At 45.5% G+C, this 72089-nt stretch overlaps 1 protein-coding gene and 1 pseudogene across 3 annotated transcripts; both read left to right on the forward strand.

The window, feature by feature from the left end:
- Positions 1–18902: 18902 nt before the first annotated feature.
- Positions 18903–20970, forward strand: LOC123156693 (quinone oxidoreductase PIG3-like; annotated as a pseudogene).
- Positions 19970–23579, forward strand: LOC123156692 (bidirectional sugar transporter SWEET6b). 3 transcript variants are annotated; one of them, XM_044574852.1, is made up of 7 exons: positions 19971–20970; positions 21105–21210; positions 21303–21786; positions 21885–22101; positions 22229–22390; positions 22942–23061; positions 23175–23579. In XM_044574852.1, exons 3-7 carry the CDS (start codon positions 21707–21709, stop codon positions 23334–23336), a joined length of 741 nt encoding a protein of 246 aa, XP_044430787.1. In that variant the 5' UTR covers positions 19971–20970; positions 21105–21210; positions 21303–21706; the 3' UTR covers positions 23337–23579. The 3 variants fall into 3 exon arrangements, with proteins under 3 accessions (XP_044430789.1, XP_044430787.1, XP_044430788.1); XM_044574853.1 differs by having other exon boundaries at positions 20159–20970; positions 21327–21786; XM_044574854.1 differs by having other exon boundaries at positions 19970–20970; positions 21105–21786.
- Positions 23580–72089: the final 48510 nt, after the last annotated feature.

Below are 72089 nucleotides of genomic sequence, written 5' to 3' on the forward strand. Positions count from 1 at the left end.
TCGGACAGGGGAGGCAGAGAGGCCCGGTGGCACTGGGAGGAGATGCGGGCGAGGAACGGCAGCGCGGTGGCGGGATCCGGCCAGGAAGGGACGTGGCTGGACGAGGAGGTGGATCCAGCCGGATCTGAGGCGGGGAAGGGCGCGGGCGGCGCGGCAGAGACGCCTTCCTCTGTCTGCTCCCGACAGAAGGAGGCAGCGCGGCGTGGAATAGCGCTTGGGCTGCGGCACGGAGATGACGGCAGCGACGTGTACGGAGCTCCGGCGAGGCGATGCAGATGTGGAGAAGGCGGAAGGAGGCCGGAGGCGACGCTGGTTGGGGACGAGGAGGTCCTCAAGGCACAGGCGCATGGGGCTCGTCTGGTTCCTGTCCCTGGCGAAGAGAGACAGAGAGAGGGAAAGGAAGAGAGGGCACGAGGGAGGCCCGGCGGCGTGACCTGGAGGTGCTGGTGATCATCGGCGGTGAGACGAGGCAGCGGGGTCGCGAGGAAGACGGCCGAGCTCTGGATCGGGAACTTGCCGGGGCGGAGGGGCTCATTCCCGGCGGCGACGGAGCTGCGGGCAACCAAGGCGCTGCTGTTGGAGATCGAGCTCGCTCGATCTGGAAGCCGTGGGGAGGATCTGTGGGAATGGGTGGATCGAGGGAGAGGAGATGGTTGGCCCGATGGGGAAAACGAGGAAGGAGGAAGCGGCTTTGGCTGGTGGAATTGGATCGGGAAGAGATCCCGAGGAAGAAAGTAGCGGCGGCCGAGACGGGATGGATGTGACATCTCCCTAGATTTTAGGGTTTTTTCTGGTTATATAGCAGGTAGGTTAGTTTAGGGGCTACTCGGGCCCTCTGATTATAATCGGACGGTCCGAGATAAATATGTTAGGAGAGTCAAAGAAGGAACTGAAGATGTTTTATAGATGTTAGGGGATGATCCGGATCCAACGGTGACGACAGCCCGGGTCGGGTTCGGGGAAGATTTCGGACGCGCGCGAGAGGTTTGAGCACTGTACAGAGAGGGATTAGGTGGTTTGACAAGACGGAATCAAAAACCCAGTTGGTTTGGAACGGTCAACGAAGGCAAAGCAGTCCGAGGGAAGGTGATGAAGGCAAAGGGAGAAACGGCAACGACGAGCAAATGCAAGTTTTGAAAAATGACGGCAATGAAGTGCCGATGCAATGCGAATGATGACATGAGATGAAATACCTGACATGAACACAATGCAAAACAAAAGACAAAAACCCAACCACGAAGGAAATATCTTATCGCGTCTCCGGAAAAGACAAGAGTTGGAGTTACGAATGTGGAAAGTTGTATCCGGGGCGTTACAACACTCCACCACTACGAGAGGATCTCGTCCCGAGATCTAGGATGGCACCGGAGGTAAAAGGAAGAGGAAGATAAGAGGTAAACTAAGTTGCTTCTTCGACAAACGAGTGAAAACCATGAACCTTGAGAGGTTGAGCAAAATGAAAGGAAGAAAACAACGAAGATGAGCAAAGTTGAAAACACTCCATTAGAAAAGAGGAAGAAGGGATACAACGAGAACCAAGAGGTTTAGTGATAAGATAGATATTGAAACCACTCCGGTTAAAACTAGATAGTGAAGGGATAAGATTGATATAGTTTGGGCAGCACTCCGACTGAAACAAGAAGGAAAACTTGATAGGATGAAAAGAACTTAAATGAGAACACAACACTCCGATTAAATGGATAAGCAAGAAAATAACATGATCTTGATAAAACGAGATGATGGTTGAAGAGAGCAACATCACAATGCCTCTGGAAGAAAGAATAGAAGATAGATCATTGGAATAACAGAATGGAGAAGGAAATGCCAACTTCTGCCACAAATGAGCTTGGAAAGCACCCTTCCAAGAAGGTTAGAACGAAGTTGTTGGAAAACCAACAACAAAAGAATAAACTTGTTGTGGGCTTATGAGAATATCTCAAAATTATGAGGTGACAACCGGCCACTAACGGAAACAAATGGTTGGATTGACATGAACAAGGAGACGAAAAAAAAGCTTATTTCACCGGGAGGATGAATGAGGAAATTGGGTCCGTTATAAGCACCATAATAGCAACAATCCTTAGAGAAAGCTTTTGGTGAAATATAACCAAAGATAACTCCAACAAAAGATTGATTGGTTGAAAAGATCTCTTGAACAAACAGAAAATGATGGATTTAAATATGTCAGTCTTGAAAACTTGTGAATCATGAAACACGAAGGAAAATTATCAAGAATGGCATAACACCGCCTCAAAAGATAAGGTAGGAAGACTTGCACTTCGGATGCAAGATGAAGAATACTTGAACTCCTCAAAACAAAACATGTGTTGGGCACCATGTTTATTTTAGAGTATAGCTTGGCGGGTCATAACTTTGATAGAAGTCTTGAAGAACAATTGAAGAATGAAAAGAATCCTTGATGAACCATCATGTAGAGCCTCGATGAAGAACTCCGGTAATAAAAGGATGATAGAAAGAAAGAGAAGTTGAAAACACAAGGTGAAGCCTTGCAATGATTTAGATGGAGCTTCACGACGATATAACCGAGAAAACTTGGAACTCCGGAAAAGGAAAATATGAAACACTAGAACCGAGAATTACTTCATCATGAACAATCTCCGAAAGAAAAGAATTGAATCACCTCAAGGAAATAAGAATAAGATTTATTGTATGCTTATCCTTCATCAAATTAAATTGATGACAAGCAATAGATTTGGCATACTACTTATTCCCGTAGAAAGGATTAAGAGAGATATAGCGCAAATTTGAGAAGGTATTGATGGAACCACCGGTGGGATTAAAAAGAACGAATGAAGTGATATGATAACAAAGGAAGTGAAATCTTGAATGAACCATCGTAAAAATTGCAAAAGAGAGTAGCAAGGGCACAATTCACCTGAAAGAATTTGAAAACGAATGAAGATACTTGAAGGGATTTAGATACATGAGAGTGAAGAGAACATGAACTGATTAGAGGATATTTGAACGATTCACCGGTAAGATTTGGAGAACGATAGCTACACGCTGAGAATGAAGAATTATGACCTGATGGCCTTCGGAGGAAAGAAATGGAAACAACTCACGAAATGCTCCGGATGGGTGAAAAGAATTCTCACAATCGAAAACAATTATGAGAGGATGGCATCAAGCTTGAACTACGCATCTTTGGAAGAACGGGTAAGGATTTAAGAGGAACTCTTCTTCGGTCTTCAAAATCCGAGAATGACGACGATAAACACCACCATGAATTATTGAGACACTCCAGAATGAAAATTAGAAAGGTTGACCCAACGACGAAAGAATTTGAAAGATCTTGCAGAAAGACATTTGACAGATGATAATTCATTCTTACATCAAACTTCGAAAAGAATTTGGGAATGGCTCCGGGAAAATTAGAAGAGTCAGGTAAGATCCTGGGAAAAGACCTGTGGGTTAGGGCCCACTAAAAAGATACACCGTTGAATGATTGAGTGAAAAGGGGGGATTGCCCCGGTTGAATTAAATGACTTGAATGAGATAATATTCTCCAAATAGCTTTAACGGATTGAGAATGGAAAAACGAGTCTTCCGAGATATCTTCAGCACTGCAGAACAAATGAATAGAGAGAAGTGAAATATTAAGAGGTGCACCAGTATGAAAAAGCATTTGAAACAAGGAAAAGAATATGATCAACACTGAAAACTTGAAATTAATCCACCGGAGAAGAATACGAGAATGAAGAATGATGAACTTGAAACTGTTGAGCATCTTCATGGGAAATCACCGGATAAGAATACTGAAAGAAAAGAATGAAGAGACTTCCCACAAATAAAATGATACATGATTAAGAAATCTGAGTCCTTGAATAAAAAGGGTGGGAGGGCGGGAAAACAAAGGCAACTTGGGGACGGATGAAACAAACACCGGTGAGAAAACTTAGAGTTGATCTTGCGGATGTTGAAAATGAACGGATCCACTTGAAGAGAAGCACACCGGTTGGAAAAGAGTTGACATGACAACCTCAGTGATCAAGAAGGATTAGTACTCCCATAGAAAATATGAGAACTCCATTTAGAAAAGGTATGGAATCAACACTTGACATTGAAGCAACCCGAATACCACAAATAAAACAAAACAAAGGATTTGGCTTGCAGAATAAGCCGGAACAAACATATGATAGAGATTTCGTCCGAAGTTTTCGTGGTGGGGCCCACACAGGCTCGATCGTACAACACCATCATGTACAAGGCAGTGCACATGACATACGAAGTGTCCCCGAACCGGCATAGCCAAGGGCTCTTTAAGACATAATGAGACCACTGTAAAAACGACCGTGGATAGGCGGACCACTAGACGTCGAACCCCAATCTCATATCATGCATCTGTCGGAAAGATATTCTAGGAGCTACTTGAATTCCCACCTATGAACTCCTGAAACTTTCTGGTTATGCAATCTGGTGTTGGGGATACAGGGGAAGCAATAAATATCTCACCCAAACTAACAATCCCTACATCCAGCTGTATCCATCCGTCAACACATAACCAAGAAAACTCCAGAAATCGTGTACCTCAACCTTCCAAAAGCATCCATTATATGAGCTATGGCAATACTCCCGAACTCCCCAGTACTGGGTGACATCGAGGTTATCTCACCAACAACTGCATAAAAGAGATTTTCGATGTCGGCAGAACTCAGGTATTCCAGAACTGCAATGATAAAATTGTGACGACAACACCTCGGAGCTCAACTCCCCGGGACACTGCCACACCCCCAAATGTCAGGAGGCACCAAGAATAATGTTCTCATCACAAAACCATCGGAATGATTCCAAGATACCCGCGTGATCCTAAATTTTTTTTAGTGAAATTTGAGGAGAGGAAAGACAAAACATCTACGTCAGGAGTCCTCACCAGAGCTACGAAGGGGGCTGAGGAGTAAAAAAAAATCCTACTCTCCGATATATATAATCCTAAGACTCAAAATAGTTTTCTTCTAGACTCAACAACGGCCAACAATCAAGGGGGCTCCTATGGTCGGTCCAGGCTCTGATACCAACTTCTCACGCCCAAGATGCGACCCTATCCTAAAGGAACTCGAAGGTCCCACCAAGGATAGAAGCGCATCTTGAAGACGCTTTTGCAAGGTGGATATCATTACATCAACATTACATAATAGATAGGGATACATACATAAGGCATACAATGCCACACAAATACAGCATCATCTTACATAAGAGCACCATCCAACTATGGATGAAACACAAACAGAAACTCAAACGACATCCACCCTGCTAGCCCAGGCTGCCGACCTGGAACCTATCCCCCGATCAAAGAAGAAGTAGAAGAAGAACTCCAAAACAAGCAACATCGCTCTCGCGTCATGAACATCGCATAAACTATACCTGCAACTGTTGTGGTAGTAATCTGTGAGCCACGAGGACTCAGCAATCCCATTACCATGGGTATCAAGACTAGCAAAGCTTAATGGGAAAGGAAGGGGTAAAGTGGTGAGGTTGCAGCAGCGACTAAGCATATATGGTGTCTAACATACGCAAATGAGAGCGAGAAGAGAAGCAAAAGGAACGGTCGTGAAGCTAGTAATGATCAAGAGGTGATCTTGAACTCCTATTTACGTCAAACATAACCCAAAACCGTGTTCACTTCCCGGACTCCGCCGAGAAGAGTCCATGACGGCTACACACGCGGTTGATGCGTTTTAATTCGTATCTGGTGTCAAGTTATCTACAACCGGACATTAACAAATTCCCATCTGCCACATAACCGTGGGCACGACTTTCGAAAGTTCAAACCCTGCAGGGGTGTCCCAACTTAGCCCATCACAAGCTCTCACGGTCAATGAAGGATATTCCTTCTCCTAGGAAGACCCGATCAGTCTCAGAATCCCGGTTTACAAGACATTTCGACAATGGTAAAACAAGACCAGCAAGACCGCCCGATGCGCCGACATCCTGATAGGAGATGCACATATCTCGTTCTCAGGGCAACACCGGATGAGCAATCCGTACAACTAAAACCAGACCTCAAGTTTCCATGAGGGGGCGCTGCAAAGGGCTCTGGTTCGGACCAGCACTGAGAGAAGCACTGGCCCCGGGGGGGGCTAAATAAAGATGACCCTTGAGAGCGCGACTCCCAAGGGAAAAGTAGGTGGTGGTGAGGCAAATGGTAAAACCAAGGTTGGGCCTTGTTGGAGGAGTTTTATTCAAAGCATACTGTCAAGGGGTCCCACAAATCACCCAGCCGCGTAAGGAACGCAAAATACGGGAACATAATACCGATATGATGGAAACTAGGGCGGCAAGAGTGGAACAAAACACCAGGCGTAAGGCCGAGCCTTCCACCCTTTACCAAGTATATAGATGCATTAATTAAATAAGAGATATTGTGATATCCCAACATAATCTTGTCCACCATGGACCAATCTTCAACTTCACCTGCAACTAACAACGCTATAAGAGGGGCTGAGCAAAGCGGTAACATAGCCAAGCAACGGTCTGCTAGGAAGGGTGAAAAGGTTAGGGGCTGGCATGGCAATTGGGAGGCTTGATCAGCAAGAGATAGGCAGCGCGGCAAAGTGATAGAATGAAGCAACTAGCATAGCAATGATAGTAGTGAGATCCAGGGTAACGGTCATCTTGCCCGAAATCCCGCTAGGAAGAAGAACGAGTCCGTGAAGAAGACGAACGGGAGTAGTCAAACGAATCCTCACAATCGCAACATTACCGGAACTAATAAGCAACACCGGAAAGAAACAAACAACATGGTAAATGCACAAGCATAAACATGGCATGATGCACAAACAAGTATGATGCAAGTCCGGTTTAATGAGGCATGGCATGGCAAAGTGCAACAAACAATACTACAAGTTAAGTGGACCTCAATATGCAACGAGTTGCATATTGACGAAACAGCACATCGATTATTTAGTTCTCTCTCGATTTTGTACCCAACGATATTAAATGTTGTTAAATATGGAAAGAGGTGAAGTATAATAAAACTACCTATCTAGGCAAGTTTAAATGAGGCCGGAACAACAAACAACAATTCCAGAAAATCCTCATGTCCATATTTCAAATTTGGTACTGTACTACCTATTACATAATTTTAGAGTTGTTAAACAGGAAAATAAAGTGCACCATGTTAAACTAGGCATTTTTTCCCACCCCATTTACATATAAAGTTTATTAAATTTGGAGCTACGGTTATTTAGTTATGAAATAAATCATTTTAACATGGCATTGGAGCAAGTTTAATCAAACAACATGTTTAAACATATTTAACATGGATGAAAGTGGCAAATTATTAATCTACACAAAATTCTAAGAATTTTACATATATAAATCATTTTAATCCGATGCACGGTTTGTGAGATATTAAATGCATGAACATGATGTTTTTTCTGTAAAACTGCAGTTCCTGAAAAAATAGCTAAAATCGTCCAAAGGAAAAAAACATGTCACGGGCCGAAACAGGCTGGCCCAACAGAGAGGAGGGGCTGTGGGCGCTCACCCATGGGCTTTAGCCCAGTCGGTGGATGCGGCTGAGGCGCGCTGGGCCTGGCACAGATCTGGCCCAAACGGGCGACGCGCATGGTCAACGGGGACGAGCGGGCGAGCTGCTGCTGCTCGTTCCTGAAGAATGGAAACAGCAGCAGGTTCAGGGCGACAGACGGCGGGAACGGCTGCCGGCGACGTGGGACTTGGCGCGACGCTGGAGAGGAGGCAGGCTGCGGACTCGCTGTGGCTTGGACAGGGGAGGCAGAGAGGCCCGGTGGCGCTGGGAGGAGCTGCGGGTGAGGAACGACAGCGCGGTGGCGGGATCCGGCCATGAAGGGTTGTGGCTGGACGAGGAGGTGGATCCAGCCAAATGTGAGGCGGGGAAGGGCACGGACGACGCGGCAGAGGCGCCTTCCTCTGTCTGCTCCCGACAGAAGGAGGCAGCGTGGCGCGGAATAGCGCTTGGGTTGCGGCACGGACACGATGACAACGACACATACGGAGCTCCGGCGAGGCGATGCAGATGCGGAGGAGGCGGAAGGAGGCCGGAGGAGACGCTGGTTGGGGACGAGGAGGTCCTCGAGGCACAGGCGCACGGGGCTCGTCTGGTTCCTGTCCCTGGCGAAGAGAGACAAAGAGAGGTGAGACAGGGAGAGGGAAAGGAAGAGAGGGCACGAGGGAGGCCCGGCGGCGTGACCTGGAGGTGCTGGTGATCGTCGGTGGTGAGATGAGGCGGTGGGGTTGCGAGGAAGACGGCCGAGCTCTGGATCGGGAACTTACTGGGGCGGAGGGGCTCGTTCCCGGCAGCGACGGAGCTGCGGGCAACCAAGGCGCTGCTGCTGGAGATCGAGCTCGCTCGATCTGGAAGCCGTGGGGAGGAGATATGGGAATGGGTGGATCGAGGGAGAGGAGATGGTTGGCCCGATGGGGAAAACGAGGAAGGAGGAAGCGGCTTCGGTTGGTGGAACTGGATCGGGAAGAGATCCCGAGGAAGAAAGTGGCGGCGGCCGAGACGGGATGGATGGGACATCTCCCTAGATTTTAGGGTTTTGTCTGGTTATATAGCAGGTAGGTTAGTTTAGGGGCTACTCGGGCCCGCCGATTATAATTGGACGGTTCGAGATAAATAGGTTAGGAGAGTCAAAGAAGAAACTGAAGATGTTTTATAGATGTTAGGGGATGATCCGGATCCAACGGTGACGACAACCCGGGTCGGGTTCGGGGAAGATTTCGGATGCGCGCGAGAGGTTTGAGCACTGTACAGAGAGGGATTAGGTGGTTTGACAAGAGGGAATCGAAAACCCAGTTGGTTTGGAACGGTCAGCGAAGGCAAAGCGGTCCGAGGGAAGGTGATGAAGGCAAAGGGAGAAACGGCAATGACGAGCGAATGCAAGTTTTGAAAAATGACGGCAACAAAGTGCCGATGCAATGCGAATGATGACATGAGATGAAATGCCTGACATGAACACAATGCAAAACAAAAGACAAAACCCAACCACGAAGGAAATATCATATCGCATCTCCGGAAAAGGCAAGAGTTGGAGTTACGAATGTGGAAAGTTGTATCTGGGGCGTTACACAAATACAATGGGTGCTAAAAGTTCAGCAAACTACAGACAACGCTTCAGAAAAATTCAGTCAAAATGATGTAGGGCGAAACCCTAGGTGGACGATCTTTCACGTTTGGAGTGGATCCTACGGGGAAACATGAAGAACGCACGGAAGAACACGAGGAAATCACGGGGAGGAACGAGAGAAACACTCAACCGACAAGAGATCAATCACACAAGGTCTAGATCATCGAAGCACGAGTAGCACGAGATACAAAGTCAACAATGGACGATACACGAGTAACCGTTCTTCTCCGTGAGGAGGTCTTGAATCCATGAGGGGATCTTCCCGTAAAGGGGTCTTGAATCCGCTTGGGGGATCTTCTCCGAAGAGGTCGTGAGCTCCGAGGAGAAGTAACCAAGTGGATGAGCAAGGCTCTCACACAAAATATGAGCTAAACCAATGCTAACTCTAACTAGGAAGAGGTGAGGGAGTATATATAGTGCTAGCCCACGAAGGGGTAAGTGAGGGCGAAGGGGTACATTGGCTCGGCCCAATACACTGTGCGCAGACAGGCCGGAAGTTCCGGGCCGGGCCGGAAGTTCCGGGCTTCGGAAGTTCCGGACAGGTTCCGGACGGGTTCCGGGCTAACCAGAGAGTTGGCGCGCTCGGGGCTGGTCTGGACTCCGGGGGCCGGAGGTTCCGGGCAGGCCGGAAGGTCCGGGGGCCGGAAGTTCCAGGCAGGCCGGAAGGTCCAGGCTTTCCAGAAGCTTGTCCCTGCTTCTTTTCCTTCTCCTCTTCCATGCTTGGCCTGGTCCTTGGATCCTGCATGGTCGTCTCGGTTGTACCTGAGTGTGTGCAAGGTCCATGCATGAGGTATAGCCATGTCTCACATGAAAGTGAAGGTTCGAAGAGGAGTGAGTTCACCTTGTGCCCAATGGCGTATGGTCGAGGTCTCGTCATATGTCCTCTTGGGGCTTGGAGAGTGGTTAGAGTGTACATGGGATGAACGTGGGATGCTCCGCATCATCTCCCCCCCCCCCCTTGGGAAAGATCCGACCTCGGATCGTGATCCTCATCACCATGGAAACGGGTGTCATGGACGGACTTGTAGTTGGACGTAGGTGAAGGCATTGCACAATCCAAGTACTCCAAGGTGTCTCCGGTATGTGGTACATGCAAAATGAGCAATGGTATGGTATGCAAAGCATTCATGGGAACAAATGCAATCATTGTGCACACAATTGTGTTATGAGTATGAGCAATGCAACCACGGTGCAAAATGATGTCATAATGGGATGGTGCATCAAAAGCATGAACATAGCAATGGATGCTCAATATGTATATGTTATCATGCAATTGATGGTGGGCAATATGATCATGATGTATGAATATGCCATCAAGGAAGATCACAACAAATTTGCTAAGGAAGTGAACAAGCTCATATATCATGGATGACATGGGAATACAAGATGCAACAAGGCAATCATAATGTGAGTCAATCCATGCATGAGGTGCAAACTTGTGGTAAGTATGATATGTCCATCGAGCATGACATGAGGAAGCACAATCAACAAATATGGAGGTGTTGGTGTACCAATGCTCGATGTCGTGGCAAGAGTGGAGGTTCGAAGGTGCATCCAATAAGTCCGAGCGCTCCTCAATGTAAAGGTCCACAGAGCCAATCTCCAATGTCGCTCCTCCGTTCGCGAGATGTATCATGTAGACAACAAGAAGGAAACAACAATGAAAGAGTGACCCATCCAATATGCATATTTGAGGATGGCTCAAAGAGAAGGGGTTCACCTCAATAGAGTTCCCGAAGATGTTGGAGTTGTACATCATGTATGCCTTCACATAACCAATATGTCGCATAACAACACCGCCTTGTGAATCCTCCAAAATGAAAGAACATGATAAACACTCGGAAAAACAAATGAGGTTAGCGGAAATGCAAAACCTATCATTCGAGTGGTAAGATACCCAACAAGTGTATGCATCATGCTCATCATAAGAAAGTACAAGGGAGCATTTCATAGTATGGAGGCATATGATGCAAGAACAACCAAATGCAATAGGTTCAATCAAACAAGCATGCATCACAAGTAAGGTGTCAAAGTCTCTAAGATCAATAAGCATAATATGGTTGCACTCAATACAAGTGGATATGAAAGAGGCAACTAATGGACACAAGAGACAATGATCAAGATATATCACGTGAGAGGCATGAACATATTTGTCATCAACCCAAGAAAGCAAGCAATAGTGGAACATGGGTGATGAAACATAGCAAGCATACATAGCGATCAAGTCAAGCAAGCTAGTAGTGCAAAGATGCAACATACTAGAGGGAATCATGGCAAGCATGTCATGTGTGAAAATAGTGGGCATGAATAATGGACATGACATATCACAAGCATGAAAGCAAGATATGAGAAAAATATCATCAATGTATTGGCGAGAGACCATATGTAAATAGCAATGGGACATCATGACTCTCCCAAAACAACAAGCATCGATAGCATGGGGCACATGATAAACATGGCAATAGCAACAAGGATCTCCACCAAGCATGCAAATACACATAGGGTCAATCATGGGTAGATGCAAGCAAGGGTCACAATTGCATGGCAAAGGCTTAGAAGCAAGTATAAAATGCAAACTGAACACGGTAAAATGAGCATAAGGTGACAAGTGGTAAATGGCCCATAGCCGTGTGAGAGCCAAGTAGAAGATATGCGCGTAGTCCTTGTGCGAAGGGAACGGTGGTAATGGTAGTCCACGGGATCCCAAGTCATCGTTGCTCTCAAGAGCTCATTTCGTCAACTCTTGGGATTGAGAGGTTGATGAGTATACATGAGTACCTACACAAAACAAAGACAAAGGGAAAATTGTGTGTGCGTGGTATATGTACACATCATCCATCATGATGCGCATGTGCAAGTGTCGGTTAGCACAAAATATCCAATGCTCAGATAAATGAGATGCATGATATAGAAACAGGTCATCCATCATGAGAGGTTTGTTATTATGTATAGCATAATGGAGACTCAAATTGTGTAATGCATCACGAGCAATATCTAGAGCATTGTTATTCATGGAATGCATAAGGTGCACGCAATCATGGGAATCATGCAAAGCATGGAATGCATCAAGATCTCCTAATATGTATGAGGAAACTATGGGGGTCTCCTCATGAGCATGAGTAGCAACATCACATGGAGAATATTGACAACATTCAAAACAATGCATATTCGGAACAATGTGATCATGGCATGGCATAGTAGATGAATTGCGGAAATCATGTAAAGGAAGCATGGCAATATCATCACACGAAAAACAAAAGCCAATGACCATCATCTCGTCATCTATGCCATAAGTGCAAATGGGATTGATTTTAATGGGGCATGCATAGTCACTATGTTGAGACTGAAATGATGCAATATGGGAGATCTCACTCATAGCATATGAAAAGTTCAATGGATTGTCAAACATGATGTGACTAAAAGAATTTTCACTTGATATCCTATGGAGCATAGCATAACAACTAGGCAAGTCAACATGCTCATCATCATATCCATCATAAATTGGTAAGTCAAGGCATGAAGAAGTTTCACTAGCATGAAGCATGGTAATAGGTGGGTCAACATCATGGGAGCAATCGATGTCAAGATGGTCCACTAGTAGGACAAGAGAAGCACCATCACCTATGTTACCTTTGGAGCATCGCTCATGTGTTGTAGGTGAGGTGTTGAAGATCCACTCGTTGTCATCTTCATCTTGATGGAACCATGTGGGGGGTGCATCATCGTCCACCATGGCCATCGTCGTCTCCATTGGAGGGATGGACTCGTTGAGGATACGCGTGTCGTCATGTAGGAGACCTAGCACCAAAGAAGAAAACACACTAGGAGTAGAGGTTAAGTCGTTAGAAATCATAGTGGCCTCACATGCCGTGTCAACTATCTCACTCGCTAAGTGTTGTGGCTCACTCACTCCCTCAAGGATGCTCTCACTCATATGGTTGGTGGAGTCACTCAAATGGCGCTCAACCTCACCTAGGATGTGTGGCATGCTCTCATGTGTGGGTCTAGTGGTGGTCACACTCGTCCTCTCATAGGAAATGCTCTCAATGTCACGTATGGTGGAGTCACTCATCTCACTCATGCAGTGGTGGCTCTCCTCACATGGCACTTGGGGCATCTCAATATATGTGGGTGTCGGAGAGATGTAGGTGCAAATGTCTCCATGCGCAGTCACGTAGCTTGACTCGGAGGATGAGTCCAATATGGGCGCCGTCTTCATGTTGTTGAAGAGGTTCGCGCTTGTCGTCATGGTCGAAGGGGATGGCCCTTGCTCGACCGTCTTGTCGCCGTCTTGGTGTTGGAGGTCCATATGATGTGGCACCTTGTAGCTCGTCTCCATGACCGAAGGGAGTTTCCCATGCTCAGCCATCTTCCTTGAGGGGCTTCCGAAGATGGAAGTGTCGCCCTCGCTTGTAGGTGGTCGCCTTAGACTTGATGAAGTCAATGTAGGCGTACACGTGGGAAGTAGGCGAAGATGCCGTACGTCTAAAGGCGAAGATGCCTTGATAGCACTTGGCGAAGATGCCGAAGTTGTTGTTGTAGCCGTAGCGCCTTCTTGGTGGTGGTCGTCTCGCGGTCTTCTCTTTTTCTCATGAAGCTTGGACTTGGCCTGAAGTAGGGCTTGTTGGGACTTGTGCATTTGCGCTTGTGGAGCATCTTCGTGATGATGATGTCGTTGTCGTGCTTGAGCTCGTAGAAGATGTCGTTCGTCGTCGTCGTGCACATGATGCTTGGAGGTGACTTGCCCTTCATGACGATGTTGATCACGAACGTGATGGTGGTCGCCATGTAGATGTGGACGAGGACGATTTGCACTTGCATCTTTTTCACGCTCTGAAGACTTGTGGCTTGAATGTCGCCGCCTTGAAGGTGACGAAGGGGAAGAAGACTTGATCAAGGCTCTAATCTCCTCCATCCTTGTATCTTGCTCCTCTTTATGTGCGGCAAGCTTCTTGTCGATGTGCTCTCGCAATCTTGATTGTGCGCCTTGCACTTGTCGTTGTAGATCGAAGATAGATGCTTTGGTGATGTAGTTGTTCACGCCATCGTTGTTGTCGAGGACCGGAGAGGAAATGCCTTGCCTATCCATCACAAGACTCGAGCAAATATGAGTGGGAGAAAGAGAAGAACTTATACCAATGTACCTTGACGGATGTTGACAATGAATCAAGTTCACTCAAATGCGGACAATGAAATAGCACTATTGGTACCAATCCTTGTCGGTTCTGACACCTACACAAGTAAAGCTTATGGTGGAGCTTGGTGAGGATAGTGGCACAAAAATTTAATGCAAAATGTTAGCAAGAGTCAATAATGTTGAAAGAGATTCACAAATTCGCAAGCGAAACAAATGGACCAATAGCAAAGAATGGCACACGGAAACACACACACGGATAGATAAATGGGGTCGTGCAACCAAGGAATGAGCACAAAATGTGGAATCCACGGAAAACGCTCGTGTTGCACAACTCAAGAGAGATGCTAGCACGATTGCTCAATAGGCGGATATGACACTTGTGCACAATCTATAAGATGCAAAATGGATAAACTTTCTATCCCAAGTATGCTATGTATGTATGGTTCCCGGTGTTTCTCTCAAGATGATCCAAGATGATCGGATATGACAATCTTATATGCAATGTGGTATGATGCTATGGCACTTGCTTACAAGCTTCTTTGCTCTCTTTCTTTTGCTTAAAAGCTTTTTTTTCTATGGCCACTTTTGCACAATGCACAAACCAAGATAGCAATTGTGTATATGCGGGAACAAACTTGTGACACAAGATATGATACCAATATATGCACCACGATGATATGGTATGTATGCTATGGGAAGTATGATCACTAATGTGCACAAGTCACGTTGCCGGCAATACTCAAATGGCTAGTCTCGATAGGCAAGTAACGCAAAATGGGCTAGGGGTTAACAATGCAATGGCAAGGGGAATATACAATGGAGGGATACCATGATACGAAGATGATATGGAGGTTACCGTCCTTTGGATGATGAGTGGCGGTGTTCTTGATGTAGAAACCAAGATGATGGAGTATCGTCCCTAAGTAGCCGAAACACCTTAGGAAACGGAAAAACCGCGAACTCAAAATCTCAAAGTCAAATGTCAAATGGTGGTAGCGGTAATGCGGTGGTGGTTGCGGAAGTATTTGTGGAAACCCGAGTAGCCGAAGTTGACCGGGTTATGGTGGTGGAAGCGTATGATGGGCTATACACGGAGGCAAATTTGAAAGCACGTCCCTAAGTAGCCGAAACACCTTAGGAGACACAACTCTCAACACAAGAAAATTGGGTTAAGTTGGGGTGGCGGAAGTGTATGGTGGGCAAGCCTATGCGGAAGTTGTGATGGTGGTTGATGAAGAAGCAACCGTCCCTAAGTATCCTAAACACCTTAGGAGACTCAAGTCACTACTCAAACAACCTCAAATGCTATGAGGAACAAAATGGGTTAGGTTGTGGAAGTCGGTGGTGGCAATGCGGATGTTATGGTGGAAGGCCTAGGCAAAGATGCCAAAGTTCCAAAAGTTTTATGGAGTCAAATGGTGGTGAAACCAACGTGAGGATCTCGGGCACGTCAATAGCTTCAAAACGAGCCAAAGAACACTCAAATCGGAGTTCGGAGCGAAAAGTTATGATGAAAAAGGTGAAAGAGGCTGAAGCTGAAATTTCGGGGAAATTTTCTGGTTAGGCCGGAAGTTCCGGGGTTAGGGCCGGAAGTTCCGGGCTCCGGAAGTTCCGGGGTGGCCAGAAGTTCCGGGGGTCGCGGAAAAAGTCTGGGGACTTTGGGTAAACTTTCTGTTTAGCCCGGAAGTTCCGGGGTAGGACGGAAGTTCCGGGGGGCGGAAGTTCCGGGGGAGGCCGGAAGTTCTGGGGGTCGTGGAATTTCTTCCGGGACGAACCCTAAATTCCAGATCTGAGAACGGGGGCGGAATTGATGATTTCGGGGGCAAACTTGCGGAGATTTCATGGATGGAAAGAGGGGAAACTTGGGGAGATGCTAGATCCACTCATAACATAACGAATCCATGGATCAAAATCAACAAAACATCATCAAAACCAATAAATCACAAAAAAAATTGGGGCTATTTTTGGTGGGGATTTTCGGATTTAGGACGAAATCAACAAAATCAAGATAGAAAACAAAGGGTAGGGGCTCCAAAAACGTGATCAATGTGGCTCATGATACCAAGATGATGTAGGGCGAAACCCTAGGTGGACAATCTTTCACATTTGGAGTGGATCCTATGGGGAAACACGAAGAACGCGCGGAAGAACACGAGGAAATCACGGGGAGGAACGAGAGAAACACTAAACCGACAAGAGATCAATCACACAAGGTCTAGATCATCGAAGCACGAGTAGCACGAGATACAAATTCAACAACGGACGATACACGAGTAATCGTTCTTCTCCGTGAGGAGGTCTTGAATCCACGAGGGGATCTTCTCGTAAAGGGGTCTTGAATCTGCTTGGGGGATCTTCTCCGAAGAGATCGTGAGCTCCGAGGAGAAGTAACCAAGTGGATGAGCAAGGCTCTCACACAAAATATGAGCTAAACCAATGCTAACTCTAACTAGGAAGAGGTGAGGGAGTATATATAGTGCTAGCCCACGAAGGGGTAAGTGAGAGCGAAGGGGTACATGGGCTCGGCCCAATACACTGTGCGCAGACAGGCCGGAAGTTCCGGGCCGGGCCGGAAGTTCCGGACAGGTTCCGGACGGGTTCCGGGCTAACCAGAGAGTTGGCGCGCTCGGGGCTGGTCTGGACTCCGGGGGCCGGAGGTTCCGGGCAGGCCGGAAGGTCCGGGGGCCGGAAGTTCCGGGCAGGCCGGAAGGTCCGGGCTTTCCAGAAGCTTGTCCCTGCTTCTTCTTCTTTCTCCTCTTCCATGCTTGGCCTTGGTCCTTGGATCCTCCATGTTCGTCTCGGTTGTACCTGAGTGTGTGCAAGGTCCATGCATGAGGTAGTAGCCATGTCTCACATGTGGAAAGTGAAGGTTCGAAGAGGAGTGAGTTCACCTTGTGCTCAATGGTGTATGGTCGAGGTCTCGTCATATGTCCTCTTGGGGCTTGGAGAGTGGTCGGAGTGTACATGGGGATGAACATGGGATGCTCCGCATCACAAAAGTTCAGTTAACTTCAGACACAAGTTCAGACTTCCTCTTTTGAAATTTTAAACTCAAATACAATTGTTGACTGGAGCTTACGTAGGTGGTTGACAACACACACGATGCATCCTACATAGTACATAAAATCTTCAAAGCCATGATAACAACACACACAATACAGGAAAAGATGGCAAATTTGTACATCAACTTGCTTCTCTGAAATTCCTTGTCAAGAACATCCATTTGTTGAGCATGCTGTGCTTTCAAATCCAGCACATAAACATCAGCATCACCAATGCTGCACTTGGCATCCATGAGAGCATGCTCCAGCTGTGATTTCTCGGTCTTGAGCTCCCTAACCTCTGTCTTCAGCCGATTCACAACATCTCGTAGATCACCTAGTAGCGTACTGACAAACTGATCCACGGGATCATCATGCCACTTGAAGTACCGACAATCATATCCCTATTCAACAATTTGTGCAATTTTGTCAACAGAATCGCGCAAAGACTATAACTTTGCTGCTCAAGAGAACAACGACGGGCACAAATCGATTTACCAAAGACTGGCTGCAGTTGTAGTATCGACGACCGGGGTTGGCAATGCTCCACGAAATCCACCTCGGAGCCTTGACGTTACAGTGGCACAACTTCTCAGGCGAGTACGCCATCGGTGGCTCCCGATATGGCACCGACGACTGCCCTGAGAAGGCCATGGACTGCGGCGGTCGGTGACTGCTTGACGAGCTAGCAGACACCATGGACCGCAGCGAGGGGCCGACGAGGGGGCGACAAGGGGGACGACGATAGAGTGCTTCACGACGAGGAGGCAGCGACAGAGCGATACGCGACGAGGGGGCGGCGACAGACGTAGGGATTGCAACTAATAATTGGGGAAAGTTGCATATGTCCAGTCAGCACTGTCCAGTCAGCAAGGAGAAAAGTCAAAACCACTGAAATCTGGTCCAAAACCACCATGGGGGAGAATTGATCCGGTGTTACAGAGTTTAGGGGCTGATTGATCCGGTTTTAGACTTTGGGGGGAAATTGATCCATCAGACATGATTTAAGGGGGAAAACGATACTTTCCTCGAGGGAGGATAAGGCGCGCTTGCTATAAGACAGAAAAGGAGAGAAAAAGGGGGACCGGGGCCTTGGCCACTGTGATGTTAGTGCCGTTGTGATATAATATAAGGGCACCACGATATAAGAACCGTAACTGACGGCGACTTCAAGAAAAAGAAATAGTTTTCACTTATGGATGACATATTGGGTAATTTATTATAATTTTGAGGGTAATTTTCGTGATGTACAGACATAAGTATTAGTCCCTTTATTATTAGATTAGATAGAGGTATAGATTATTATTATATTATGAATATTATTAATACAATATATTTTTAGGTATAGCTGTGTGCACTTATTTGAGAATCGAGGAAGTGCGGTTGAATAGCGGGTGTCCAACTATGTGTCCACAATCCCACGTTTTGTCGTAACCACATTTTGCCGTCCAGCTTTTTTGGGCCGGATTATCTAAAAAAAACTTTCTTTGGGCCGGATCTAGTTGGAGAAGCCCGGCCGTATATCTGAGTAGAGCTCTTTCTCAAAAGTTACTCAAAAAAAAAGTTACTCAAAAAAAGCTCTTTGTCAAAAGAAAAAAAAAATCCGAGTAGAGCCGACAGCAGAGCCGTATAGGGGAGCAGTGGCCTGTACATGCGGAGCTACCGAGAGCCAGAAGCCGAAAGCAAGTGAGCTGGGCGCAGGGGGACGGACGCGACGATGGTGGTGGTGGCGACCGCGAGCCCCGGCGGGCCCGAGGCGCTGCAGGTGTGCGAGGTCGAGGACCTCCCGGCGCCGGGGGAGGGCGAGGTGCTTGTCGGGGTGGCCGCCGCCGGCGTCAATCGCGGCGACACGGTCCAGTGGCAGGGCCGGTACCCGCCGCCTCGCCCGACCCGGGGCTCGAGTGCTCCGGCACCATCGTCGCTCTCGGGGCCGCGCTGGGCCGTCGGTACCAGGTGCCCACCGTGCCCCCATGGTGAATTTGGTTATGGCTGCTGCTGCTCTGAACCTCATTATTTTTTTTGCATATGCTGTTGCGTTGCAGGTGTGCGCGCTGCTTACCGGCGGCGGGTATGCGGAGAAGGTGGTGGTTCCGGCAGGGCAGCTGCTCCCGGTGACGGAGGGGGCGTCGCTGACTGACAGCCCGAGGTGGCCTCCACCGTCTGGTCCACCATTTTCATGCCAGTCACCTCTCCCTCGGTGAATCCTTCCTTGTAAGAAAATCTCTCTTGCTAATTTGTTCTGCATGTGATGATTGCAAACGGCTAGCAATTCACCGCACTTGCTTCTTCCTTGGACTGGGACTGACTGGCTGTAAATCTCTTACGCTGAGCACCTGAGTTGGAATGTCAGATATCTTTTGTTAGAACAACATGCCTCGACTAACTGAGAAATAGCAAAGTAAATTGTGCTTACTCAAATGGAGTGCGAACTACGTTACCACAGTTACTCATGCAAAATGAGGTGAAACGTCCCGGACTCCTGGCTGTATTTATTCCTGATGATTGGGTATCTCCAATGTATGCAGATCCATGGTGGATCAAGTGGAATCGGTACATTCACTATACAGAATTCAAAGCACCTTGGAAATGTACACACGAGACATTATTCTTTGTAAGTAACAGCAGCAGCAAAAATTTGCTAGTTCTAAATTTGAAGCTTGCAAGTGTACACATTCAAATACACCGATTGATGTGTTAACGTTGCAGAGACAACATCTCTACTGCTCTAGGAGGCACTTTTGACTGTCTGCATCACCTTTAGGAATTGCAGCTGGGCTGCAGAAGAGCTAAATAACAAACCACGAACTCCATATATCTATTGTGAAGATAAGTATTATAAGCAGAGACAATTTTTGACATTTTACATTCATACATCAACACAAATTGATGTATGCTATCGCTGTTATGTAGCCATGGCCATCATACAAAACTACGATGCATAAAAAAATGAGGTTCGTCATTTATATTCCAAGATATGAGAATAAAAAGACCAATTTACACAAAAGTTCACTGGGATGAGTTTATAAAATTAGCTGGGAATTACTACAGTTTGTCTACAATTTATAAAACTGTACTGCTAAGTTTCATTTTGTTCCAAACAGTGTGCCAATTCACATGGACCAAGCTTATATGTGGTACTTCTAACCCACAAACTAAACAGATTTCTTAGTTCAGATCATACTTCTATGTAGGAAAAGGCTAGCGCGGCTCTTAAGAACCCTAACCAATGCCGCTTTGGTTTTACAACTTTCATTGCTTCTAACATCCAAATCAAACTGTTGTTACACACATGTTTGCTGTATAGATGCACTAAAAAAATCCTGCATTTACTTTCTCGTAGAATTGCATTTTTCTGGTTGTAAAAATAGGATGAGCAGCAACTTTCTTGTCAACATGATGGCCTCCTGAAAATAATTGAGACCCTTCCATCACTTATTTATGAACTACTTTTCAGTGTCTTCTATCGATGATAAGTGAGCTACTTTTTCCTTAGAGATCGCCTTCCCATTGGCACTAACTTGTATAGCACACAGTTTCCCTTCCCAATGCACTCGTAATGCATAGATAGTCCCTCCTAATCATTTTGTGTTCGTTTTTTTGTCAAGATTCAGATCGAATTTCCGACATCAGAGACACGTATGCTGTTAATCAGGTGCTGAAGGTAAGATCAGGACACAAAAAACATATGGGATTTAATAATTAGCAGTTTATGTGCGAAAATACTTATTTTCCAGGAATCTAGCTTCATGTAAGCATGCAAAGTTGATTTTTATCATCCAATTTGAACAATTGCAGAAAAAATCAATCCTCTCCACTTGAAGGTAGGTGATGCACACAGATTTCTTCTTACCTTGCAAGCGCCGTTGGATGAAGAGAGTAGGCATGATCATGGACAAACGCAGTGAGTGCTCAACCCATCTGTACATACGCTGCACTTTATGCCCCCGTGCCGCTGCCATCCTTATCATGCCTCTCCTTGATCTGGCTCCCCAGTGCCGTCTTGCCTCGATCTTGCAGGAGAGGAGGACATTGTTTATTTGCGTAGGGCTGTCGGGGGATAATTCGATCGAGTAGGAGTTGTTACGTGGAAGAGGAGCTAGCAGCTGGGCGATCGTTTGGCTAGGTGACGAGGAAGAAATTGATACGGCCGGCCGTTGTACGGGAGCACGGCCAGAGATGGAGTTCGATACGGTCTGCACCCAAATCAGAAGGTTTGGCCACCCTTAACAATATCCTCATCGGATATAACTTGGGGAAGGCGAAGGCGTACCCCCTACTATATAAGCTCAGCCACCCACGCCCCAAACAAATCACAACCAACCTTCCTCAAGTCGTTTGTTCCCCCGAGCAATCGAGTTGTGTTCCCGGCGATCGATCGATCCATCTTGCTGAGCATCATGGTTTCCGCCGACGTGGCCCGCAACATCGTCGGCATCATTGGCAATGTCATCTCCTTTGGACTCTTCCTCTCACCTGTGTAAGCCCTTTCCTCCTCCTCTCGGCTATGTATTCATGGATAGAAGGTGGTTGCTAGGGCATGAATCTGACGCTCGTTTTCTGCTTGTGCGTACGCAGGCCGACGTTCTGGCGTATCTGCAAGGCCAAGAACGTGGAGGAGTTCAAGCCGGACCCCTACCTGGCGACGCTCATGAACTGCCTGCTCTGGTTCTTCTACGGGCTCCCTATCGTCCACCCCAACAGCACCCTCGTCCTCACCATCAACGGCATCGGCCTCGTCATCGAGGGCGCCTACATCATCATCTTCATCATCTACGCGGCCAAGAACACAAGGGTACGTACGTGCAACCCTCCTAGTGCCCCCTCATCCGGCCTACTGTCTCTTTTCGCCATTAGTTTCTGTACAGAAGATCCTCCTGCATGCCCCTAACCCATGCCATCCGCCTGTGCTTTGCGTGCAGTGGAAGATGCTCGGCGTGCTCGCCATCCAGGCGGCGTTCATGGCTGCTGTGGTGGCCGGTGTGCTCGTCGGCGCCCACACCCATGAGAAGCGCTCCATGATCGTAGGCATCCTTTGCGTCATCTTCGGCTCCATCATGTACGCCTCCCCGCTCACCATCATGGTACGTACCCCACCCCAACTTATGGATCGTCGACCCGTGATCTTTGATAACTGCTTTAACTTGTGAGTTCAGGTGGCTAATTAATCTGCGTTGTGCATGTATGTTGTTGTAATGATACGTTGTCTAGAAAAATACCTGCCTATAATTTATTTTTAAAGTTCTAGTAGATGCTTTTGACAGACCTCAATTTGTTAAGTAGTACACCTTGTTTGTTGTTGATTCTGCTTGAAAAACTATGTCCATCTAAAAGATGCACTCACCTTTCATGTTTTAACGTTCGTGCCAAAACCCTGTTAAAAAAAAGTCCGAATTGAGTTATTCACCTCTCACGCACCCAAGTTCTTCTACAATATGCTACATCATATATTTTTAATCAAAAAGGCCTACGGTTTATTTCTATCTCAAAGGTAAACTTCCTTTACAGGGCGAATTACTAGCTCAGGCTAATTGTTAATGACGGATGCTTTTACCAACTAACGAGTGTACTAAATGCTAATATAACTAAAAAAAAATTGAGATGAAAGTAGTAATATTGTACTGCTTATTTGCAGGGTAAAGTGATCAGGACCAAGAGTGTGGAGTACATGCCATTCTTCCTGTCACTGGTAAACTTCCTCAACGGTCTCTGCTGGACGGGCTATGCGCTAATCAAGTTTGACATCTACATCACGGTATGTACATACACATTGGATAAAAAAAAGTCACAAACCCATCCAGACTTACAATCAAGAATTCCTCAGCGCGGTTCGATCTAATTGTTATGTCCTCTTTAAATTCTGTGCAGATCCCCAATGCCCTCGGTACAATCTTCGGCCTCATCCAGCTGATCCTTTACGGGTACTACTACAGATCTACCCCCAAGAAGGGCAAGAATGTCGAGCTGCCCACCGTCCTCACCAAAAACGCCGTTACCAGCGGCAACGTCTCCGTCACCATAGAGAAATAAGCTTTGCTTCGTTTTTAGCCCTAAAGATTTTGAGTAGTTAATACCAGATGATACTTCAACAGGTCTGATGTTAATTAGTTGTACTTTTTGTTAGCTAGTAGAGTCTGAGATTGCCTTTAATTTTGTGAACCATTGTCGTCTGTCCGAGACTACAGTGCAAATTGCAAGTGTATATAAATACCAATGCAGCTGAGTTATCCCAGAGATATATTATGAAAACCACATATGCTTGCCTGTTTTCAATCTGCTCTTACGTGATGATACAATTGATTTGTTAATTACAGTGTGTGGTGGCTTTGTTAAATTATTTTATTCAATATCCACGATGTGTTTGTATTATGTTTCGGGCAAGGTCCTCTTTTGTTTTCTGCACAAAAACACCCAAAGGGCATCTTATTGGTGATGCAACTTGAACCTGGTGTCAGCGTAAACGAGACACAGACTTAACCTCTAATTACCGGTTCAGTTGGATGGCTCCTGCTCTTTTCCCGTGCAGCTTTGCTAAGTCTCAGTCGACTTAGACTTCGTTATGTCTCAGTCGACTTTATATTCTTTTGATCTTGCATTGAGATTCGTACAAAAAATCATCTTCATTTTTTCCTTTTCTTTTTATATACTATATCACTTGACTGAGACTTGGTTAAGTCTCAGTCGACTGAGACCTAGACACACCCTTTCCCGTGAGGCTGCCTTGTTACCACATCGACCTCTTTTTTGCGGGAAGTATGATGCTTTGGGTCCATGCTAGAAATATTTTTCTGAATCTTGTAACATGTTAATTGTTTGTCATATATATTTCATTAGTGTGTTTGATTGATTGCATGGTGTCTACTCCCTCCGTTCCTAAATACTTGTCTTTCTAGAGATTTCAACAAGTGACTACATACGATGCAAAATGAGTGAATCTACACTTTAAAATATGTCTACATACATCCATATGTTGAGTCCATTTGAAATGCCTAGAAAGACAAGTATTTGGAAACGGAGGGAGTACTATATAGACACACACTTTTTCGTCAAGGAAAATGAGTTGAGTATAGGAAGAGCTATGCTCAAATTAGATAGCCCATCAACTTGTGGCTATAACTAGTAAGAACCCAGACCTTTCCATTAAGGGAAATAAAATAAAATCCAACTTGAAGCAACATGCAAACAAGCAGCCCAGGCTAGCTAAACACATCCACGCTAGACCACAGACCGTGTTTTAATATCCAAAGAGCAAGGTTTTTTATCAATTTATTTTCTATGTATTCGAATGATCTAGAGTCATCTAGAGATCATTACTATATGAATCTAATTAGATTCTGTTTGATCAATGATCACTTATAATTTGTTAGGCTTTGTTCCTGAATCATCATCATGTCTACTAGAATTAGGAAACATGATTCTAGTTCTGCAAAACAAAGAGTGGCAGTTGAGGCTCGAACTCAAACGAGTGCCCTCGATAGATATTTAGTGAGAGACTCCCAACTTGATTATGAAAATCACACTGCAGATGTTAATGCTGATGATGGTGGTGATGATAATACAATAGGAGGTTGAGGCTCATGATGCAGAAATTGATGTCTTGGAGATGATATAGTACGGAGATATGATTGAAGGTTATATTCAAAGAAATACTAGACGGATGGTCCTTTTTGGTAGAACATGAGGTTCGTTCATTGCTTTGCGACCACATTACCATTTTAGCATAATATTTGATATATGCCTACATAAGGTACAAATAAAACAGACTTGAAATTATATAGTAAAGTGACAGTATGGTCGCATTAATTCTTCTGTTATGTGAATTGTTCAATGTTTTGGGCCAGATTTTGGTTTCTACCCTAGCCCCAAAGTTCTGGAGATGGCCCTGCTAAACAACCGCTGAATCCAGACGAAGACCGATAGCCTTAAGTGAGTTGGTTTCAGGCCCCGCAGAGCTCCAAATACATCATTTGCCACCTGTTCAAAGAGGCTTACTCCCGTGCAACATATATTTGTTGACCTCCTTTCATACAAAAACAACCAATAGTGAAAAAAAGTGAGCTCTCTCGGCGGATGCGAAGGAGACACATGCATCGGAGGGTCCCTTCCGCCCATACCGAAACCACCGCCTTTCACATGAAGTACCTGAGCGCTTTCAAGGATTCTACCCAACTTTTGGCAGGGTATGTGGGGCCCCACCCCGATACCCCACGCCAAAAATTGAACAAAATCTGACACTGAATTCATGTTGCGTCACGTCCGGGCAGTATTTTAGGGTTTTTCGGCCTGAAAAATCATAGAAAATGCAAACATCATCGAAACTTGAAAAACTTGTGTGCGTGCTTGCCATGATCATTGTAGCCCGGGAAAAAAGTGAGCCCTCTCGGCGGATGCGAAGGAGACACATGCATCAGAGGGTCCCTTCCGTCCATACCGAAACCACCACCTTCCACATGAAGTACCTGAGTGCTTTCACAGAATCTACCCAACTTTTGGCAGGGCGTGTGGGGCCCCACCCCGGTGCCCCACGCTAAAAAATGAACGAAATCCGACACCGTACGCATGTTGCGTCACGTCCGGGAAGTATTTTATGGGTTTTCAGCCCAAAAAATCGTAGAAAATGCAAACAACGTCGAAACGCGAAAACATTTGGCGTGTGTGCTTGCCATGGTCATTGTAGCCTGGGAAAAAAGTGAGCCCTCTCGGCGGATGCGAAGGAGACACATGCATCGGAGGGTCCCTTCCACCCATACCGAAACCACCGCCTTCCACATGAAGTACCTGAGCGCTTTCACGGAATCTACCTAACTTTTGGCAGGGCGTGTGGGGCCCCACCCCGGTACCCAATGCCAAAAATGAGCGAAATCCTACACTGAACGCATGTTGTGTCACGTCCTGGCAGTATATTAGGGGTTTTCGGCCCAGAAAATCGTAGAAAATGCAAACAGCGTTGAAACACGATTTTTTTTGGCATGCGTGCTTGCCATGGTCATTGTAGCCCAAGAAAAAAAAAGTGAGCCCTCTCGGCGGATGCGAAGGAGACTGATACGTCTTCGTCCTATCTATAATTTTTGATTATTCCATGCCAATATTCTACAACTTTCATATACTTTTGGCAACTTTTTATATTATTTTTGGGACTAATATATTGATCCAGTGCCTAGTGCCAGTTCCTGTTTGTTGCATGTTTTATGTTTTGCAGAAATCCAATATCAAACGGAGTCCAAACGGGATAAAAACGTACAGAGAATATTTTTGGAATATTTATGATTTTTGAGAAGAAGAATCAACGCGAGAGGGTGCCCGAGGGGGCCACGAGGTAGGGGGTGTGCCCCTGACCCTCATGGGCACCCCGTAAGGCGGTTGCTGCTCTTCTTTTGCCGCAAGAAAGCTAATTTCTGGAGAAAAAATCGTGGCGAAGGTTTCAATCCAATCGGAGTTACGGATCTCCGGGTATATAAGAAACGGTGAAAGGGCATAATCTGAGAATGCAGAAACAGAGAGAGACAGATCCAATCTCGGAGGGGCGAGCCCCTCCCACGCCACGGAGACCATGGACCATAGGGGAAACCCTTCTCCCATCTAGGGAGAAGGTCAAGGAAGAAGAAGAAGAAGGGGGGCTCTCCCCCCCTCGCTTCCGGTGGCGTCGGAACGCCGCCGGGGGCCATCATCATCACTGCGATCTACACCAGCACCTCCATCATCTTCACCAACATCTCCATCACCTTCCCCATCTATATTCAGCAGTCCACTCTCCCACAACCCGTTGTACCCTCTACTTGAACATGGTGCTTTATGCTTCATATTATTATCTAATGATATGTTGCCATCCTATGATGTCTGAGTAGATTTTCGTTGTCCTATCGGTAATTGGTGAATTGCTATGATTGGTTTAATTTGCTTGTGGTTATGTTGCTGTCCTATGGTGCTCTCCGTGTCACGCAAGCGTGAGGGATTTCCACTGTAGGGTGTTGCAATATGTTCATGGTTTGCTTATTGTCTGTGTTGCGTGAGTGGCTGAAACACAAACACGGATAAGTGGGTCATGGCATATGGTAATAAAGAGGATTTGATTCTTTAATACTATGGTTGGGTTTTACCTTAATGATCTTTAGTAGTTGCGGATGCTTGCTAGAGTTCCAATCATAAGTGCATATGATCCAAGAAGAGAAAGTATGTTAGCTTATGCCTCTCCCGCATAAAACTTGCTATCGGTCTAGTAAAGTAGTCAATTGCTTAGAGACAATTTCACAACTCCTACCACCACTTTTCCACACTCGCTATACTAACTTTATTGCTTCTTTATCTAAACAGCCCCTAGTTTATATTTACATGCTCTTTATTATCTTGCAAACCTATCCAACAACACCTACAAAGTACTTCTAGTTTCATACTTGTTCTAGGTAAAGCGAACATTAAGCGTGCGTAGAGTTGTATCGGTGGTCGATAGAACTTGAGGGAATATTTGTTCTACCTTTAGCTCCTCGTTGGGTTCGACACTCTTACTTATCGAAGAGGCTACAATTGATCCCCTATACTTGTGGGTTATCAAGACCTTTTTCTAGTGCCGTTGCCGGGGAGTCATAGCGTGGGTGAATATTCTCGTGTGTGCTTGTTTGCTTTATCACTAAGTAATTTTTATTTGTTGTTCTTAGTTGTTTCCTATCTTTAGTTATGGGTAGGAAATGCAAATTACCAAAAAAAATTAGTTGTACCTACTACACCAATGGTTGAAGAACCATTCAAAATCTATCACACTCCTAAGGCTTTTTACTTGGATCATTTTTGATCCCTATGTGCTCGTGCTGAAACCTGAGGGCAAATCTTTAGATGAGAATGCTTGTTATGTGCGACACCGCATATCTGAAAAAGGGAAACTTTTACTGGATTAAATTCATTGTTTGCAATGCTATGCTTGGAATTTATGTGAAATATATGATGTTACTTGTTGTTCTGAAAACCCTAAGAAACACCTTCCCTACCAATGTGAGTTTAGTGATAATGGAATCACATCTTTGTATGCTAAGGGTGTTTATAATTACTATGATGTTCAACAAATTGAAGAATTTGTTGCTTTTAAGGGTGCTTATGAAATTGCTTCTTTGATTGAAAAGTATGATGCTACTCTCTACAAATCTGAAAATTTTGCCATACTTAAATATTGTTATGATAAATATGCTTCTAATTCCTATGTTAAACCATATATTGAGGACTCCTCCGGTGTCCAAGAAGAGACTAATATTTTGCAGGAGTCTATGGAAGAAGAAATTGATGAAACTATGAGCTCATTGGATGAAAAAGATGATGAGGAGAGCGAAGAACAAAAGGTGGAAGAGCGGATTAGCTACCCGTGCCCACCTTCTAATGAGAGTAACTCTTCAACTCATACATTGTTTAATTTCCCTTCGTGCTTACCGAAGAATGGTAGCTATGATGATTGTTATGATCCCGTTGATTCTTTTGAAATACCCCTTTTTGATGATGCTTGCTATGCTTGTGGCCATGATGCCAATATGAATTATGCTTATGGAGATGAACTTGCTACAGTCCCTTATGTTAAACATGAAATTGTTGCTATTGCACCCATACATGATAGTCCTATTATCTTTTTGAATTCTCCCTACTACACTATATCGGAGAAGTTTGCCCTTATTAAGGATTATATTGATGGGTTGCCTTTTACCGTTGCACATGATGATTTTGATAGATATAATATGCATGTGCTTGCTGCTCCTACTTGCAATTATTATGAGAGAGGAACTATATCTCCACCTCTCTATGTTTCCCACACGATGAAATTGCAAGAAACTATTTATACTATGCATTGGCCTTTACTATGTGTGCATGAATTGTTCTTTTATGACATGCCGATGCATAGGAAGAGAGTTAGACTTCGTTGTTGCATGCTATATGTTACTTTGCACTCACTACTAAATTACAAATCATTGTTAATTAAAATTGGCTTTGATATACCTTGGGATTCGGGTGGATCCATTACTTGAGCACTATATGCTAGCTTAATGGCTTTAAAGAAAGCGCTGCCACGGAGACAATCCAGAAGTTTTAGAGAGTCATTTATTTCTGTTGAGTGCTTTTATAAAGTTTAAAAACAAAATAAAAAATAAAGAGGGGAACCCAAAACTTTTCAAAAAGGAAAGTGAAAGTGAGAAAAGACAAGCATTGTTGAAGTGGGGGAGCTTCTTGAACTTTGTTCATGCTCACGGAAACTTTGTGAATCTTAATTACAGAAACTTTTCATCAAAAATAATTACACCCCTGTACAATTCCATTGTATTATAAAAATAATGTACTAAGGTTTGCCTTTAGGATGTTTACAATGCTTGTTGGTTTGTGCGGTGCAGGACAAAAACCTAGGCTGTAGTGTGAGATTTTACATTTTTTACTGGAACGTCAAACGGTTCTGAAACTCTTTTCACTGTCTTGGTATACAAATTGTTTATTTTTCCTAATTCTGGCAGAATGTTTGGGGTACCAGAAGTATGGTGAATTTTCAGATTACTACAGACTGTCCTGTTTAAGACAGATTCTGTTTTTGATGCATAGTTTGCTTGTTTTGTTGAAACTATCAATTTCTATCAGTGGATTAAGCCATGGAAAAGTTAAATTACAGTATAAACAATGCAAAAACTAAATTTGAATTGGTTTGCAACAGTCTTAGAGTAGTGATTTGCTTTATTATATTAACAGATCTTACCGAGTTTTCTGTTGAAGTTTTGTGTGGATGAAGTGTTTGATCGAGGAGGTCTCGATATGGGGAAAAGGAAGAGAGGCAAGATCTCAAGCTTGGGGATTCCCAAGGCAACCCAAGTAAATATTCAAGGAGACTCAAGCGTCTAAGCTTGGGGATGCCCCGGAAGGCATCCCCTCTTTCTTCAACAAGTATCGATATGTTTTCAGATTTGCTTCGTTCATGCGATATGTGCAAGTCTTGGAGCGTCTTTTGCATTTAGTTTTTCACTTTTCTTTTATGCACCATGCTGGTATGAGATAGTCCATGGTTGATTTATAGAATTCTCATTTCACTTCACTTAAATCTTTTGAGTACGACTTTATAGAATGCTTCATGTGCTTCACTTATACCATTTGAAGTTTGGATTGACTGTTTCTCTTCATATAGAAAACCACCATTTGTAGAATGCTCTTTTGCTTCACTTAAATTTGTTAGAGCATGGGCATATCTTTTGTAGAAAGAATTAAACTCTCTTGATTCACTTATATCTATTTAGAGAGATGATAGGAATTGGTCATTCACATGGTTAGTCATAAAATCCTACATAAAACTTGTAGATCACTGAATATGATATGTTTGATTCCTTGCAATAGTTTTGTGATATAAAGGTGGTGATATTAGAGTTATGCTAGTGAGTGATTGTGGATTAGTAGAAATACTTGTGTTGAGGTTTGTGACTCCCGAAGCATGCACGTATAGTGAACCGTTATGTAATGAAGTCGGAGCATGATTTATTTTTTGATTGTCATCCTTTGTGTGGAGGTCAGGATCGCACGATGGTTAACTCCTACCAACCCTTCCCCTAGGAGCATGCGTGTAGTACTTTGTTTTGATGGCTAATAAATTTTTGCAATAAGTATGTGAGTTCATTATGACTAATGTTGAGTCCATGGATTATACACACTCTCACCCTTCCATCATTGCTAGCCTCTTCGGTACCGTGCATTGCCCTTTCTCATCGAGAGTTGGTGCAAACTTCGCCGGTGCATCCAAACCCTGTGATATGATACGCTCTGTCACACATAAGCCTCCCTATATCTTCCTCAAAACAGCCACCATACCTACCTATTATGGCATTTCCATAGCCATTTCGAGATATATTGCCATGCAACTTTCATCATCATCATATACATGACTTGAGCATTCATTGTCATATTGCTTTGCATGATCGTAAGATAGCTAGCATGATGTTTTCACGGATTGTCCGTTTTTTGATGTCATTGCTATGCTAGATCATTGCACATCCCGATACACCGCCGAAGGCATTCATATAGAGTCATATCTTTGTTCTAGATATCGAGTTGTAATATTGAGTTGTAAGTAAATAAAAGTGTGATGATCATCATTATTAGAGCATTGCCCCTGTGAGGAAAGGATGATAGAAACTATGATTCCCCCACAAGTCGGGATGAGACTCCTGACTTTATGAAAAATAAAAGAGGCCAAAGAAGCCCAAATAAAAAAAGAGGCCAAAGAAGCCCACCAAAAAAAAGAGAAAATAAAAAAAATGAGAGAAAAATAGAGAAGGGCAATGTTACTATCCTTTTACCACACTTGTGCTTCACAGTAGCACCATGTTCTTCATATAGAGAGTCTCTTGAATTATCACTTTCATATACTAGTGGGAATTTTCATTATACAACTTGGCTCGTATATTCTGATGATGGGCTTCCTCAAATGCCCGAGGTCTTCATGAGCAAGCAAGTTGGATGCACACCCACTTAGTTTCAGTTTGAGCTTTCATATACTTATACCTCTAGTGCATCCGTTGCATGGCAATCCCTACTCCTCGCATTGACATCAATTGATGGGCATCTCCATAGCCCGTTGATTAGCTGCGTCGATGTGAGACTTTCTACTTTTTGTCTTCTCCACATCACCCCCACCATCATATTCTATTCCACCTATAGTGCTATATCCATGGCTCACACTCATGTATTGCGTGAAAGTTGAAAAAGTTTGAGAATACTAAAGTATGAAACAATTTCTTGGCTAAAACCGAGGTTGTGCATGATTTAAATACTTTGTGTGGTGAAGATGGAGCATAGCCAGACTATATGATTTTGTAGGGATAACTTTCTTTGGCCATGTTGTTTTGAAAAGACATTATTGCTTTATTAGTACGCTTGAAGTATTATTGTTTTTATGTCAAATCAGAGACTATTGCTTTGAATCACTCGTGTCTTAATATTTAGATATATGATCAAGATTATGCTAGGTAGCATTCCGCATCAAAAATTATCTTCTTTATCATTTACCTACTCGAGGACGAGCAGGAATTAAGCTTGGGGATGCTGATACGTCTCCGTCGTATCTATAATTTTTGATTGTTCCATGCCAATATTCTACAAGTTTCATATACTTTTGGCAACTTTTTATATTATTTTCGGGACTAACATATTGATCCAGTGCCCAGTGCCAGTTCTTGTTTGTTGCATGTTTTATGTTTCGCAGAAACCCCATATCAAAGGGAGTCCAAATGGGATAAAAACAGACGGAGAATATTTTTGGAATATTTATGATTTTTGGGAAGAAGAATCAATGCAAGACGGTGCCTGAGGGGGCCACGAGATAGGGGTCGCGCCCCTGACCCTCGTGGGCACCCCGTAAGGCAGTTGCTGCTATTCTTTTGCTGCAAGAAAGCTAATTTCTGGAAAAAAATCGTGGCGAAGGTTTCAATCCAATCGGAGTTACGGATGTCCAGATATATAAGAAACGGTGAAAGGGCAGAATCTAAGAACACAGAAACAGAGAGAGACAGAGAGAGAGATCCAACTCGGATGGGCTCTCGCCCCTCCCATGCCATGGAGACCATGACCAGAGGGGGAACCCTTCTCCCATCTAGGGAGCAGGTCAAGGAAGAAGAAGAAGAAGGGGGGCTCTCTCCCCCTCACTTCCAGTGGCGCCGGAACGCCGCTGGGGGCCATCATGATCACCGCGATCTACACCAACACCTCCGTCATCTTCACCAACATCTCCATCACCTTCCCCCATCTATATTCCGCGGTCCACTCCCCCGCAACCCGCTGTACCCTCTATTAGAACATGGTGCTTTCTGCTTCATATTATTATCTAATGATGCGTTGCCATCCTATGATGTCTGAGTAGATTTTTGTTGTCCTATCGGTAATTGGTGAATTGCTATGATTGGTTTAATTTGCTTGTGGTTATGTTGCTGTCCTATGATGCTCTCCGTATCGCGCAAGCGTGAGGGATTCCCGCTGTAGGGTGTTGCAATATGTTCATGGTTTGCTTATTGTGTGTGTTGCCTGAGTGACTGAAACACAAAAACAGATAAGTGGGTCATGGCATATGGGAATATAGAGGACTTGATACTTTAATGCTACGGTTGGGTTTTACCTTAATGATCTTTAGTAGTTGCGGATGCTTGCTAGAGTTCCAATCATAAGTGCATATGATCCAAGAAGAGAAAGTATGTTAGCTTATGCCTCTCCCACATAAAACTTGCTATCGGTCTAGTAAAGTAGTCAATTGCTTAGGGACAATTTCACAACTCCTACCACCACTTTTCCACACTCGCTATACTAAGTTTATTGCTTCTTTATCTTAACAGCCCCTAGTTTATATTTACATGCTCTTTATTATCTTGCAAACCTATCCAACAACACCTACAAAGTACTTCTAGTTTCATCCTTGTTCTAGGTAAAGCGAACGTTAAGCGTGCGTAGAGTTGTATCGGTGGTCGATAGAACTTGAGGGAATATTTGTTCTACCTTTAGCTCCTTGTTGGGTTCGACACTCTTACTTATCGAAAGAGGCTACAATTGATCCCCTATACTTGTGGGTTATCAGAGACACATGCATCAGAGGGTCGCTTCCGCCCATATTGAAACCACCGCCTTCCAGATTAAGTACCTGATCGCTTTCACGGAAACTACCAAACTCTTGGCTGGGCGTGTGGGGCCCCACCCCGGTACCCCATGCCAAAAATGAATGAAATCTGACACCGAACGCATGTTGCGTCACGTCTGGGCTGTATTTTAGGGTTTTTCAGCCCGGAAAATCATAGAAAATGCAAACAGTGTCGAAACGCGAAAAAATTGGCGTGCGTGCTTGCCATGCTCATCATAGCCCGGGAATTTTTTTAGCCCTTTCGGCATATGCGAAGGAGAAAATTTTATCAGAATGGTCCATTCCCAAGGAGAAAATCTTTTTGAAGAAGATGCACTATCAGTAGCAACCTTCGCTAATTTGGAACCGGAGAAGACTCCTACTGACCCTACATGTCCTCCAAATAGAGTACATTGAAGACATACACTTATTAAAATTGCACTACAAAATTATATAAACTAGTCAACGCGGACGTGTAGCGGTATGGGACTAAAGAAACGCACGATCGATGGTCAAATCCAGCCGCGGGCACGATTGCGAAATGATCACCGCGGGCCCGACGCCATTAATATCTCCAGGCGCCATCGCTAACCAAGGGAATATTCCCGTCGATCGCGGACGTCAAGGCCATTCACGTCATGCATGTAGTTTTTTCCCACAGGTGACGACGACGTGCCCGATCTGTCGCCCTGGAGCAGTGTCTTCTACAAAGCCGGTGATATTGAAAAAGATGAAGAGAATGAGTATGGTGATAATAGTGAATCTAGAAACTATGGTGGAGACCCTTGTAAAGAATGGGTGTATCATCCTGATATGGACGATTGGAAAATGCCAGCAAAAAAGAATGTGCAAGTGGATGATGAAGATGATGTTAATGATTCCGAAGAAAAGAGACCTTATTATTACACACCTAAATATTGGGATAGTTTCAAGGGTGATAAAGATGATCCTATCAAAGGTCTTGAGGTATCAGATGAGAAATCCATTACATCTTTAGGAACAGATGAAATCGCATCACGTGGATCAGTTGGTTCTATTGGAGAAGATGAGGTACTAGAGAAGGTTGTTGGGAAACTGAAGTGCAAGGTATCAAACCTTGTGAAGTCTTCTTATGTGGTTATTAAACCGACGAAGCGTGCAAAACGTTCTGCAAAAGCAAGTGAGTTTTATAAATTTTCAGCTTGTTCAAATTGTTATCGCGTTGAACTTAGTACGTATAATTCATTTAGTAGCATATTAGAGTTATGTGCTGCAGAACTATTCGAGAGAATTCTTTCAAAATTCTAGTGATGAATACGATGTGGTGAAAGTCGTGTGTTAAGTTTGTCCGTGCTTATGAGCACTCACGAAAACATAGAAAAAAAAAGAAATATTCAACGATGGCATGCGCGAAGGTCTTAGTGCAGAGAGGGCTTATAAGAGTCTTAACCATCAATGGCTAACCGGTGATGTAAGTTATTGTTGTGTTTTATATTACTGTTCACTGCAAATTGGAACTGTTATACATCCTTTACATTATTTTTAGGTTATCAATGCTTATTCATCGTATCTGTTGGGGGTTGTTGGTGACGATCGTCATATAATGCCGACCTGGCTGGTCAATTGGTTACTTGAATTTAGACCATACACCGAGTCAGGAAAAAATGAGAACAAAGTAGTGGCGAAGAAGAATGAACCCGTGAATAGATGCACCGATGAGTATTTAAAAAAAGATAAGGTAAGTTCGACTAGCTAAATGTGTGTATATACGGGATATAAATAATAAAACAGTATGTGTTGATTACATCGTATAATCATTGTGATGCAGACTTACATTCCTCTTAATAAGGGAAATACCCACTGGGTTACCTTTGCCACGCATCGGCCGAAGGAAGAGTTTCATGTTCTTGATTCTTTGATGGGACGTGAACTTGATAGTGATGTTAAAGACAAAGTTGAGGAGCTGCTACGATATAAATTTACATGGGCATATTAAAACTATCTTTTCGTAATTTAACTAACTTAAATCCTTTGCGTGCTATCATTCATATGAACAAAGAAATCAACTTGGAGAAGACATACGTGATGCGAATGCGAGCGGTGCTGTGAATTATCCAGACGTGTCTACATGGCCTATTAAAACGTATAAGATGCCACAGTAGGAAGATGGGTGCGTATATACTTTCACATTATTTTAATGTCTTACCTGAAATGCGAACTTATGAATCATTGTATGTATGAACCAGCAACTCATGCGAAATATTTGTCCTTCGATGCTTTCAATACTGGGACGGTGAAAAATGGAAAAGCCATTTTTTGCAGGTCTGGTTTTATTTCAAATATGCATATTTAAGATAATTCATTATGTAATAAAATTCACATTGGACTAATATGAATTTGTAACAGGGGTCAATTGATAAATCGAGGGAATTAATTATTGCACAGCTTATTTTTCGGAGAAAAACACGCTCAACGATGTGAAATACAAAGTTACCCGGCTTGCAAAGAAGAAATAAATGCGGCAAAATTTATGTAACAGAAAAAAATTGTAGGCTCGAATGATGTTTTCATTTATTTTGGCACTAATATTTTTTGATGAAGAAGGCACTACTTGTTTAAATATTTAAGCTGAGAATGACATTTGGATTATTATTTTGTCTTTCTGTCGTTGTCTATAAAGTTCAATTGCTCGTATTCATACTGTTCAAATCACAGACTACATGTACAATTGCACTTCAAATAAAACTGTCCACGTTCTGTGTAGTTATATTTTGTTAAAAAATGCCCGCCCGATGCACCGGCTTATCTTACTTTGCACGCGATATCAAGCCGAAGGCGACACCAACGCTTATCTTACTTTGCACGTTGATATCAAGCCGAAGGCGACACCAACAGCGTTTCGGAAACAACACGTCGGCAAATAGGCCAACAGGGCGGCCAAGACGGCCCAGTAACCGTCGGGTGAGCAGGGAAGTTCGAATGTAGTGCCGACGTACCGTATATAAGCCGGTCGGCGCGCCATTCGGCTGGCGAGGTGGTACTAAACATTTCATCACCGTCGCTGTGTCGGGAGCGACACACATGACAGCGTGGGCTGGCCCAATAAACCTTTTAAGCGTGACACACGACGGCCCAACTTCCCCGCGGGACGACGGGAACCGGCGCGAGTATGTTTAGTCCCACCTCGCTCGACAGAGGGCGCGACGACCGGCTTAAATAGCTGGCGCCACACAAGAAGTCGAACCCCTTTGATATACTCGCTGGCTACTGCCGTCCGGCGCTGCCCTGTGGGACCATGCCGTTGGTGCGGTCTGTCTAATGTCAGACTGGCCGGCGCACTGGTCGGGTTTAAAAAAAACTAAGAACGGCGTCGGAATAAGTGACGGCCACAGTGCACAATAGCAACAGTAAACAACGACGGTCTACTCAGTGCATCATGAACACATCCAAATAAATAGAGTGAAAATACATCTTGCATAACATAGTCTGGCATCAACAATAGTCATAGCGGTATCGTAGCACATAGTGTGACATCAACAAAGTAAAATAAGTTTCGTATAACATAGTCTAACATTTAGAAATAAAAAATGATCTCGTAGATCAAAGCAATCCATTATGAAATTGTCTTCAATCGAAGGGCTAAGTAATCTTCCATACTTCGGAATTCAAGCAAAGTTCTTGCATACAAAAACAGTAAGATATGTGTTAATTCACAAAAAAAAACAAATAAATTTAGAGAACGCCATGATTGCCATGAACATACGAAAATCGTACTTAGGATTTTGAGGGCATGTGTGTTGGGGCATGTAGCATGCAATTTCATATAATTTCCTACGCTTACGCAAGATCTATCTAGGAGATGCATAGCAATGAGAGAGAGAGAGAGTATGTATACGTACCCTCGTAGACCAAAAATGGTAGCGTTTGACAACGCGGTTGATGTAGTTGAACTACTTGTAGCTCCGATCGATCAAGTACCGAACGTACGACACCTCCGAGTTCTACACACATTCAACACGATGACGTTCCTCACCCTCTTGATCCAACAAGGTGTCAAGGAAGTAGATGAGTTCCGTCAGCACGACGGAGTGGTGACGGTGATGGTGAAGTGACCAGCACAGGGATTCGCCTAAGCATCGCGACAATATGATCGGGGGTGTAAACTATGGCGGGGGGCGCCACACACGGCTAACAGTTGATGTTGTGTATTGTAGGCGCCCCCCTCCCCACATATATATAGGTTGGAGGGGAGGAGAGGCAGCCAAGGGGCGCCCCAAGTAGGCCAAATCATACTTGGGGCCCTCCCTAATTCGGCCTCCTCCCTTTCTTATTTTGCCGGAGAAGAAAGGAAAGGGAGAAGAGAGAAAGGAAGGGGGGCGAACCCCCCTTGTTCCTTCCCCAATTCGGCCTTCTGGCTAAGGGTAGGGGGGCGTGACACCCCTTGTGGGCTGGTGTGCTCCCCTCTTATGGCCCCATATGGCCCATATCTTCTCCCTGGGGGATCCGGTAACCCCTCCAGTACTCCGATATGTACCCGGTAACTTGCGGAACACTTCTGGTGTCCGAATATTATCGTCCTATATATCAATCTTTACCTCTCGACCATTTCGAGACTCCTCGTCATGTTCGTGATCTCATCCGGGACTCCAAACAACATTCGGTCACCAAATCACATAATTCATATAATACAATATCATCATCGAACCTTAAGCGTGCGGACCTATGGGTTTGAGAACTATGTAGACATGACCGAGACACCTCTCTGGTCAATAACCAATAGCGGAACCTAGATGCTCATATTGGCTTCCACATATTCTACGAAGATCTTTATCGGTTGGACCGTTATGACAACATACATTATTCCCTTTGTCATCGGTATGTTACCTGCCCGAGATTCGATCGTCGGTATCTTCATACCTAGTTCAATCTTGTTACTGTCAAGTCTCTTTACTCGTTCCATAATACATCATGATGCAACTAACTCATTAGTAACTTTGCTTGCAAGCCTTCCTATGATGTTTATTACCGAGAGGGCCCAGAATACCTCTCTGATACTCGGAGTGACAAATCCTAATCTCGATCTATGCCAACCCAACAAACTCCTTCGGAGATACCTGTAGAGCATCTTTATAATCACCCAATTATGTTGTGATGTTTGATAGCACACAAGGCATTCCTCCGGTATCCGGGAGTTGCATATCTCATAGTCAAATGAATATGTATTTCACATGAAGAAAGCAATAGCAATAAAAATGAACGATCATAATGCTAAGCTAACGAATGGGTCTTGTCCATCACATCATTCTCGTAATGATGTGACCCCGTTCATCAAATGACAACACATGTCTATGGTTAGGAAACTTAACCATCTTTGATTAATAAGCTAGTCTAATAGAGGCTTACTAGGGACACAGTGTTTTGTCTATGTATCCACACATGTATCAAGTTTCCGGTTAATACAATTCTAGCATGAATAATAAACATTTATCATGAAATAAGGAAATATAAAATAAAAACTTTATTATTGCCTCTAGGGCATATTTCCTTCAATGTGGACTTATAATGACCTGGAAGACCACACTAGCCACATAGACGTTGGCTTTTCTCATCAAAAGCTTTAGGTCACCCATTTTTAGTGACATCAGGACCACCCTTACCGTGGTCTTTAATATTCTGTTTTGGTGCGCCTTTGGTTGAAATTTTTGCGGGATCACGAACCAGAACATGATCTCAATTAGGCTCAAATGTATCGCCATTCACAAACTTTTATTTTGCACCAGGCTCATCCTTAGTGCAATCATTCTCTATTATGTCCTTCAGAGCCGCCTTCAACTTGTCAAATAAAAATGGTTTATGGCATGCTTTATGAGATGCTTCGGCACATAATATAGTCGACTCGCTGTACCTAGCTCTCTCCCCTGTACCTGCCCATCCCCACGCAAGCAAATCGCTAGTGTGCTTCACGAGAAGTCCACCCCTTGCAATTTTGGTCAACCTCCGCAGTACTAAACACCTATGTATCTCACGTAAGCGTAGCGGAATCAAAACATGTAAGAATATGTTTGCAAGGAAGTCCTTTGCGATCCATACTTCTGCAACTCTGCAGTTCATGGTTTGTTCGGTGTTACCTGGGGTGTAGTCCATAGTGAATCTGATATCCCTATTTTCGTTCCATGTCAGTATGAATCTGTGAGTGTTTGCTCCTCTCAGTCTCTCAAGGACCTCAAGCTCCCGTGCCTTCTTCATATCTTCTGTAAGATATAAAAGTTTGCCGCAGTGAACTCACGGGCAGCTAATTTCTCAATGTCTTTACACTCGTCCAGGACTAGTAATGTGTCTGTCTGTGTGTTTGTGTAATCGTCATGCGCCTCGTTCTCACGAAGACAAACGATGCAGTTGTCATAGTGCACAATCATGTCAACAATAGTCATAATGGAGTCTAGAGGCATGTGAAGGCATGAATTCAGACTCTCACTTCACTGGTTACTTCACATACCTAAGAAAAACCCACCAGACAGATATGATGCATCCCAAAGCCTTTTCTTCTCGTACATCCTACATAACCATGTCTTTGTTTTCTCCGACTGCCATTTGGAGGTAAACGTTGCCCATCTCTCCTCAAATACTTTATGTGAAGTGGCATAATAAAGTAGAGACCTGAACTCCTTTAGAGACTTATGGTGGAGGTGTTTCTGCATGTTCTTCTCAATATTCCACGAGCAAACACGATGCCAAACATCCGAAAGTACCTTTCTGATGGCATTAATCATAGCTTCATCTCCATTAGTAATTACTAACCTAGGCCTCTTCTGACAGTGAGCCCTCAAAAACGTCTGAAGCAGCTTCTCATAGTGCACAATCATGTCAATAATAGTCATACCAGAGTCTAGATGCATGTGAAGGCTTGAATTCAGACTCTCCCTTCGGTGGTTACTGCACATACATAGGAAAAACCCACCAGACAGATATGATGCATCCCAAAGCCTTTTCTTCTTGCACATCCTACGTAACCATGTCTTTGTTTTCTCCGACTTCCATTTGGCGGTAAACGCTGCCCATCTCTCCTCAAATACTTTATGTGAAGTGGCATAATAAAGTAGAGACCTGAACTCCTTTAGAGACTTGTGGTGAAGGTGTTTCTGCATGTTCTTCTCAATATGCCATGAGCAAAGACAATGCCAAACATCCGAAAGTACCTTTATGATGGCCTTAATCATAGCTGCATCTCCATCAAGAATTACTGACTTGGGCCTCTTCTGACAGTGAGCCCTCAAAAACGTCTGAAGTAGCTAGACATCTGTATCTTCCGTCTCGTCATACACAATAGCACAACTGAATACTGTGGTGTAATGGTGGTTGTTCATACCGACAAAACGTATAAACGGCATGCCATACCTATTCATCATGTATGTGCTGTCGAAGACAGTCACATCACAATAGTCAATATAGTCTCGACGTGATTGAGAATCACACCAGATTAGGTTTGTTAGCCATCCTTCATCATCAACGGTGTGCTCAAAGAAGAAATTTGGATCCCTGTCCTTTCTGGTCATCATGATCTCAATGGCTGTGTCTGCATCACCTTGTGCAAGCAACTTCATTCTCTCTCTATAACACATGTTATAAAGCTTCTTCCTCCCAAAACCGGCCTTTGCATATGACCCGTACCTACTGTATCATAAATCATATGTTTCCTGGTTCTAGCAACTGCCATAGTTAAGATCTCATCCTTTTGAAATTCTTTTATCTGATTCTGAGACTAGTGAAACGGGACATCATCCTGTCTAGCTATAACGTGACTGTGATCATCATTGAAACTGCTGACATACCAAATGTCATGCTCTTTACCAAGCTTCAAATTTATATGCGCATCGCAGAAGCATCGACTCTCCGCTCTAAGCCTGCGGGTCCTGCCTTCTGTTGTACAAATTTTGCCTGTCATTTCCCAACTCTCGAACACAGATACCTCCTCAAGTACATACCTCCCTCCGGACCTTTCAGAAATATCAGCGAGTCCTTTCTAATGCTGAAAGTTATAGAAAATGTAAGCCTCTCCTAGTGACCTGAACGTCTTCCTCATGACCTTCCAATGCCTGTCCAATGAATCTTGCTGATATTCATCAAATCCGATGTGAAAATTAAATAGATCATCAACAACATGCTCATCCATCCCGCTAGGACCATCTACATCTCCCTGTAAATTAAGGCATAAAACCATGTATGTCAGTCAGTTATTATTTTAATATATAATATATGTAAGTTTTGAAACTTACTTTGCTCGAGCTCTCATCATGAGATGCATCAACGTGCGATTTGTCACTTTCATCATCCACAATATTCCTCACAAAGTCCTCGTCCGCGTCCATCTGCGCACATTTTTTAAAATTCATGTAAGCGCTTATGCTGTTATTATTTTATTTCTTCTCCTAAATATTTTAAAACATACCTGGAGTGCGTTTCAGCAAATGAATCATCCATATCCATATCATCAGCATTCTCGTCATGTAGCTGCATGATGAAAAAAACATGTAAGTGTCCATGTAGTTGATCGTTTTTATGTTTTTATCAACATTGATCACACTTACATTGCCACTATAAGATTCATCCAAACTCATGTAGTTCTCCTCAGTAGGTCCGTCCATATTCAGTGACGAGGATCCGTTGTCGTCGCTGTAATCATCGCCATCATAATCGCCCTCCTCCTCTATCTATACATGTATAAAAAAATTCTAAGATCAATCGAACACCATGTAACATCATCGCTACAACACTTAGTTCACCAAGCACAATGAAATTGATTAACACTACATCGCACAAAGGATAGAGTCAAACCGACCTCTTGCACGGAGGCGAGGATGACAGATGGATCCATTTTGTCCGATGACGAATTTGCTGATGGCGTGACGCTACTGGCCGGCCGAGGTAGGCGTCGATGGTGTCAGGATGATGGTCGGTCGAGGCAGGCGGAGTCCGGGGAGCAAGGAGGTGACCAAGATTCATGGGTGGGCGGCCATCCGGGCGACGGCAAAGGAACACGGCAGCAGCAGCAAGAGCGACGGAGCACGCGCGGCGGGCTATTGGGGCAGCGACCAGGGCGACATGGAGGGAGACGGTGACTATGTGGAGACGGCGACTACGTGGATACGTTTAGGGTTTAGGGTTATGACGGCGGGCATCGGCAGCTCCCATGACGTCCCCCCACAACTATTGACGCGAACATGCAGACATGCCGGCATACATCAACGACTTACGGCGACGGGTACGGCATACGCGGGTGGGCGTACGGCGACGGGTGCAGAATACAAGGGCGAGCGTATGACGATGTGGGCGGACGTACGTTGTTGGGTGGGTATTTCTATACCAAATGTGAAATGACCATCCTACCCAATATACATTTTTTGGGGGGAGGGGGTTGTACCGAAGAACCCATCTTGCATTTTTCTGGTTGTAAAAATAGGATGAGCAACAACTTTTTTGTCAACATGATAGCCTCGTGAAAATAATTGAGACCCGTCCATCACTTATTTATGAACTACTTTTCAGTGTCTTCTATCGATGATAAGTGAGCTACTTTTTCCTTAGGGATCGCCTTCCCATTCACTACCGGACTCGCCCCCTAAGCCGACGGCCCCAGGCCGTTGGCATAGGCTGTTTGCCGTCGGCTTAGGTCTATGCCGACGGCAGCCGTCGGCATATCCCCGTCAGCATAGATCACGTCAGCGTAGTCTTGTCAGACCATCGGCATAGAAAAGCCGTCGACATAGGAGCCTATGCCGACAGCGTTCATACGGCTGTCGGCATATCATCACCATCGGCAGTGATTTTCACCTGACGGCAATGGACGGCGCCGTCAAACATGCTAACAAACCACGGGCTGCCACGTGGCAGAGATATGCCGACGGCCAAGCCGTCGGCATAGATTTCCATCTATGCCAACGGCTTGGCCGTCGGCGTACCCCTTCCACGTGGCAGCCACTGGGCTATCCTGGGCATATATATGCCGACGGCTTTGCCGTCGGCATAGATCTGTGCAGTTTTTTTATTTTCCCTGTTTTCTCTGTTTCTATTCATTTTGATAGTATTTCAAAGTAGAAAATATGGGATTATGCAGAAATATGACAGTTCATCATCTAAAGATACTCAAGATCATCATCATCATCTAAACATACTCAAGTTCACATCATCATCATTCAAACATACTCAAGTTCATCATCTAAAGATCATCATCGGCGAAACTTCATGAACATAAGTATTGCAAGACATGGAACATCATCATCGTCATCTAAAGAAACTAACAAGTAGGAACATGAAAGGTATGGCACGACGACCACATGCACGGGTATCGTCATCGACATCAAGAAAGACCCCCACCGCTAAAACCACCACCGCCAAGACCACCACCGTCAAAACCACCACCGCCAAGACCACCTCCGCCAAAACCGCCACTGCCAAGAGCACCTCCACTCTGCCAGATCGGAGTGACTGGGGTCGACGAAGCAGGAGTCGAGCCACCGGTCCCCTACATGTTTGAGAGAAGATTCTAACGGTAAATATGATATGATAGTGTTGATTGAACGAGAACTAGTTTGTCAGTAGTTAGGCAAATGTACTAACCGGACTATCACTGCCTAGTGCCACCCATTCATCGAATGTGGGCACGTGTGGGGGTTCTCCCGCAGGTGGTAGTGGGGGTCCAATTTGTGGTGGATCCCTACGGTTAGTCCAAGACGCCAACATAGCCTGGATGTTAGTTAAACAAGCAAACTAGAAGGTCAGAATGAATGAAAGTGCAAATTTTAGCTTGGTTTTAAGAGGGCAAAACTAACTGTCATCGCTTGACAGTTGTAATCATCGTTTGCCTTCACTCGTTGCAAGTACTCCCGCACCTCAAGATTCCTATGCTCGACAAAGGCCTTATATGCCTACAAAATTTAGGTTGTTTCTAAGTGAGCAGTGCTGAAAATAAACTAAGAAAGTTAGAGAGAAAGAAGATAAGGGGGAAGTACTTACATCATGCTGGCGGGCTAAGGGAGGTTGCGAATGCCCCGTACTCTCTAACGAGCTCAGGTTGGTAGCCCGAAGTTGTGTGTACGAGACCGAAGGAGTGATCAAGCCATCGAAACACATATACTGGCCATGGGACTTCCCCTGGATGGCCACCACCGCCGTGTCATCGATCTGAGACTAGACAACGTCAGGAACATCCAGATGCAACCTCTGAAACTGCTGAGTGTAAACCTCCAGGTCATCCTCGGTGTTGCCGAAGTACTTGCTCTCGCTATCCTTGCGATCACTCCACTTGCGGGCCAGCTTCCACGACTTAATGTCTGAGAGCGGCCTCTTCAACCTGCCCCCTGCAACGTCAAACAGAAGTTAGCCATACATAAGAACATTACGGTAAATAAGAACAAAAATGCATCATGCATATAGATATACCTTCATGGCCTTGAAGCCCTAGTGGTTCCTGTTTCCTTGGCCGTGTGTCCCGTCTTTTCCACGGTTAGCCCGGGCCTTGCTGCTCTTGGCAGCAAACTCTGCATCATCGCCGAGCCACCTATCCACCAAACTCGCCCATCCGTCATCCTTTCCATAGCACCAACGAGGAATAACCTATGCAATTTTTGGTCATCTTTTTCTCAAGGTAATTCGTTGCCTCTGCGCTTGAGTTTTGGTCATCTTTTGATGAAGGTAGGTGTGGTAGTAATGCAAGACAGCAACCCAGCGCACCTCATACTGCAACTGACGAGCTTTCTTCTTCGCAGCCGCCAGCAAGACCATGTTGGCTCTGGCCTTGTGCTCGTCAAGAACTCTATAGAGTTGTTGCAATGATGCATAAAACCAGAAGCAAACAAGGCATGAGTTGAGTGATTCAATGATAAACTATGAACGAAATTGAAGCCAAGTGATTCAGAAGAGAACTTACCCAAAATTTGGTGATCATAGCCTTAGCGGCCATCCCGTACTCCACGTGGATGTAAGCCTTGTAGTGGGCCCAGCTCGTGGCCAAAACCCGCAGCTCCGGGTCCCTGTCTGGCCGCGGGCAGAATAGGCCCGGCCAAAACTCCTTCAAAAGGATAGTGATAAGGCCGTTCTGTTTACGTCCCTTTCCGTGAAGGATCCAGTTCCTGCAAAAGAATCAAAGGATTGCCATGTGTACAATAAGAAAATGTTGTCATGTGTTGAAAATATGATTGAGAGGCACTTACTCTGTCCCCGCAGGTTCAATGTGCCACTTGTGCGCCTCGATAGAAGGTGGTGTAGGTACTCTAGCAGTACCACGCAGCCACCCCTTTGGAGCACACGGCGGCAAGTCACCCCACAACTCGAGGTCAACCTCCCCTCTGATACGTCTCCAACGTATCTATAATTTTTGATTGTTCCATGCTATTATATTACCCGTTTTGGATGTTTATGGGATTTACTTTACACTTTTATATCATTTTTGGGACTAAACTACTAACCGGAGGCCCAACCCAAATTGCTGTTTTTTTGTGCCTATTTTAGTGTTTCGAAGAAAAGGAATATCAAACGGAGTCCAAATGGAACGAAACCTTTGGGAGAGTTATTTTTGGAACGGAAGCAATCCAGGAGACTTGGAGTGTACGTAAGGGACGCAACGAGGAAGCCACGAGGCAGGGAGGCACGCCCTACCCACCTGGGCGCCCCCCACCCTCGTGGGCCCCTCATGGCTCCCCTGACCGACTTTTTTCGCCTATATATGTCCATATACCCTAAAAACATCGAAGATCACAATAGATCAGAAGCTCCGCCGCCGCAAGCCTCTGTAGCCACCAAAAACCTCTCGGGAGCCCGTTCCGGCACCCTGCCGGAGGGGGGGGGGGATCCCTCACTGGTGGCCATCTTCATCATCCCGACGCTCTCCATGACGAGGAGGGAGTAGTTCACCCTCGGGGCTGAGGGTATGTACCAGTAGCTATGTGTCTGATCTCTCTCTCTCTCTCTCTCATGTTCTTGAGGTGATACTATCTTGATGTATTGTAAGCTTTGCTGTTATAGTTGGATCTTATGATGTTTCTCCCCCTCTACTCTCTTGTGATGAATTGAGTTTTCCCCTTGAAGTTGTCTTGTTAGATTGAGTCTTTAAGGATTTGAGAACACTTGATGTATGTCTTGCCGTGCTTATCTGTGGTGACAATGGGATATTCACGTGATCTACTTGATGTATGTTTTGGTGATCAACTTGCGTGTTCAATGAACTTATGCATAGGGGTTGGCACACATTTTCGTCTTGACTCTCCGGTAGAAACTTTGGGGCAGTCTTTGAAGTACTTTGTGTTGGTTGAATAGATGAATCTGAGATTGTGTGATGCATATCATATAATCATGCCCACGGATACTTGAGGTGACATTGGAGTATCTAGGTGACGTTAGGGTTTTGGTTGATTTGTGTCTTAAGGTGTTATTCTAGTATGAACTCTAGTATAGATCAAATGGAAAGAATAGCTTCATGTTATTTTACTACGGACTCTTGAATAGATCGATCAGAAAGAATAACTTTGAGGTGGTTTCGTACCCTACCATAATCTCTTCGTTTGTTCTCCACTATTAGTGGCTTTGGAGAGACCCTTTGTTGCATGTTGAGGGATAGTTATATGATCCAATTATGTTATTATTGTTGATAGAACTTGCACTAGTTAAAGTACGAACCTTAGGCCTTGTTTCCTAGCATTGCAATACCGTTTACACTCACTTCTATCATTAGTTACCTTGCTGTTTTTATATTTTCAGATTACAAAAACCTATATCTACCATCCATATTGCACTTGTATCACCATGTCTTCGCTGAACTAGTGCACCTATACAATTTGCCATTGTATTGGGTGTGTTGGGGACACAAGAGACTCTTTGTTATTTGGTTGCAGGGTTGCTTGAGAGAGACCATCTTCATCCTACGCCTCCCACGGATTGATAAACCTTAGGTCATCCACTTGAGGGAAATTTTCTACTGTCCTACAAACGTCTACACTTGGAGGCCCAACAACGTCTACAAGAAGAAGGTTGTGCAGTAGACATCACCCTCCACCACCCTCCTCGGCCTCCTCCTCCTCGCCCTCAGGAACATACTCCTCCTCTCAGACTCAAAAGGTGCCTCAATATAGGTGGGCATCGAAGAAGACCCTCCTATTTCAGACACGGCCCGGAGTTTTTTGCCCCGGGTGTCTCTCCCCCACCTCCTACTCCTCTAGGGGCTCTCCCCCCACCCGCTTGTCCTCTAGGGTCTCCTTGCCCGATCCCTCGACCTCCCTATGAGGTGTCATCATCGCGTAGTTGGGAGGGAACCTTGTGGGCTCGTCCACTCCGAGTAAGTGATTTGCATTTGTTGAGGAAACCGGCGCCGCTGGACTTGCCCATGATTAGTAAACCTGCATTAACAAGAGAATAAACAATTAGTAAGGATATCAAATAAACAAGCATACGGAAAAGAACATTAATAACAAAAGAGCACATTAAGCATACAGAAAAGAACATTAATAACATAAGAGCACATTTAGCATACTATTGTACTCTACCTCAATCATCATTAAAAGAATTTACATTTTCTAGAACCCATATGAATCATCACTATTGTAATCTATTTGTCGACGTGTCTCATCATCCTATCACGCATATGTTCTTCATTGTCTGACGGAGGTGGAGGCTCTTCCTCATCGTCAGCGTCTTCATTTAACTTTTAAAGCATAATTATGTCTCTTTGATTCATAACTGCCTCACCCTCAATCCATGCGTCGTCGTCATTTGGGTCCAGGTCAACATAACCCAAGTCATCATCCTCCTTGTTTCGGACCATGTCATCATGTTCCTCTTGAAAGAACACCCCCTCGTATGTGATGGGGTTTATGTTGTAGTAATCATCATCGTCCGGGTCCGGTAGCTTACCATGTGGTGACACCTTGAACACAACTTCCCAACCCTTTAGGTACTCCTTCTGGCATGGGTAAGGTAGATAATATACTTGTGTGGCCTAGGTAGAGGCGATAAAGAGATCAGCTCCAGCATAGATGGTTGATGGTTTAACTTCACCTAAACCAACAGAAGGCGTATGTCTTAGACCCTTTTTGGGGTCGAACCATCGGCATTTGAAAACAGTGAGACTTAGGTGTTCGTGGCCACGTTTGAATGTAAGCTCGTATATTTTGTTACCCTTCCGTAGTAATCTACTTTATTATCTCCTTCGGTGAAGACTCCGGTATTTATAGTTTTGGGATTAGGCCTACTGTTTTGGTGCTCCTCTGTATGGAAGCGATACCCATTGACATCATACTTTTCTCATGTCATGACGGCAGGGTCAAAACCCATGGAAACTCATCTCAATTCTTCATCCATTGATTCGTTCGGATCATTTCCCTACAAGTTTAATTGAAATTATAGGGTGCATGAGTTTAATTGGAATTGTAGGGTGTAATAGGTAATAGGGAAGTGTGAAAATTTACTTTCTCCATGAACCACGCAACCCTTCCATCAACACCCTTTTGTAGAAGAGCAAGTGCCTCCTCTTCAGTAGGAGGCGGCATTCCCGTCCACTCTTCATCAATGAATCGACTATAATAAGAAAAGCGGTATAAGAACTAGGCAAAGTGAACATAACGAATTGACTAAAAGAATGGTGCAAATATATTACCTCATCCACTCATCCTCAACTTCCTTGATGTTGTGCAAGATATATAACATGACATCCTCCCACTCATCTCGTGGCATGATATAAGGTGTCGAGCATCCAGCCCTGCCACCTTGCCCGATGAATAGAGGCAGCTCAGGTTTATACTTGGGTTCTTCTATATTGTATTGAGTCACCTTATTATGGAGCTGGGGAACATGGTCCAGAGTGTACCTGTCCTAAGGTCTACCACCTCCTCTAGGATAACTTCCTAAGCTATGGAAGCTTCAATCTTAGCTTTGTTTTCACATTTCTGTCTCAGATGCTTGTTCTGTCTCTCAAGGCCGTACTGCCAACGATTCTGCATAGGGCTCCCCAACAATACCTCATCCGCGAGGTGCAAAAAGAGATGTGTCATCGTAGTAAAGAAGCCTGGTGGGAAGATCTTCTCTAGCTTGCATATCAACTCCAGCGCCTTCTTATGCATTTCTTTTATCATCTTAGGACATACTTATTTAGTACAAAGCATGCGGAAGAAATGGCTTAACTCCGCAAGCACACGCCAGCCACGCTTGGGAACATTGCCCCGAACCATCACCGGCATAATCCGCTCAATCCATACATGATAGCCATGACTCTTGAGCCCGGTCACTTTACCCGTTGAAAGATTGACTCCCTTACTTATATTCAATGCATAACCATTAGTGAACTTCATGACGTGTTTCAGCCACTTGACTGCCTCCATCTTATGATCCTTTTTAAGTACGAAGTCAGCATCTTGCTTGAACCAAGATCTTCGACTGCCTGTGGGAGGCTGCATGTGTAGACGAGGTCTATCACAAATATTCTATTGATCAACTCTAGCATTAACATTATCCTTTGTCTTATCAGGAATGTTGAGGATCGTGCAAAAAAGGGACTCTATGACATTCTTTTCGGTGTGCATCACGTCGATGTTGTATGGAAGTTTGAGGTCCTTAAAATAGGGAAGCTGCGTGAAGGGGGTAATGTGAGTCCAGTTGTGCGTCTCACCATATCATTCAAAACATTTTTTCCCTTTACCATTTGCTTTGCCCTCGCCCTCACCCTCGTCTTCGCCTTTGCCTTTGCCTTTGACTTTGCCTTTGCCTTCGCTGACAGGCTTAAGAGCTTTCAGCTGAGCAAGCACATCCGCACCAGAAAATGTTGGAATCTCGTTTACTTCATGGATAACTTTGCCTTTTGTGAAGTTCTTCTTGTCTTCCCTATCAGGATGGTCTGGAGGGAGGAATTGTCGATGCAGGTCAAAGGCAACATACTTGCCACCCTTCTTCAGCCAAATGAAAGTCAAGGCCTGCATGCACACTGGGCAAGGCATCTTCCCACTTGTACACCATCCGCAGAATAGGGCATAGCCGAGAAAGTCATGCATGCAATACTGTAGCCAAGCTTTCATCAAGAAATTTTTCTGCAGATGCCGGTCGTATGTCAACCTCGAGAAGTACCAAGAATGGTGCAAATCATCCACCAATGGCTGCGTAAACACACTCAAATTCTTCCCCAGATATTCAGGCCCCGGAATTATAAGCGACAGGAACATGGTCTTGCGTTGCATTATGGCGCCGGGAGGGAGATTGAGCGGAATAACAAACATGGGCCAATAACTGTATGGATTAGACGACATACCATATGGATTGAACCCGTCACCTGATATAGAAATTCTGACATTCCCAGCCTCGGTTGCTTCCTCCGGGTATTCTATATCGAATGACTTCCATGCTTCACCTTCTGATGGATGTACAATTTTATTTGGATTGTACCTATTCCCTTCCTTGTGCCACTTCATCATTTTGGCAGACTCCTCGGTGATGAAAAGGCGATGCAGTCTTTTTATAAAATCAAGATACCGAAGAACCTTCACAGGGATTTTTAGCTGCTGCTTCTGACCCTGCTCATCGACCACCTCAATATACCGAGAGGAACCGCACTTCCTACAGTAGTTGTCATTCGCATACTCATGCCTAAACAAAAGGCAATTCTTTGGATAAACATGTATTTTCTCATAATCCATGGAGAGCGCCTTCATGATTTTCTTCATAGCGTACATGGTTTTCGGTAGTTCATGGCCCTCAGGCAGGCTGTTAGCCCATACTCACAGAAATGCTTCGAAGCAACCTCTGCTACAGCCGTACTCAGCCTTGACTGCCATCAGTTGCGAGATGGCATCCAGCACAGAGAGCTTGGCACCCTCATAAAGAGGTTTCTTTGACGAGGCCAAGATATCCAGGAAGGCCTTTGCAGTTTCCTCCGGCTCCTCCGGTTCATTCGCTAAATGTGACGGAGGTGTCGGCTGTGCAACAAAGACATCATCTAGCATGTCTCTAACCCCATCGTCCTCTTAACCAGCAACGCGTTGTCGTATCACCTCCTCTCTACCACGGTCCCATTAGGCAAAGTTTATCGGCATATTAAAGTTGGGCATAAATCCATTCGTGCGAAGGTGCTTAGTCATCTCACTCTTATCTCTGCGCATACGTCTCTTACATTTGGCACACGGGCATTCTGGCACAATCCTCATTGGACTATGGAATATCTCTTTTTAAAAACACATTAGTTTTCTCGACCAACTCTATTGTTACTTGATTCTGACAGAAAAACCCATTATACATCCACTGATTATCTGCCATCTTTGCTTTATTGGAAGCCACACAAAAATATTAAGGATTCATTTAAATTACTCACATCAATATTTTATTTTTTACAGGGTTGACGAGAAACGATATTTAATCCACCTACATGTCTAATAGGTAAAGATGGGTCCTAATTGCACCAGAGAATGTGTAGATTGAGTACGTTGTCCATGCTCTACCCCATTCCGAGACAAAATTTCGGCAGCACCTCCTCGCTGTTCTCCAAATACACGTATCAGCAAAATGCCGAGAGAATGTGCATCTGGAGAACAACGGGGAGGCGCCGCCGAAATCCTGTCTCGGAATGGGGTAGAGCATGGACAACGTACCCAATCTACACATCCTCGGGCTGTCCGTGGAAAACGCTGGACAATCCGAAAGAGCTAGAATGATAAATATGCAATTGAATGCATATTTATCGATGCAACCCTTTCGGACGGGAGACGCCTAGGTTACGCGACTTGCTGTGAAAATTTAATCTTCTTAAAAGAGGGTAGGAGGAGAAGGTGGATTCGTAGCTCACCCTCCGCTGTAGAGGAAGTAGTCGAACAACGGCAGGATCACGGACCAAAAACCCAGACGACGAAGGCTCCAGGGAGATGAAATAGCACAAAGCCTGTAAATTTACCGAGTCAAAAAATTTGAGGGCATCACATCACATAAAGCATTGACACTACAAACTATGAAAAAAGTCATATTGCTAATGACATCTAGTCAAGTTTTTAGTTCATCATGATACTTCAAATCCTAATTTTCGTTAAGTATCAAATTTTGTTTTTCAACTTTTTTTTAGCAAGATCAATATGACCAAACACTAACTTGACCAAACACTAACTTGACCAATATACATCCATCTATCACAAACTTGACCAATATATATTCATCCATATTTTAGAAAATAAGTGTCTAAAACATTTGTTAACTTCACTAACATCCATTCACAAACTTAGTAAAAACTATCGAGTATGTATCAAGAAACCTAATAAAACTACACAAAACAAACAAAAAACTACAGTTTATCCATGTATCTAATATCCATCTATCTATTCATATATTGATATATATCGGTTTGTCATTTCATCACTTCCAACTAGCTACTAGCAACAATACACAACGGCAGCAACATGCGGCAGCAGCAGCACACACGCAGCGGCAGCGGCAAGCAACATGAGCACGAGAAGCGGCAAGCAGCATGACCATGAGCAGCGGCAACAAGGACCGTCGGAAGGGGGTGCTCACCGGGCGGGAGGGGGGCGAAGAAGCAGCAGGGCCGGGCGAAGCTAGCAGCTGGGCCGGCTGGAGAAGCAGCAGGGCCGACCGAAGCTAGCAGCTGGGCTGACCGGAGACGACACGGGCCGGCACGACGAGGGCCGAAGAGGAGAGGAGGGCGCGGGGTAGAGTCAGACGACGGTGGTGGTGGGGTGAGGGGCGGACGGGGGTGGTAGTGGGGTGAGGGGCGGAGAGAGTGGTGGTGGTGGGGACGCGACGTCGAGGTGGCGGCGGTGCAGTCGGCGGCGGCGGTGGGAGGAGGGGTCGGACGTGGGTGGCGGCGGGGCTCGTGGGGCTCGAGGGAAGCTGGGCGCATGGGGCTCAAGGGTGGTGACGGTGGGGTGCGTGGGGCTCGAGGGGGTGACGGGGCAGCTCCACGGCGGCGCGGTTCGGGGTGGGGGCAGGATCGGGGTTGAGGAGGAGATGAGGAATGACTGGAGGGGGAGGGGGAAGCCCGTGGATGGATAAGACGGAGTATGCTGACGGCTAAGCCGTCGACATAGGTGACAACGCCACGTGGCACCTATGCCGATGGCTTAGCCGTAGGCATACATATTTTTGATTTTTTTATTAGAAACAAATTTAAATTTTTAAAATAAATCTACTACTAATTTATTAAAAATCCAATAGCCTAACCCAGCACAAGTCCCTACCCAAGGCTGCCGACACGGCCATTTCCCCCCTCCGTTGTGGTCTAGGGCCATCGGGGGCTAGCTATCCCTTCATGACTCATTATTTTATCATGCTCCTAGTCTTTAATAATATTCACGCCGCACCGTTACCACACACTTCCATGAGCAACGTCCGGGGCAAACCCACTGCAAAAACCCCTCCGTGTAGACCCGACGCGTCTGTTTCCCCCCTCAAGGTGTCGGCAGCGGCGCTGTCCGTGAGGGGGGCCACACCCCGGAGACGCGTGTCGCCTCTTTAGACATGCCACCACACCGCCTGACATGTATGAGGGCCAGGTGCGATGCTCCGGTGGCATTGCTACCCCCCAGGGCCCCCGTCCCGCATAACCCTCGAGCGGTTGACCACAAGATCTAGCCCTTTGACTTTCCACGAACGGAATTTGATCAGTGGACCTCTCCACCCGGTTGTGTTAGGTCAGCCCATAGGAACATCTCGTAGCAACATCCAAGCCAAACCCACAGCAAGATCCCCTCAGTGTAGACCCGACGCATCCATTTCTTCCTCCTGGTGCCGCCGGCGGCGCCGTTCGTGAGGGGGACCACACCCCGGAGACGCGCGCTGCCTCTTCAGGAATGCCACCACACCACCCTGCATGTATGAGGGCCCGGTGCGATGCTTCGGTCGCATTGCTACCGCCAGGGCCACCGTCCCGAATAACCCTGGAGCGGTTGACCACGAGATCTATCCCTTTGACTTCCTATGGACGGGCTTTGACCAGTGGATCTCTCCATCCGATTGTGTTAGGTCAGCCCAGAGGGACACCTGGGAGCAACATCCGAGCCAAACCCACAGCTACATCACCTTCGTGTAGACCCGACACGTCCGTTTCCCCCTCTAGGTGCCGGCGGCGGCGCCGTCCGTGAGGGGGGCCACACCCCGGAGACGCGTGCCGCCTCTTCAAACGTGCCACCACACCAACTCATGTATGAGGGTCCGGTGCGACGCTCCGGTGGCATTGCTATCCCCCCAGGGCCCCCATCCCGCCTAACCGTGGAGCGGTTGACCACGAGATCTAGCCCTTTGACTTCCCACTAACGGGCTTTGACCAGTGGACCTCTCCACCCGGTTGTGTTGGGTCAGCCCAGAGGGACACCTGGGAGCAACATCCGGGGCAAACCCACAGCTACATCACCTGCGTGAAGACCCGACGCGTACGTTTCCCCCTCCAGGTGCCAGCGGTGGCGCCGTCCGTGAGGGGGACACTCCCCGGAGACACATGCTACCTCTTCAGACATGCCACCACAACACCCCGCATCTATGAGGGCCCGGTGCGATGCTTTGGTGGCATTGCTACCCCCAGGGCCCCTGTCCCGCCTAACCCTGGAGCGATTGACCACGAGATCTAGCCGTTTGACTTCCCACGGACGTGCTTTGACCAGTGGACCTCTCGACCCGGTTGTGTTAGGTCAGCCCAGAGGGACACCTGGGAGCAACATCCGGGCCAAACCCACAGCTACATCACCTCCGTGTATACCCGACGCGTCCGTTTCCCCCTCCAAGTGCCGGCGACGGCGCCGTCTGTGAGGGGGGCCACACCCCGGAGACGCCTGCCGCCTCTTCCACTACAAAAAAATATACTTTCATGATGATACGTGAGTAGGTCACGTTTTTTGTCATGCATGTACATCCATGACAAATGTATGACAGAATCAAGATAGTCATACCTGTGCTGTCGTAGAAGTGTTCCATGACATTACAAAAATTATCATCACGAAAGTGTCCACTTCCATGACGAAAAAATCACGCGTCACAGAAGTGCTTTCGTCAAGGGTGACCGACACGTGGCATCCACCGTAACAGAACGCTGTTAAGCTATCGGGTCGGGTTTTGGATCTGATAAGCCATTAACAGCCCCGACCAATGGGGATTTTCCACGTGTAAAATCATCATTGGCTAGAGGAAACACGTGTCGGCTCATCACTGGGACAGATGTCATCCACTCATTGGACAGAAGGCGCCTATGATACGTTGGCACGTGGCACGGCCCAATAGACACTACAGGAAACAGGTAATTTGTCGTCTGTTGATTACAGACGGCAAAGACGTAAATCCAGACGGCAAAGAATTTTCCGTCAGGAAGTAGACGGCAAAGTCAGACGGCAAAGATAAATCGGCATAGAATACTTTGCCGTCTGCTATTTTTTGAGGATGACGGTAAAGACTTTGCCGTCAGTGTATATTGTTTGCCGTCAGCAGGTAAACCAGACGGCAAAAAAATGTTAACAGACGGAACGAACGGCGTTAAGTGTTTTGCTGTCAGCCAGACTCCTTTGCCGTAAGCCAGATACATCCCAGACGGCAAAGTATTTTTTTATTAAAATAAACAGGACTAACAGTTCAATTGCAGTGGCAAAATCATCACTTGCGTTTTTTATAGTCTGATAATAGTTCACGTGTGCCATGTTCTAGTAGCCTGACAATCTTCTCTGAATAAAAAACAAAATTCTTTGCCATTCGGAGCACAAAATCCTTGCCGTTACCAGCACGAATGGAACAACAGAATCGCATACTCAAGTCACCACATACTAGATCATACAGATAGGAAATATGACAATCATCTATGAAGGATTTGCCTTAAAAACTATGGAGCACTACTAGAACCGGATTGACCCCATGGCCGGCACGGCTAGCGGTGGCCGGTGCAGCACGGCGCGTGAGGCGGCGGGGGGTGGGGTCTGGGCCGGCGGGGGCGATGCCGTCGGGGTAGGGGCCAGCTGGGGCCATGCGGTCGGGGTCGGGGCAGGGACGGGCGGCGGCGAGGGGGTCGGGGCCGGCGAGGCGCGCGAGGAGACGGGGCCGGCGAGGTGCGGCTGGCCTAGTCTCCGAGGCGACGGGGATGGGACCGGGGACGGGGAGGTGTGGCTGGCCTGGTCGCCGGCTTCCTCCAGCGAGCTCCGGCCGAGCAGCAGCCGGGGAGGTGCGGCTGGCCTGGTCGCCGGCTTCCTCCAGCGAGCTTTGGCCGAGCAGCAAGCCAGCCAGCCAGGGCGCGGGCGCGGAGGAGAGGAGCTCGGGAACAGGGCGCCATGGGTGGATCCGATGATGTGGTGGCCGGCGAGGTCGGGGCAAGGGCACCGGCAAGACGTGGATCAGATCGGGAGTAAAGAGAGATAAGAGAGAGAGATAGCGGGGTGAGAGACAGAGGGGATCGTGAGAAGAGAGAGAGGATCGTGGGGATAAGGAAGGGTTGGGCTGCGGTTGGTCGGGGTGGGCCCCAGCAATGGGCAGAGAGAGAGAGAGATAGCGGGGTGGGCTGTGCAACATGATGGATCTACTGCCACGTCATCGATCCGTGGGATCGATCCGTGTGCTGTGTTTTCTCTTTGCCGTCTGCGTTTTTTATTGCAGACGGCAAAGATCATACTTTGCCGTCTGTAATAAAAAATACAGATGGCAAAGATCTTCGCCGTCTGCATTTTATATTACAGACGGCAAAGAGCATACTTTGCCGTCTGTAAAAAAAACACAGACGGCAAAGATCTTTGTCGTCTGTTTTTTTCATTGCAGACGGCAAAGTGAGCTTTTTGCTGTCTGTGTTTTTTTTGTTGACGGCAAAGTATATTTTGCCGTTAGTTTTTCTTTGCCATCTGTTGATGAGGGCCCATTAATGTGAAAAGGCCGGCCATTTGACTTGGTCAAAAGGTGGTGGGCCGGCCCATGGAAAGCCTGTTAACGGCCTGTTCGCATAGAGCCCATTTACAGCCCGCTAACCAAGGCCCGTTACGCCCTATTCGAATTAGGCCCAGTAGCGTCATCTGGGTCATCCAATATGATTCCATCCTGTTTTCACTTCTGGCCCATGTACGGCCCATGACGTCTTTCGGCCCATATGAGGCCCTATGTAACTCTTGGCCTATTAACGGCACGTGGTGAAACTGGCCCGTAATGAACAATGTATCACTTTACACCCATTAACGGCCCGTGGTGAAACTGGCCCATATAGAACAGTGTATCACTTTATACCCATTAACGGCCCGTTATTCCGTTGGGCCGTTTCCAGCCCATGTTATCTTTCGGCCTTCTCAGAGCCCATTTATTCTTGGGCTCATTTCCAGCATTGTTTACTTACGGCCCGTTACTGTCATTTTCTGCTTGTGGGCCAAATTCAGCCCGTGGTTACAGTCGGCCCGTTTGTGGTCCGTTAATACGTTGGGCCGTTTTCATAGGGTCATCAAATACGGCCTATTAACGATGGCCCGTTATGGTCGGCCCATGAACGGACGATTCCAACTCTAGCCCTTTTATGGCCAGAATGCGGTCTATTTGGCCCATGTTTGGCCCATCGATCATACGGCCCGTATAAGGCCCATTGATGATATGACCCGTAGAAGGCCCATTGATGATACAGCCCGTAGAAGGCCCATTATTTCTACGACCCGTAGAAGGCCCATTATTTCTACGGCCCGTAGAAGGCCCACTATTTCTATGGCCTGTAGAAGGCCCATTGTTTCTATGGCCCATAGAAGGCCCACTGTTTATACGGCCCGTAGGTCCAGTGTCACTACAGTAAATATTAGCACATGGTTATTATGGCCCAGTTTTAAAAAATAGGTTATTACAGCCAGTAGCAAACCGCAGAAAAAGAACTGCATTGACTACAAGCAAACAAATAACAAGACAATAAGGAAATAAATAATCAAGCAACTTACACTAGGCTATCACGGCTATTACACATATTACATCCACTGGGAATCAAAGTTTGCCACCAGTGCAAATATAGGGAACACAGCTGCATATAAACACCACAGCAAAACAAGTCCAGAACTGAAACCACTTCAGAAGAGCTCAAGAAACAATATCCTGGGTACCCATAATGCTGGAAAGATGCTTAGCAAGCTTATTAACTTTCTCTTGTTTGGCGCTTAAGTCCTCCAGCGCTTGCTGTTGCACCAAAAAGTATGCATCTGAATTCCACAGGGACTTCCTCAGTCCTTCGGCTTCCTGTTGCATAACATCTGATCGATGTCTTTCAACTTGAAGTTGAAACTCAAGAAGCCGAACTGATTCAGGCAACGAGTTCGAAGAGCTGGTGCCAGTAGTGGTAGCCAGTAACTCGAACACTACATCAAGATAGGACTTTGGGGTTGTCTCAGTGTCTTCAATATAGTTTTTATCAGCTTTCTTCTAGACCAACAGGGATGTCTCACTATCTTGAACCTTATCTGCATTACTTCCTTTACCATTGCATAACAGGGTACTCTTCTCCAATATTTTATCTGCGTTCTAAAAGAGAAACAAACAAACACATCTCAGGTTTACAATGTAGTATGTGAAACTCATTTTGGTAAACTAGTTCAGTAGTAAGGTGGACAGGATAACAACATGAAACAAACATATATCTATGTAGTATGGTCACTGTATGGTCTATATCATTCTAGTTTATGTTGCCAAATCAAGATAGATACAGTTCGAATCATATCTATTTAAGACAAAGCAGCATAGACAGAATATAAGTGTGGGAAACTACACAACAATTACAACACTTGTAATGTGCATGGCATGAGAACATAACTGTCTATTCCAATTGAAACTGAAATCAACATAGAGCAAGTTACAACAGCAGACATCCAAACACGTTGAAGAAACAGGTTTAAAACATACCTGTTGTGCCATTGGAGTTTCAATTGCATCCTTCAAATTTGAAATTGGTTGGTATCAGTAAATACAGTGATGCAAGAGCAAAGTAGTATGAACCATAGCTACGGAACCTAACCTGAGAACAATTCTTCTTCTGCTTTAGGCGTTGACTTCGGGTTCGGAGTGGTGGTCCTCGTGATTTGGGCACTGCAGTTGCCTTGCTAACTGCTCGTGTTTGGGTGCTCTGTGGTGGAGACGGTGCTGTGTCAATGGGAACTGGGTGTCTATCTGCTGGGGTTGGGGTTAGAAGGGGTGTAGCTGGTTCTCTGTCCAACTGGGTAGGGGTACAATCTACATGAGTGTGGGTTATGTGTCGTGAGGCTGGTTCTTGGGCAAGTACAACCGTGGTTCTATCTGCATCGACAGGTAGCACGATCTTTTCTGAAGACCGTGTTTTAGTCCCACAGATACTGCCATCACTCCCTCTAATTGAAATGGCTGATAAACAAGAAAAGTAATTGAATGTACAGACATTGTAAGATAGACAGGTGCAATGGATAGTAGGGAAGAAAACAAGGCATGAAATAATTCACATTTATGTTGTCTAAGCAAACAGAACAGCAGGACATAATTTCACATATATGATGGCTAATTAAACAGGATAGCATGACACAATTTCACATGTATGATGGCTAACTAAACAGGATAGAATGACATACATCAAAATATGATGACTATGTAAACAGGATGACATGATATAACTATACGATGTGTCTATTAAAGTGGTTGGCATGCCATAAATCACAAACATGCCGTCGATGGAAACATGATGGTATGATATAATTCACCGATAGAATGACATAATTTAAAATATGATGACTATGTAAACAGGATGAGATGATATAACTATATTATGTCTTTAGAAAATGGGTTGGCATGCCATAATTCAGATACATGCTGTCTATGTAAACATCATGGCATGACATAATTCAAATATATGATTTATATACTAAGGAAGTGAGTAGATGGCAATCGCATATATGATGTGTCAACTAAGGACATGGCATTCAATATTGTGTATATGATGTAAAAACTAAGCATTGCAATACAACATATGCATTATATGAGTAATATAACCCTACCAAGTTTGAGCATACACCTCAGGGGGATAATAGGACTGGTCATCTGCCTCTGAATCCTCCTCTGAAGAGCTATCTGTAACCAGCAAGATATCTGCTTCAGCAGGTAGCATCGTCTGCTCTGAAGACCTTGTTTTCACTCCAGATTTCTCCATCACCAATTCAAATGGCTCGATGCACAGGAAGAGCAGTTGAATATACAAACATTGTCGACAAAAGCAATGAGAAATACAAAAAAGGACGACATGATATAATTCACATATATGACGCTTGCCTAAACATCATGGCATTGCATAATTCACATACATAATGCCTTGCAACAAGATAACATTGCATAATTCACATATATAATGTCTTGCAACAAGATGACATTGCATAATTCACATATATGGTAATTAGACACTAAACATGTGGCATTCACACAAAGCATGTCTAAACTAAGCAAATGACATAGCAATGCAAGATACCATATGCATGATATGAGCAACATAACCCTGCCAAGTTAGGGCATGCACCTCGCGGGGGGGGGGGAATATGACTGGTCATCTGCCTCTGAATCCTCCTCTAAGGAGCTATCGGTAACCAGCAAGACATGCGCTTCGTCAGATAGCATTGTCTCCTCTGAAGACCATGTTACCACTCTAGATTTTTCCATGACCGTGCCGAATGGCTGATGCACAGGAAGAGTAATTGAATGTACTAAAATTGTTGACAGATTTAACACGTAATAAAAAATGATGGCATGATATAATTCACATATAAAATGACTGGCTAACTAGGGTGGCATTGCAAAATTCACATATATGATGCCTGGCTAGACAAGATGGATTGCATGATTCACATATATGATAAAGAAACTAAACAGATGCAATTGACACAAAGCATGTCTAAACTAAGCAGATGACATCTTTAATGTATACAGTAAGCAATGCAAGGCACCATATGCATGATATTACCAACATCAGCATGCCAAGTTAGAGCGAAGACCTCATGGGGTAAATAGGAGTGGTCTTCTCCTTCTGAATCCCCCTCAGAACAATTATCTTCCTCTTGATTACGATCCGAAATGGGTGGAGGGGGGCTGCCTTTGCGCCCACCATGGAACGATGTCTGCATGAAATTTTATTGCCATGCAAGGCTCGTCTCTTTTGCTCTACATGATCAGTTCCATTGTGTACAATAACTGGCATGCATAGGAATAAAACATAGTGAGATTATGTAAGGAGTGCATGCACAAATCCAGAGTGATGGTAGCAAACTGTGGATAGACCCAAAACCAATGATAGCAGGCAGATAATAGCTTTAGTTAAAAAATACAGATAATGGCTCCTTTAATGTTTGTTTGCACCCAACATGAAACTCATAGTAGACACCGGAGATTAACCAGATAGTAGACATATAGTACTGATTGCTGCCCCAATATGTACCCCACAACCATTTAAAAACTCATGTTTCAGCATTAGTTTGGACCTGACTCGGAGTTTAATAGGTGAACACGACGATAATGTAGCATGTCATCATATTAAGCGACGCATAACGTAAGCAGACACGGAAGAGTGCGACCTCTCTTGCGGACCCGTGTAGTCCTCAAGGTCATTTGCTCAGTTGATGATGGTAATGCAGTTGTCGTGGCTGTCAGCGGCGGGGAAGAAGATCTAAGGCGGGGAACACATCGCCGCAGGAGCAGGACAAACCACACAAGGTTTTCTTTGACACATATCTGTAACAGAAGTAATTGAGTAAGGGCTTGTTTGAATTTGAGGATTCTAACAATGCACGTGCAAAACAGAGAATTTAAAAACACAGGATTTCTGCCAATCTGGGTGTTTGATTCACAACAATTGGAAGATCACAGATGCAAAAAAGCATGGTGTGATTAAGTCAAACCACAAGAAAATGTACGGTTATAATGCTATTATGCTACTATCTCTTAGTCTTGTGCTTGATGAATAGGAATATGAAAAGGAGGAGAAGTGGAAATTAGAATTCCTACGGTTTTTCTTTCAAGGAGACACTAAAGGAACAAATCCTACAGTTTTCCTTTGCTCCATTCCTTTGCACCAAATTCATGAAAAGTAGTACCATAGGAAACTTTCAAATTCCTATGTTTTTCATTCACTTTTCCTTTCAAGCACTGGCGATTCTAGTAGGCAGGCTTGAGCAAGGAAAATCCTAGACTAAAAAATGTTTTTTGCTACTTCTATTACTTTGGACCCAGGCCACTGCCATACTAGCTCAACTCGCATGCCCATCGACAAATGCACAGCTCAAACACGCAGAGATAAATAATGATGGCGTTCAAGAGAGTCCATCACGGATAGCTAAGTTGCCTGGTACTTCACTGCTTGTCATATAATAGGATAACATAATTGTATTTCCCGTTACTAAGAGTGCTCAGTGGACAATATATGTAACATGTATAGTAAAAAAGAGATGCAACAAGTGTACAACCTCTTTGTCAAAGCCATGTCGATCTTAGCGTGATTGGGTTGGTTGGTGAGGATGCTCTGGCTGACTTTGCTATCGGAGGAGGGGAAGAAGATCTTAGGCGTCTGGAGATGGAGCCCGAGGTATTGCTCTGCTGTGATGGAGGGTTTCGTCGTTGGAGAATCTCCGGTGAGTTGTACGACGCCGAGGCTGAAGCAGGATAAGAGAGACAATGAACAACGTTAACCTGAGTGGAATTCTAATAGCATCTCCAATACATGACGTAAAATACATAACCACAAAGTGCTAGATGTAAAATACATCAGCCGCTCATCTCTCAACTTAACTGTTGAAACTGAACTTAACTGTAGAAACTGCACTTAACTGTCGAAACTGAATTTTGCTGTCGAAACTGAATTTTGCTGTCGAAACTGAACGCACTAGCAAGGGGAGGCTACACGTCGGTCGACTGACTTTTTCATCTCTGGTCAGTCGATTTTGCAGCCGTTGGATACGAAATCTAGGGCCTGCGGTTCATCTTCAACATCCACCCCCTGAGCCGCCAGCCACCACCAGCCAAACTGTAGCCCCCCGCCGCCCGCGGCCGGCGGTGTGCCGCCTCGCCCGCCCCGAAAACACTCCTCACCGCCGGTCCGCCGCTGCCCCGGCCATCCCTCTAGAACCCCCCCCCGTTGCCGAGCTTTTTCTCCGGCGATCCCCACGCCACCGCCCCGCCACCGCCCCATCCTGAACCCTAAGATAGATAGTGGGGTACCTCTCCGGCGAGCCCCCCTCCCCGTTGCGGCTGGTTCTTCCTTCACCCCAGCGAGCCCACCCCTTGAAAATCGACTGACCCAAAAGTCGATTCAGTCGACTGAAGTATAGCCAAATCGGAGCAGCATTGCAAGTAGGAGCAAGAGCGAGAGCAGCAATGCGAGCAAGAGCAATAGCAAGAGCAGACCAGGCAGGGGACCGAGAGCAAGAGCAGAGCAGAAGCTCGAGCGAGAGCTAAAGCAGCAGCAGCTCCTACTGATGTGGACGTCGCCACCGAGGGAGCGACGCCGTGGAGGAAGTGGCCGGCGACGCCACCGTGGATGGAGCCGTGCCGTGTCGGCTCGGGATCGAGCGCCGGCAACACCGTGAGATCGAATCAAGAAGTAAATGTGGAGATTAGTGTACAACCTCTTTGGTGGCGCCGATTAGACCGCAGCTTTATCCAAGGAAACGGTGATGATGATGCTCTTCCGGTGGTGCAGGTGAAGACGGCAGTGTGGGAATGGAGGTGGAGCGAAAGACGAGGGGAACATCGGGGCAGCTCCTTAGAGGTGGAAGATGGGGTGGCTGAACCGGCGGGATGAAGAGATCGACGATGGATCCTCATCTGGTATGGTGGATGAGGGATGTCGAGGTGTTGCTGTGGACGACATCGTCGGGGAAGAGGCTCCGGCTGGGTGGTGGACGGAGCAGGGTGTGGGGTTTCATCGCGGGTTCTTGTGGCCTTGGTGTATGAATGGGTGTGCGGATGGGATGGCAGTGGGGAACCATGGCTTAGAGACGCGCTTGTCCAAAATGTGGGGTAAGTTATGAAAGTACCCCACACCGATGTGAGGCGGTTCTTTCGGTTCAGGGATGCCACGGGCATTTCGAGTGTCGGGATTTCACAGGAGGTGGGAGTTTTCGTGCGCGTTGTAATTTCGGAATAGCAAGGCACGGGTTGAGATGGAGGGAGTTGTCGGAGCACAACGAGACAAAGATATATTTTAAATATTTTGGGCTAACAAGGCGCGGGTTGAAGAGGCGGGAGTTTTGCAGCACGATAGACAGAGACGCTAGATTCAATTTTCGGCATAACAAGGCGCGACTTGAAATTTCGGAAGAACAAGCTTAACCTGTACCAAAAAAAAGATAATTTGCACCTCAATGCGCACAACACACACGCAAACACCATTTAGACTAGAGTAAGCTACACGTGCATTGCACGCATGGGATTTGGCAACCAAATTATGAATAAATACCACATTATAGCATGCAAGCTTTGAGTCATATATGCATGATGTAGATGTTCGTTTAATTCTTATAGTTCATTTCATTCAAAATCATCTAGTTTTTATAAGAAAGCGAATCTATTTTAGGATTCATGGTTTTGTGTGTTGTAAGACATAAAGTAAAAACAAATAATGGCAAATCATGTAGAAAAACATTTGGGCAATTCTGATACGGAAGATTCTAGAACAAATAAGAAGTGCTTGTGTTTTGATGTTTGTGCATTATGCTTAAGTTCAACCATGGAGTCTTCTAGATTATACATGTGGCGAAATTTGGTGGAATCTAGATGATATCCAACGGCCAATAGTGCTCAAATTTCCCATCTTTGGACCATCGGATTCGCCTCATCCAACGACCATCTTTCAAAGTTAAAGTTACCCGCACACAATATAAAATATATACAATATAATATATATAGGGGTATAGATATAGATATGTGATGCGAAAGCCGCCCATCATCTCCAATTAGAATAGTGTGTCCATGCACGGATGCGACGTGGCCAAATGATGTCTGCCATCGGTATCTCAAATTCAAATCAGTCTCACCTTGTTCAATGTGTATACATTACAACATGCTCGTTTCCAAACCACACCACGCAGATCTCTGTTATATTCATGCATGCATGGGTTTCAAACATCAGGAATCTTATTCAAATATTTGAATTCAACTTTACATTGATTATGACCTCACCTATTCTTTTAGACCCACACAGTAGTCTTCTCTTTATAATTGTACCTCTAACTTTCTCTGGTGCATGCATGCACACACACTACCAGTCGGCATTATCATCGCACGCATGCAATCTTTTTCTTCAGGTCGGTCTCCCATGAAGGCACACACCCACACACATCCCCATCTCCATCATATCGGGCATTCTTTATCTCTGACGTGTGCATGCGCAACGATCCATGTTCCTCTATGTATGTGTGTATATAGCTAGGTCTTTCATAGTTTTCCACACAAACCGATCAATCGATATATCCAGTAAGGTCTCACCCTCTTTCCCACGTCCACATCGATCAATCTATACCTCTCTATATAGGATTAACATATATAGCTAATACACCCACATTAATTATATATGCAATGGCGAAGACAGGGGGCAGTAAGGGCCCTGCCCCCCCTAACATCACTATATATCGAGGCTAATATGAATGTGATCATTAGACAATTGCTGCTAAAAAGGTTTAATTTCATGAATTGACCCTCCTCGTAAAGGATTAGCAATGCTTGGCCCCCTAACTCATTTATTTTTCATGGCTCCGCCACTGCCTGCAACAGTGCACGTGTTTGCCCCCTCTCTCTAAATATCGATCTCGCACTTGTGCATTCCTTCATAGTCTCCCTCCACTCGGCCCCTCGCACCATCTTCTAGCCCCCTACCGGATTTTTCCACATGTACAATCTAGCAGACTCCATGGTTGAACTTAAGCATAATGCACAAACCTCAAAACAATAGTGGTTCTCTTTTGTTCTAGAATCTTCCGTATCATCACTGCCCAAACTTTTTTTTCTAGTTGAATTGCCATTATTTGTTTTTACTTTATGCTTTACAACGCACAATTCCATGAATCATAAAATAGATTAAGGGCTTCTTTGATTCAAAGGATTCTCAAAGGAATTTAGGAGGATTCTAATCATTAGGAATTTTTCCTATCTTAGTTGTTTGATTCGTAGGATTGTAAACCATAGGAATTTTTCCATATGATTCATTTGCACTAGATTTCATAGGAAACATCCCATCCACTCAAACCTCTTTGAAAGAATTATGCATTTTTTCCATGCACAATCAAATACTCGTACAGTCCTATAGGATTCAAGACAACATTCCACTATAATCCCATGTTTTTCCTATTCCCGCATTCTTAGATTTTTTATAAAAACTAAGAGGGTGCTTGGATCCAAGGGACTTATTTTACTCTGACTAAAAATAGTCTCTTTAAGAGACTAAAGTTCCAAGCACCCCTGACTAAAGAGGGGCTAAAACTAGTCTTAAGACAAATTTTTTTAGTCAGGGGTACCCCTACTAAAATGTGGATTAGTCCTCTCTCTCCTCATTTAACTCCTCCCCTTTAACATGGGCGAGTTCTGGATTGGAGGGTTTGGAGGATAATAAATGCTCATTAACTTAATTTTAGTCTCCTTAGTATTTGGATCCAAGAATGGATGAGGCTATCATGTTTTAGTCTCACTACTTTTAGTCATGGGACTAAAACGTATCCAAGCACCCTCTAATTGATTTTGAATGAGATGAACTGTCGGGTGGTTGGTGCGACATATGCCAACGGGTGGCTTATCATTGTGGGAGCCAATAAGACATCGCCGGTGCCTGGAAACGAGATAAGGCGAAGACATGCACACCGATGAATCTTACCCAGGTTCGGGGCTCTCCATGGAGATAACACCCCTAGTCCTTCTCTGCGGGGTCTCCGCATGATCACTAGATCAACAAGTGGCTACAAGAGGCTCCTTGAGCTGTTTGGCGAGAGGGGGAAGAAAGGGCCAGGCTAGCTCTCTTCTCCTCTCAAAGTTCTGTCTAAAACTATCAGAGTCCAACCCTTTGCATGGGTGCCCCGGGGGGTTTATATAGGTCTACCTCCAGGGGGTACAATGGTAATCCGGCTGGGTGTGGGCCCTAGCCATCAGTGTCTATGCTTGTCGGCTTCTCCACCGCCCGCTGGGGCCCGCTGACTGGTGGGTCCCGCCGGCTGCCGGCCTCTGGGCCGACATGCCGGCCCCACCGCTTGGGTGTCTTGTCGGGGGCTAGTTACTATTGCCTCACCCTTGATGACGAGGGCTTTGTCGAGGTAAGCATGGCTACAGTGCTGCCACCTGGCGGGTTCTCACTGTAGCCTTACCTCGTCTTGTCTCCTTAATGGTACACATACTTCGAGGGGGGGGGACGAGCTGGCTGGGGAGAGCCGGCTATGCCCCTGGCCGACTAGGTGAAGCGTGGCCGCCTTCGGGTGTCTCTCTGAGCGAAGGGGCCCGCCGCCTGCGGGCCGTACTGAAAACCTGTCGTGGGTGGCGTCATGTGTTGGGGAACGTTGCAGAAAATTAAAACTTTTCCAACGGTTTCACCAAGATCCATCTATGAGTTCATCTAAGCAACGAGTCAGAGGAGAGAGATTGCATCTACATACCACTTGTAGATCGCGTGCGGAAGCGTTCAAGAGAACGGTGATGATGGAGTTGTACTCGCCGTGATCCAAATCACCGATGACCAAGTGCCGAACGGACAGCACCTCCGCATTCAACACACGTATGGAGCGGATGACGTCTCCTCCTTCTTGATCCAGCAAGGTGGAAGGAGAGGTTGATGATGATCCAGCAGCACAACGGCGTGGTGGTGGATGCAGCAGGACTCCGGCAGGGCTTCGCCAAGCAGCTGCGGGAGGAGGGCGAGGTGTAGCAGGGGGAGGGAGGCGCCAAGACACAGGGTGCAGCTGCCCTCCCCCCTACCCTCCTTTATATAGGTCCCCAGGGGGGCGCCGGCCCTGGGAGATCCAATCTCCCAAGGGGGCGGCAGCCAGGGGGGTGGAGTGCCCCCAAGGCTAGTGGGGCGCGCCCCCCACCTAGGGTTTCCAACCCTAGGCGCAGGGGGGGCCAGGGGGCACACCAGACCACTAGGGGCTGGTTCCCCTCCCACTTCAGCCCACGGGGCCCTCTGGGATAGGTGGGCCCACCCGGTGGACCGTCGGGACCCTTCCGGTGGTCCCGGTACAATACCGGGTGACCCCGAAACTTTCCCGATGGCCGAAACAGCACTTCCTATATATAATTCTTTACCTCCGGACCATTCCGGAACTCCTCGTGACGTCCGGGATCTCATCCGGGACTCTGAACAACATTCGGTTTGCTACATACTCATATTCGTACAACCCTAGCGTCACCGAACCTTAAGTGTGTAGACCCTACGGGTTCGGGAGACATGCAGACATGACCGAGACGGCTCTCGGGTCAATAACCAACAGAGGGATCTGGATACCCATGTTGGCTCCCACATACTCCTCGATGATCTCATTGGATGAACCACGATGTCGAGGATTCAAGCAACCCTGTATACTATTCCCTTTGTCAGACGGTATGTTACCTGCCCGAGATTTGATCGTCGGTATCCCAATACCTCGTTCAATCTCGTTGCCGGCAAGTCACTTTACTCGTACCGTAATGCATGATCCCGTGACCAGACACTTGGTCACTTTGAGCTCATTATGATGATGCACTACCGAGTGGGCCCAGTGATACCTCTCCGTTATATGGAGTGACAAATCCCAGTCTCGATCCGTGTCAACCCAACAGACACTTCCGGAGATACCTGTAGTGCACCTTTATAGTCACCCAGTTACGTTGTGATGTTTGGTACACCCAAAGCACTCCTACGGTATCCGGGAGATACACGATCTCATGGTCTAAGGAAGAGATACTTGACATAGGAAAAGCTCTAGCAAAACGAACTACACGATCTTGTGCTATGCTTAGGATTGGGTCTTGTCCATCACATCATTCTCCTAATGATGTGATCCCGTTATCAACGACATCCAATGTCCATAGTCAGGAAACGTATCCGGTTTGTGACTTAGAGTCATCCAGATCTGTGTCGAAGCTAGCGTCGACGTAACCCTTTACGACGAGCTCTTCGTCACCTCCATAAACGAGAAACATGTCCTTTGTCCTTTTCAGGTACTTCAGGATATTCTTGACCGCTGTCCAGTGTTCCTTGCCGGGATTACTTTGGTACCTTCCTACCAAACTTACGGCAAGGTTTACATCAGGTCTGGTACACAGCATGGCATACATAATAGATCCTATGGCTGAGGCATAGGGGATGACGCTCATCTCTTCTTTATCTTTTGCCGTGCTCGGGCATTGAGCCGAGCTCAATCTCACACCTTGCAATACAGGCAAGAACCCTTTCTTGGACTGATCCATTTTGAACTTCTTCAAAATCTTATCAAGGTATGTGCTTTGTGAAAGACCTATGAGGCATCTTGATCTATCCCTATAGATCTTGATGTCTAATATGTATGCAGCTTCTCCAAGGTCCTTCATTGAAAAACACTTATTCAAGTAGGCCTTAATGCTGTCCAAGAATTCTATATCATTTCCCATCAAAAGTATATCATCTACAGATAATATGAGAAATGCTACAGAGCTCCCACTCACTTTCTTGTAAACGCAGGCTTCTCCATAAGTCTGCATAAACCCGAACGCTTTGATCATCTCATCAAAGCGAATGTTCCAACTCCGAGATGCTTGCACCAGACCATAAATGGATTGCTGGAGCTTGCATACTTTGTTAGCATTCTTAGGATCGACAAAACCTTCCGGCTGCATCATATACAGCTCTTCCTTAAGATAGCCGTTAAGGAATGCCGTTTTGACGTCCATCTGCCATATCTCATAATCATAGTATGCGGCAATTGCTAACATGATTCGGACGGACTTAAGCTTCGCTACGGGAGAGAAAGTCTCATCATAGTCAATCCCTTGAACTTGTCAATAACCCTTAGCGACAAGTCGAGCTTTATAGATGGTGACATTACCATCCGCGTCCGTCTTCTTCTTAAAGATCCATTTGTTTTCTATCGCTCGGCGATCATCGGGCAAGTCAGTCAAAGTCCATACTTTGTTTTCATACATGGATTCTATCTCGGATTGCATGGCTTCTAGCCATTTTTTGGAATCTGGGCTCGCCATTTCTTCTTCATAGTTCGAAGGTTCACCGTTGTCTAACAACATGATTTCCAGGACAAGGTTGCCATACCACTCTGGTGTGGAACGTGTCCTTGTGGACCTACGAAGTTCAGTAGCAACTTGATCCGAAGTACCTTGATCATCATCATTAATTTCCTCTCTAGTCGGTGTAGGCACCACAGGAACATTTTCCTGAGCTGCACTACTTTCCGGTTCAAGAGGTAGTACTTCATCGAGTTCTACTTTCCTCCCACTTACTCCTTTCGAGAGAAACTCTTTTTCCAGAAATGATCCATTCTTGGCAACAAAGATCTTGCCTTTGGATCTAAGGTAGAAGGTATACCCAATGGTTTCCTTAGGGTATCCTATGAAGACGCATTTTTCCGACTTGGGTTCGAGCTTTTCAGGTTGAAGTTTCTTGACATAAGCATCGCATCCCCAAACTTTTAGAAACGACAGCTTAGGTTTCTTCCCAAACCATAATTCATACGGTGTTGTCTCAACGGATTTAGACGGTGCCCTATTTAAAGTGAATGTAGCTGTCTCTAGAGCGTATCCCCAAAATGATAGCGGTAAATCAGTAAGAGACATCATAGATCGCACCATATCCAATAGAGTGCGATTACGACGTTCGGAAACACTGTCACGTTGAGGTGTTCCAGGCGGCGTGAGTTGTGAAACGATTCCACATTTACTTAAGTGTGTACCAAATTCGTGACTTAAATAATCTCCTCCACGATCCGATCGTAAGAATTTTATCTTTTGGTCACGTTGATTCTCTACTTCATTCTGAAATTCCTTGAACTTTTCAAAGGTCTCAGACTTGTGTTTCATCAAGTAGAGATACCCATATCTACTCAAGTCATCAGTGAGAGTGAGAACATAACGATATCCTCCGCGAGCCTCAACGCTCATTGGACCGCACACATCGGTATGTATGATTTCCAATAAGTTGGTTGCTCGCTCCATTGTTCCGGAGAATGGAGTCTTGGTCATTTTGCCCATGAGGCATGGTTCGCATGTGTCAAATGATTCATAATCGAGAGACTCTAAAAGTCCATCAGCATGGAGCT

The sequence above is a fragment of the Triticum aestivum genome, chromosome 7B, assembly GCF_018294505.1.
Source record: "Triticum aestivum cultivar Chinese Spring chromosome 7B, IWGSC CS RefSeq v2.1, whole genome shotgun sequence".
In the NCBI taxonomy this organism is placed as follows: domain Eukaryota; kingdom Viridiplantae; phylum Streptophyta; class Magnoliopsida; order Poales; family Poaceae; genus Triticum; species Triticum aestivum.

Excerpts from the sequence above, each read along its gene's own strand:
- LOC123156692 (XM_044574854.1), top strand. The coding sequence starts at position 21,707 with ATGGTTTCCGCCGACGTGGCCCGCAACATCGTCGGCATCATTGGCAAT. Across the intron at positions 22,391-22,941 it reads CCTCCCCGCTCACCATCATG|GGTAAAGTGATCAGGACCAA; the intron begins GTACGTACCCCA and ends GCTTATTTGCAG. Across the intron at positions 23,062-23,174 it reads AGTTTGACATCTACATCACG|ATCCCCAATGCCCTCGGTAC; the intron begins GTATGTACATAC and ends AATTCTGTGCAG.